We start from the raw sequence: 72,089 nt of genomic DNA, 5'->3' as shown, positions 1-72,089 counted from the left end.
GGGGAGAGATATTTAGCATACTGGTCAGTATTTATGGAGGAATATGACCTAAATTAAGTGAACAGGTGATGAACAGGTGAGTTATTCATTGATAGCTTTTAAAATAACCCCGTTTCATTTCTGTGAAGTGGGAAGGTTTCTCTCTGGGGTTTAAACAGATGCTTTTCCTGGAAATGCAACATGACAAAGTACGTCATTATCAAGTTCTTCTTTTCGTTTCGTTTCAGCCCCACACGATGAAAAGGCTTAACCACAACACCAGCAGACGTTTGTTTTTCATGTTGCCTCTGAAAGAGAAAGTAAACCTGCTGACCAGCCTGAACTGGTTGGGATTTCCCAGCCTTCACGAACCAGTTCTACTTTTGCTTTAGCCCGACCGGCGGTATTATCCGCCACCAGGGGTGCAGATCCGATGTCAGGATTGGGGGGGGGACCAACGTGATTTTAATTTTTTGCCAATATGCAACTCATACCATGCCATAAATTGGTAAAGGTTCGCCAAAAGATACTGCACAGGGAATCATTTATTGTGCTTACCTTTCTTGTTTATTTGTCCTAAACAGTCACTGCTTACTTAACTTTTATATTCGTAAATCATAATTTTAAGGGTTTTGGGCATGTAGTGTCTACTCATCTCAAATTCTTCTCACCATCTTCCTTTTATTCTATGGGACTACTTTATGCACGATCAATTGATATATGGATGAAATATGGAGCCCTAAACAAGTTGTTTAAACTAACTGATCATGTTTTAACACAGTTATGGTGGCGACAGTAAACGTGTTTATAACAGATAAGACTACACAAATACACCCATCCTAACAGGTATATGATAATCCATTGATCCACCAATTAATTATTGAAAAGGCTTTGTGAAAACAGACGCATACGACCGGGAGGAGGCAGGAAAACAGCGCAGAAGTGAGCCACATGTTGGCTACGGGCAGGTACGAATGTAAACAGAACGTTGACAAAAAGTCATTGTCGAGCCCATCAAAAATTTAAAAATATTAATTCAGACTAAAAAAAAAAAAATTATGGAGTAGCAATACTTTCATTCTGTACACCTCAAAACGCACTGTAGATGTATTATTTTTTTAGAAATATATTTTTAATAAATATTCTACATATTCAACCTTTAAGTCTGAAAATATTTTTTTTCAATTTTTAATAATTTAGGGTATTTTTATTGGGGGGACAATTCATGTTTTTCAGAAATTGGGGGGGACATGTCCCCCCCGTCCCCCCCGGGATCTGCACCCATGTCCGCCACCCTTCAGGTCAGAGAAGCATAAAAATGTGTCACAGTGGGTCCTGAGAGAAGAAGAAGAAGCTCAGCGGGAAATGTGTTGCAGAAGCAGAGCTGAGAAAACAGCTCTGGCCCTCTGGACCCCCGTCACCCCGACCTCCGTCGCCTGCGTCGCCGTCCTGCAGCCGAGGGCCCGGCTGGAGCGGCGGGAGGTCGCCCGGCTGATCTAATCCCTCGCCGTGGTCACGTAAACACACAGTGCTGGGAAATCAGAGCTGTCATGATTGTTCGGAGGCTCGTTACCAGTTTAATCGCTTCCAGTGAGAAATAATGTTTGTTTATCCCGAAGCTGGAACTGCAGCAGAAATTGATTACAAGAGCAATAAACTGGGTTCACTCCACCAACCCCTCAGAGTGTACAATGCCACATAAAAACAGCTAAATCCTTTTCATTTCATTGCATTTATTTATTTTGCACATTTTTTTTTTAAAAACAGTGCACCTATCAACAACTGTGCAACAAATTAAAAAAAATTATGAATATAAAGGTAAAAGAGAACATGTATACAAGGTCTGGATTACATTAAAGACAAAGACATTGAAGGTTCATAGTGTTGTTTTAATCTTTAGAGCAGATATTACTTTAAATGTCATGCTTTCTTTAAACTTTCCCCCTGTTGTTATTGTGCATGGCTGACTTGCATGCAGACGTGCTGCCCATCTGTCACGCATTTACGCTCCAGCCCCGAAACACCCTGTTCGTTTTATTGTCCATCAAATGTTGAGAAATGCAGGAATCAATATTTACAAAACATCTGCTGGAGATTACGCAACACTTCTCCAGTCACGCAACAGCGTGGCAGAAAACAAAACATGCCCTGGGTGGGAGGGTGTAGGAGAAGAAAGGGGAATAAAAGAAAAGGGGGGAAAGGGACAAAGGGCCCCGGGGAGACTGGAGGAAGAGAGATTTAGGACTAAACGACAAGAACAGAGGCAGAAAAGCGAGTCAAGGTTTTAGGTGGAAGAGGATAGAAAGCAGCATGGAGCAGCAGGAAATACATGAAAAACAGTTCAAGAGACTTGAAAGACTTCAAGACAAATCCATCCATCACTTTTCTAGACTCGACCTGCTTCACAGAGACTGAGCCGTCTGGAAACCATTGCGGGAGTCATGGATGGGGGGGGGGGGGGTCTGGTGGGGGGGGGGCAGTCCATCACACGGCCACAGATGCTGCTTCTCCTTCGCACCGACTTCAGAGGCAGCAACAGAGCCGTGGTGTGGATGGAGGTTAACAGGTGTCCGAGAACGGCGGCGAGGACGGCCGGGGGTCACGGCGCATCAATCCAGGCCCAGATGGGCTGGACAGGGCCGGGTTTTAAGGCCCTGACACACCAAGCCGACTGTCGGCCATCGGGCCGTCGATGAGCGTCGGTGCTCGTCTGTCGGCCTAGTTTCCCCGGTGTGTCCCGCACGTCGCCACAGGTCGGCCGCCCGTCGGCAGCTTTTCAGCCGATTTGACATGTCGAATCGGCGTCGTCGTTCGGTCAAACAGCTCACTCTGTGATTGGCAGTTCCCAGAATTTCCCAGAATGCTTTTCGTCGTCATTTGCGGACTGAATCAAAAAAAAAAAACATGGCGGAATAGTGAATAGTGAATAAAATCAATATTTTGAGTTAGTTTCTGCATAAAAATGTGTTTTGATTACATTTCTAGCGAGAAATATATATTTTACTTTCATAATATTCACTCAGTGAATGTATATAATCACTCGCTTTCCCGTTTTTGCGAAGTCTTTTTACACGGCGGAGCGCGCCGTACGCCGTAGGCTCTGCGTCGATTTAACGCGGAACCATAAATCAGCTCCGGAGCCGGCAGGCAGTAATCCCGGAATTTTCTGAGCAAATTTCTTAACAGGCGTAGCTACAACTGTTAGATTTCATCTATTAAACCTATATTTATCTTCTTAAATGATTTATTTCAGCCAGGGGTAATTCTCCACAGAGCTGCAGGTTTCTCCCCGGGACGACGGCAGGTTGACCTGGCGATCTGAGCTGCTGCTGCTCCCCCGGACCGGCGGCTCTTCTCCGAAAACATCGCAGATCGCGAAAATTGAAACGCAGACTGCGCAGAACGTACGTGCTAGTTGGCCGTTGGGTGTCGTCTTTGCGGTGTGTCTAGTGCTTCTTTTTGAGCCCGACCCAGCCCGACACAGGCGACGCGAGGCGACACAGCAGTCGGCAAGCAGCGGGCAACGTCGGGTTGGTGTGTCCTCGGCTTTAGAGGTCGTCAATCAGCTCAGGCGTTTGCTGCCCAGTGAAACCTGCTGCTGCTCGAGCAACACTCACTACGTTTACATGCACTAACAGGAAGTCGAATTGTTGCTTTAATCCGACCGATATCGAAGTTTTAACAGCCATGTATACACCTTAGCCGGGCCGAACTGAAGCTTTTGAGATGGAGCTTTTAGTGCCAGATAATTCATCCTAATCCGAGTTATACCAGCATTTATACTAACCCACGCTTAGCCGAGCTAGCGGCCGCCCCTTCTGAACATGACGACTCCACGAAAGCCAGAATATCAACACTGTAGGAGAAGAAGAAGACGAACAACAAAGAAGGAACCAGAAGAACGCCAACGTGAAAGTGTGTATGGCGCCACCTAGTGTCACGGAGTCGAACTCACCTCACTCAATAATCGATTGTCTTCTCGCCGCATGTTTACTTGGATTTCTGGAACCTCCAGTTTAATCCTTATCAAGATTGTTGCCAATAGCTTGGTTTAGATGTGCATGTGACCACACTGGCTGAGGAACCTACATCTGCTGCTATGACATCACAAAGTCCGCCATTTATGGTACTTTTCCACTAGTACCTACTCAGCTTGGCTCGCCTCCACTCGGTTTGGCGCTTTCACACTCGGGGTCTAACGTGCTGAGTAGATACTTTTTCTGTGACTAATCTGCCGAGGTTCTAAGCGGGCTGTGATGTCATCACACTACCGGCCAACGATTGGTCGGGGGGTTGGAGTCAGACGTCTGAGTCAGGATGTGACATCAGCGAAAGAGCGACTCTGACGGATTCTTGTTCATTTTATTCGACAGGCAATGGCAGAAAAAGTCTGTTTCATGATCAAACTCTGAGGTGTAGATGTTCATAAACCTGGTGGCTGAGGAGAGAATTAAAAAACGATCTAGACGGACGATAAGGAACGACCAGATCTACCAGGAGCTCTGTCACTTCATAGCTGCTCGCGGCTCCAGCTGACTTTTCAGCAGCGCCGAGACAAACAAACAAAAATGAAAAAGTGTCGCCACTTGAAGCTTCTCCCACTCTCATTTTTTAACTTGATATTGAACACAAGTCACAGACCCAGCAGCACATCCATCATCTCCTCCAGGTTCTACATCTTTAGTGTTGTTCTCTTCTTCGTTTAGATACACAATCAAATATGTTACAGCAGCTTTGCTCCAACCTCTTATTTCTGCTCCAGGTGCTGAATTGTAGTGGAAAAGAAACCAGGCCGAGTTGAGATGAGTAGGTGCTAGTGGAAAAGTGCCATCATTGGGAAATGGAGGCCGGCGCAGCGGCGGGAGTCCTGAGGGTCGAACTGGGTCGAAACTTTGTTTTTATTGGTGGTTTTTTAAGGGCCGAGTGAGTAAAACGGTCAGTGACCCGAGACGTCTGGGACTTGTTCTTGAACATGGACCACGAAGTCGAAGGGACGGACTGAAACTCCAACCCCGGTGAACGCAGAGGTCAAAGGTGGAGGCAGAACCAAGAGAGGGATCTCCAGTACGTCTTTACAGCTCGATCGCTGCGTAAAACCGACTATAAAACCCGATGCATGTTCATTCTCACGGGCGGTTCGTGTTCGGCCGTGGCGACGTGCATATTTCTGGACTGTGGGAAGAAACCAGAGTTCACACACGCGCGTGGAGAACATGTAAACACACCATCCTGCTGCCTGACTTCAGGGCAAACCCCGTCATAAAACGTGTCTTTAGTGGATAAACTGAAAGTAACAGAGACGTCGGGTTTTCCTGAGGTTTGTTTATTTCATGCACCGCCCTGCTGCATGTGTTGGGTCGCGTCCCGTAACTCCCTGTCAGACGATGTCCCGGGGCGACGGCGCTGAAACAGGGATTTCCTGCACCTGAAACCGCTGAAACATGAGAATACCTCTGACACAGAGGGCCTATTGTGTCATATCTGCTCCCAGATCAGGTAAACTAGCGGCCGAGGAGAACAGCGGGCCGCTGCATCGGCGGGTGGAGGAATGAAGACAAACAATCTTTGTGGAGTCCTGCGGGGACACACTGTACTTGGCGGCAAGTCTCTGACAGGTGCTTCGGCAGACTGAACGTCTCCTGAACAAACGCAGCTGCGTGTTCAAGTCCTGCCGAGCAGAACTGCACTGTGAACGTACGAACGCCGTGTTTTGATCCATCAGACCGGCTCCGGCTACTATCCCTTACTCAGCAGTTTGTCTCATAGCTGCAGTTGGTGTTGACTGAATGTGAAAAATGTTGTGGAAAAACCCATTAAATGCTCTTTATACCTCCTTTCCAACCAGGTGAATGACTCAACTGAAACTGAGCGTCAAGGTTACCAAGAATAAGACTTGGGAGATGATGCAGATTTCAGTAGAAGTAATTAAACAGTTGCATGTACAGTAATCGCTGTAATGCGGTTCACCTTTCAAGGTCTCGCTGCTTCTCGGATTTGCATTGTGCATTGTGTACTGCATTCTGATTGGAGTCTCCCCACTTCTTCACTTCCTGTGTGTCAATAACATTACGGTTTAATATGTACATGTACATGTACGTAAAACAGCTTACCAAATTTAAGTTTGCAAATTTTCTCCAAAAACCCACAATGTCGACAAAACGCTCTGCACCGATTCTCCCGTTCAAATCCAATCACTCGGGTCGCGGTGCCGCAATGCTGATCTCCGCAATTTGAAGCCTTGTATAATAATTGTAAAAAAAAATAAAGGTTGCTACTTCACAGATTTTACCTATCATGGGTTCTTTTTGGAACGTAACCTCCGCAAAAATGAGGGATTGCTGTACCCCCACAGGGGGTGTTTTGCATATTCTGCATTTTTTCTTCTCTTCTCCTTTTCCATTTTTGTTTATTATAAGTATCTCATAGCCATCATTGTCCATCGTTCCTGTAGTTTCTTGTGCTGGCCCCCTTTTCTCTTTTGTGCATGTTTGCAGGCCGGAGCTTCAGGAGCTGCGTGCTGGCCTGCGGTCCAATAACTCAGGTCGCAGTGGGGCGGTGCTGATCTCCGTAGTTCAAAGCCTTGTATAATAATAAAAAAACAAAATAAAGGTCACTACTTCACGGATTTCACCTGTCACAGGTTCTTTTTGGAACGTAACCCCCGCAAAAAAACAGGGATTACTGTAAACAGGTCGGAACCAACATGAGGCGTCTCGATGCAGAATGACGATGAAACAAAGCAAGCATCATGATTTTAAGGCACAAAGGATGATTCATTCTTAGGATTCGAGTAGACAAAAGTCTAGTGGGAGTGGTGGCCTAGAGGTTACAGAGGGGGGCTGGGATCTGGAGGACCCAGGTTCAGGGATTGCAACCGAAGGTCAACCACTTTGGGCCCCTGAGCAAGGCCCTTAACCCTCACTGCTCCCCGGGCGCCGTGCAAATGGCAGCCCGAGGCTCCTAGTTTGACTAGATATGGGTTAAATGCAGAGAATACATTTCCCCATTGTGGTATTACCAAGGGAGAAATGTATTTATTGTTTATTAAAACATCTTTAACCCTTGTGCTGTCTTTGGGTCAAGGGAGGGTGAAGGGAGAAAAGAAGGAACGAAGGAAAGAAGGAAGTAAGGAAGAAAAGAGAAAAGAAGGAACGAAGGAAAGAAGTAGGAAAGGGTGTAATGAAGGGAGAAAAGATGGAAGGAAGGAAGGAAGAAAGGAGAAAAGAAGGAAGGAACTAGGAAAGGGAGTAAGGAAGGGAGAAAAGATGGAACGGAGGAAGGGAGAAAAGATGGAAGGAAGGAAAGAATGAAGTAAGGAAGAAAGGAGGAAAGAAGGAAAGAAGGAAGGAAGGAACAAAGGAGAAAAGAAGGAAGGAAGTAGGAAAGGGAGTAAGGAAGGGAGAAAAGATGGAAGGAAGGGAAGAAGGAAGTAAGGAAGAAAGGATAAAAGAAGGAAAGAAGTAGGAAAGGGAGCAAGGAAGGGAGAAAGATGGAAGGGAGGAAAGAAGGAAGTAAGGAAGAAAGGAGAAAAGAAGGAAGGAAGTAGGAAAGGGAGTAAGGAAGGGATAAAAGAAGGGAGAAAAGATGGAAGGAAGGGAGAAAGAAAGGAAAGAAGGGAGAAAAGGAAAGAAGGGAAGGAGGAAGGAATGGAGAAAATGAAAGAAAGAAGGAAGGAAAAGCAAAGAAGGTAATAAAGGAACGAATGACGGAAGGGAGGTAGGAAGAAAAAGGAGTAAAGGAGGGTAAAAAAGGAGGAAAAGAGGAAAGGAAGAAGGAAGGAGAGAACATGGCAGGAGGAAAGAAGGATAGAAAAATTGGGTCATTTTGACCCAAAGACAGCACAAGGGTTAAGGTGCAGAATGACGATGAAACAAAGGAAGCATCATGATTTTAAGGCACAAAGGATTATTCTTTCTTACAATTAGAGTAGACAAAAACATCTTTAATGTCGGTGTTAATCTTTTAGGGACAGACTACCAGTCTGAGGCTAATTTTGCTGCTCTCAGCAGTTTTGGTTAAATCAAGTGGCCACGGCTGAATTTTCCATCACAAAAAAACATATTTGAAACCTGCAGACGCACTTAGCCGTCACCTGGGCCGCCTGTCGCAGCTCAGAGGCTGCAGATGATCCAGGGGCCGGTCAGCTCTGCTCTCATGAGAAAACGGGAAGCAGTCATGTCCTGAATCTGCCCGAGAGACACGAGCAGGTCATGTTTATAAAGCTGAGAACAAGCACACTGCGATCAGATCTAAAAATGTGACAGGAACAACGGTCGGTACAGTTTGTTCGCACATATGAGGAAGTCGAGCTGAACTCAGGTGTGACTGCGATCGTGACCGCGATGTGAAGTTCTCCCTAACTTTGTCTCAGTGTTTAGAAAGTTTCTTGAAGCCGTTTCAAGCTGTTTGTCCATGAAAACACACCAAAAAAAAAAGAGATTCATGAGGAGGAAATGGTGATTTAACTCTTCTGTGAAGCATGCAAACACATGCGGACGGTCACACTCGCACATGCTCGAAGCCACAAGAAGAAAAACAGACACATAAATGTGTTGATGCACAAAAACAGAGCAAACAGTCACAGCTGCTTTGTGGATATCACACACACACACACACACACACACACACACACACACACACACACACACACGCTTCCTCTGTGCCACACCAGCTGAGCCGATGCTGCAGACATTTAACTGCAATAACATGTGGAGGAAGTGCGTGCCTCGCGTCACTCTCTTTCGTGTGGGCAGCCCCTCCTGCGAGGTTTCGCCTGTGTGACCTCGCGTGCGTCTCCGTTCCTCCGTGTGTGTGTGTGTGTGTGTGTGTGTGATTCAGGTTTACGTGCACTAAATCCGTCGTGGGTTCACGAGGACGGTTTAAGCAGAAACAGATCAAATGGAAATAAAAACAAACTCATATTTAGGTAGACCTGAGGTCTGCTCAAACTGTCAGCTCCTTTAAATCAGGGCTAAAAACTTTACTGTTTACTCAAGCGTTAAATACTTACCTGCTGTACTCTACTGCCCTTACCTTTTAACAACTTGTGCTTTTTATTATTTTACCTCTTTTCTTATCATTTTAATCAAAGTTTATTTTATTATTATTAATAATAATAATAATAATAATAATAATAATAATAATAATAATAATACATTTAATTTATAGAGCGCTTTTAAAAGATCTCAAAGACGCTTCCATACTACATCAAAGTACAGTACCACAAACTACAGTAAACTACAGAACCAGACTACTGAATCACAAACTACAGTACCAGAAATTACAGTGAACTACAGAACCACAAACTACAGTAAACTACAGAACCACAAACTACAGTGAACTACAGAACCAAACTACAGTACCAGAAATTACAGTGAACTACAGAACCAAACTACAGTGAACTACAGTACCACAAACTACAGTGAACTACAGAACTAAACTACAGTGAACTACAGTACCAAACTACAGTGAACTACAGTACCACAAACTACATCAAAGTACAGTACCACAAACTACAGTGAATTACAGTACCACAAACTACAGTGAACTACAGAACCACAAACTACAGTGAACTACAGAACTAAACTACAGTGAACTACAGTACCAAACTACAGTGAACTACAGTACCACAAACTACATCAAAGTACAGTACCACAAACTACAGTGAACTACAGAAACACAAACTACAGTGAAGTAAGGAGTCACCAACGTGACATTGCATATTAATGAACACAGTGTAAATACAGCTGATTTGAGCAGAAATGCTAGTTTCCACCCGCAGTCCTCACAGAAAACATAAAAACAATTCAGTCAAACAATACAATCAAACAACATGAAACATATAGTAGCAAAATAGATTTAGCAGCGTTTAAAAGCAGTATGGACTGTATCTAAAGTGACTTGAGTTTAAAGTGACTTGAGCAAAAGATGCATATTACAATAATGAAATACCAGCGATGGTAATATTATGGTACTGAGAGTATCCAAGTTGTATGACAAGATAAGATAAGATAAGAAATCCTTTAATAGTCCCCCAGAGGGGAAATTTCCAGACATACAAAGTGCGTGTTGCATTGCGTTTTATTGCATTTTATTTGTTATTTACTGTTTAATTGTGTCTTGCCGCTTTTAATGTTGATGTAAAGCACTTTGAATTACCTTGTGCTGAATTGTGCCATACAAATAAACTTGCCTTGCCTCAATTTGAATTAAAGACATGTTATAGTGAATCTAAAGTTGCTTCATATGCCGACAGTCAGCTACAACAACAGTCTTGACCTTTGACCTCATTACTAACAGGCCACATTTCACTTCTCGTACATACGTTCCTCCAACTGTTAATAAATAAATAAAAGAGACTATTTCATGCACAGCTTGTGTTGTTTCCTGCTCTCACTTTCAGCCTTGTGCAAAACTTTTTTTCTCTCTTCTGTTTTTATTGCATATTTGAAAGAGCGCTTCTTTCTTGTTGTCATATATCAGATACAGTGAAGCGGAGAGAACACCGTCTGCTCTTGTGGGAGCGGCGTGTTCCAGCCCAGAGCTGCAGGAGGACGCAGCGCGCTTCAGCATCAGCCTCCCCAACAAAGGGGAAGTGAAACCCTAAACTGCGTGGGCGCTGCTGCTGCCGCGTCTGTTTGTGTGAGTCTGAGGTGGAACAGCTGGGAACATCAGGCCACGCCCCCCCGCCCGCTCCCCATTGGCCGGCCTGTCGTCAAGTCGGCCCGCTCGGCCAATGGGGACGGAGCGAGGAGTCTTCCCCGACGGCCCCGGGGCCCTTATCTGCGGTGACATCACACAGGCCCTTTAAACGGTACAAGACAGACGGGTTTAAATGGCTCCGTGAGACGCAACACGCCCTGAAGAGCGAAAACAAAACAAAAAAGGGCCTGCTGCGTGACACGCCGGGCTGCGTTTGCACGTGAGGTTAATGGGTTAGTTAACATCAATCATGGTGGAGACACCTTTCAAGATGACAAAACAACAACCGCAATAAGTTTGTGATAAATAAATGCATAAATAAAGTACAGTAAGTGTTGGAGCTGATTGTGTTCTTCCTGCACAAACAAACTTCTTCAAAATCTTAATTACATTTCCTGAAAAGGCTTTTGTCCCGAATAAATCGGGTGGCTCTGTTATTTATTTCTCTAAAAGGATTGTTTTATTTATTTTAATGGATGATTAAATCTTCATCCCTACCAGGAAATCCTTTGTTTGTGTCAAGTAGTTCAAACTGAGACAGAACTCTGTGTGCCTTGTGCTGTTTAATGACTTCTGTCCCAGAGGTCAGTTACTCGGCGTCAGAACTGCTTCTTCTGCAAACTTCTGCAGAATGACGCAGCTCTTGATTGAAGAATATCTCGGGAGACTCTGCGGTTCAGCGGGTCCAGGTTGTTTGTGAGGATGGGAATCCAGGTGAGGGGGCAGAGGGGCTGTTTAAGGCCTCGCTGGGGGGGGCGGGGGTGGGGGGTACTGGGATGCTCAGTCACTGGGTAAGAGGTCGTGAATGTGCAGCATCCGTTCAGAAAAGGTCACGTCATCGTATTTGGAAGAAGGGGTGGGGGGGGGAGAGAGAAGTTTCCAGAGGTTCTTTAGCATGAAGCGTATGAAGGCTCACATCAGCTGCAGCACCCGCGGGCGTCTCCCCCGGCGGGCAAAAGGCGGAGCTACATAGTTTGTGCACGTGAAGTCTGTCATCGCTGTGACCTTTTGACCTGAGTGTAAAGATCGTGTTGATGGTTCTGTCAGTCAACCTGCTGCCGGCGGTTCATGAAGGGCGGGATGAAATCGAGTTCCTGCTCCTGCAGAGTTCCTGTTGCCGCAGAGTTCCTGATGCTGCAGAGTTCCTGCTCCTGCAGAGTTCCTGCTGCTGCAGAGTTCCTGCTGCAGAGTTCCTGCTCCTGCAGAGTTCCTGCTGCAGAGTTCCTCCTGCAGAGTTCCTGTTGCCGCAGAGTTCCTGCTCCTGCAGAGTTCCTGCTGCAGAGTTCCTGCTCCTGCAGAGTTCCTGATGCTGCAGAGTTCCTGCTGCTGCAGAGTTCCTGCTGCAGAGTTCCTACTCCTGCAGAGTTCCTGATGCTGCAGAGTTCCTGCTGCTGCAGATTTCCTGCTTCTGCAGAGTTCCTGCCGCTGAAGAGTTCCTGCTGCTGCAGAGTTCCTACTAGTGCAGAGTTCCTACTACTGCAGAGTTCCTGTCGCTGCAGAGTTCCTGCTGCTGCACAGTTCCTGTTCCTGCAGAGTTCCTGTTCCTGCAGAGTTCCTGTTGCTGCAGAGTTCCTGCTGCTGCAGAGTTCCTACTGCTGCACAGTTCCTGTTCCTGCAGAGTTCCTGTTGCTGCAGAGTTCCTGCTCCTGCAGAGTTCCTGCTCCTGCAGAGTTCCTGTTACCGCAGAGTTCCTGCTGCTGCAGAGTTCCTGCTGCTGCAGAGTTCCTGCCGCTGAAGAGTTCCTGTTCCTGCAGAGTTCCTGTTGCTATAGAGTTCCTACTACTGCAGAGTTCCTGCTGCCGCAAACATCCTACTACTGCAAAGTTCCTACTGCAGCAGAGTTCCTGATGCTGCAGAGTTCCTGCTCCTGCAGAGTTCCTGTTGCAGCAAAGTTCCTGCCGCAAAGTTCCTGCTGCAGAGGTCATACTGCTGCAGAGTTCCTATTGCAAAGTTCCTACTGTAGCAAAGTTCCCTCTGCCGCAAACTTCCTACTGCTGCAGAGTTCCTATTGCAAAGTTCCTGCTGCAGCAAAGTTCTTGCTCCTGCAGAGTTCCTGCTGCTGCAGAGTTCCTGCCTCCCTGCTGCAGAGTTCCTGCCTCCCTGCTGCAGAGTTCCTGCTGCTGCAGAGTTCCTGCTGCTGCAGAGTTCCTGCTGCAGAGTTCCTCCCTGCTGCAGAGTTCCTGCGTCCCTGCACATGGAAACAGGCTGAGATTCGACCTCTTGTCTGATTCGTTGTTTTAGAGCTGATTGACGAAGCACTTGAACTCTAAACGTGAACTCGGGCCGCGGCGAGCCGCCGCCCGCTCCTGTGATTCATATCTGTTTGATTTGAGCGGATGCTTTGATGCGTGAAACAGAAACAGCAGTTGAGGAAAACCCAGAGGACTTTCAGGGAGCGCTCCCCGGGCCGTGCTCAGGCACGACTGACCCGCCATCCTCCCTTCATCTGTTTACACAAAGCAAAACGTCCCCTTACGAGTAGAATCAGCACAATGAGAGCAGCAGGACGTCTTGGTCTCTGCGTCTGAACACAACTCTCCATGTTTCATCAAACCCATATGAGCAGTTTGGGCTCTTGTGGAGTTTTTTAAAAATAAAACCCTGCTCAGCAGCGCTTTTGTTTTTTAAATAAATCACGTTTTTGGACCGCTGCCTCCTCCGTCTCCTGCAGCCGGGTCCGACTCTCCCACACCTTGACAGAGCGGATCGGCCCGAGAGCAAGAGACAAGACAAGATATACATGGAGGGTTTGACGAGACACAGGAGCTGATGATCACAATGACGTGGGATTTCAAAATAAAAGAGGACATAAACACAAAACCGTGACAGAAACTAACTTCTGATGACTTTAGATCGACCGGCTGTGTCACATCCAACTGGATCATTAACACATCTGGAAAACTACCTTGTGAAAGCGTAAAAAGGTTTTTTGCGACATATGGCAGGTTTTTTTCTTCTAATAATAAGTATTGTTTTTACAGGGGTTCGTTTGTTTATGCGAAATTCATATTTTGTGCAAATCTAGGGGTAAAACCTGCCTTAAGCTGCTTTTTGAACCACCTTATTTCTTTTTTATTCTGGATGTGTTTCTATTTCCTGAGTACCTTGAAGTCTGACCGTGAAAACCCTGAGGTTCCTGTACTTGTGTCTATTAGCTTCATTTCAGAAAAACTTCCCAGCTTTCCTGGTATTTTGAGGATGTTTAAAGTCCAGAGAAAGACTGAAGCCAAATAAAGAAGGAGGAGAGGGAGGAAAAAAAGTGTCCTTGGGTGAATTTAATGGGAAGTTGGCTCCCAAAATACCTCCCCGCTCCTTAACAACAGGAAGAGGCCTCGTAAGCACAGAACTTTCCGTCAAAACCGCCGTTTTTCCCACAGACGTTCTCACCTCGTGTACTTTTATTTTGCAATCTGCAGACACCTTTGTGTGACCCTGATCTCCTTAGACTCAATCCCTCGCTCAAGCCCAAAAAAAAGAAAGAAAAAAAAAACAGGCCGTGATGGGTTCAGGGTAGATCAGACTCGTGCCTGCAGCTCAGAGCCGCGAGCTTGTCTGGAGGACAGAGGAAGACGTGTATCACCGGGTCTAAGAGTGTTTTTCCTCTGTTGGACTATTAACTTTGTGTAAACTGAATATTTTTGATAGATATTGCTGTCACAAAGTTTAATTCCTCTTAGAAAGATCCATTAAATGCCCACAATACGGTTCAAATGTTGCTGAAACCAAGACTTCTGCTGACAAAAAGTGATAATGGTTTGAAAACTCAGAAAGATGTTAATTTTAAGACTGAAACAGACAAATGCATGTCCTCATTGGTACACTAATCTTAGCACTTGTGTGTGTCTGTGTGCGTGTGTGTGTGTGTGTGTGCACAGGAAGGAGCAGGGGGGTGGAGGAGCGGCGGCGGTGGGGGTGGTGCAGCTCCCAGTACTGGCTCACGCCGGTTTGCGCTGCTTCTTGCTGGCGCGCCACAGCCAGGCTGCGAGGTTAGCAGGGAGACGGGCTGAACTGAGGGGGGCATTTAGCACCTCGGCTGCCCTTTGCAGCCCCCCGAGGATCTTGGCAGGGCCGCCCTGTTGACATATGGGGCAGTTATCTAGATGCAGAGAATGCAACGAAGCAGCCGTCAGCCCCTCACGTTGTGCTGAACGGAGCCAGAGACGCAGAAGCGTGTCACAACTTGGGTCGTGCATCACACTGTGAGGCACAGGAACATACTTGTGTGCAGCGGATGTGCACGGAAAAACTTTCCCTGTGTGAAAAACTGACACATCGTCATCATATTTGGGGAGTTTTAATTCACTAAAACAAAGAGTTTGATCCGATGGAGACGTAAAGCCGTCTGAAATTTAATGAAAAGTTTAATAACTGCAAGTTTTTGGTGCCATTTGAAAGAAAGTTGATCCAACCCAATTATCCGACCCTGTCCATCGCTCACATTTCACATCACCAGCTTATAATCTGTGCACGGTATGAGAATAATCAATCAAAAACGTGTATTTATAGAAGGCATCCCGAGAAGCTATGCAGCAGCCGCACGCCTCCCACATTTATATTACCGGTACACGGAGCACGTGCACTTGCTGTCGGACAGGAGGATCACATGCAGAGCTGCTGAACACCCCCACGGTGAGCGGAGGCCGCTGCTGCGTTTGCTCGCTTTAACACAGAAACAACATACTTTTATGATCGTGGGGAATAAACTCCTGTTTAGTAGCAAATATGTGCACGAGACTAAAACCAGACTCCTCGTCACGTAGAGACCCCTCCTGGGAACCTGTTGGATGTGGAGTGACAGGCTGATGGGACACTTTTACTAAGAGTACTGAAACAAGACCAGGATTAGAGAAAATGCGGTCCAGGTTGGACCTCAGATTCCATCCTGTGTACAGTTGCTTTCGTCAACGAAAATGATGACTAAATATCGTCGTCAATGAACCTTTATCACCAGAGGAAAAGGAGACGAGACGCAAAGAAAATGCTGGTCATGTGACGATAATTAAATATATGATGCAATATCGTAGAGGAATAAAAACCAGACTAAAATGTAGATTACAAAATAAAAACTCTGCTAAAATGTGTCTTCATTTTCGTTGACCAAAACCAGACGAAATGTTCAACCAAAGATCCTTAAAGGAGCATGAGGCAAGAATAAGAAATGAGACTCATTAGCGCCACGACGACCGTCGGGGTTCCTGCAGCCAACAGCGAAGCCGGCACGGGAGCGCCGTTCAAATCAGCATCTGTTTTCAGTCCCAATTCAAGTTGAAGCTGCCTCCATGACTCAAACGCGTATCCAATGTTTACTCGTGCGCCGTCGAGAACGTGCATGCACCGTCATTTGACGTCACATCCGCAGGACAGCGCAGGAAATTCCTGTCACAATTGCAGCGCATTTTGCAGCACACAGCCTGTTCAAGGCAACAGAGAGATACACTAGAGGAATCATTCTTTTTGGTTTGGAACGCTTCATCTGACATTATTACTAGAAAACTTAAAACGTATATACGAATTTTTTTCATAAATCCTGCCTCATGCTCCTTTAATGTCCATGTTGTCAGTAGTTTCTCTGGTTTAATGTCCATGTTTTCAGTAGTTTCTCTGCTTTAGTTCTGCTGGGTGACGTTAGTCCTCAATCCCAGTCGCTGCAGCGGGGAATCAGATCCAGAAGATGCAGCTGCAGAGTTAGAGGCTGATGCCGTTAACGCAGAGCTCTAGGTTCACGTCAGTTAAAAACAAAGTTACGTAGAGAAACACAGGGATCTGCTCTGGGGCTGGAGAAGAAGAAGAACCATCTTTGGATCCACTTTCCTACATAGACGTGGAAAAGCAAGTCGTCGAAAAACAAAAAGATGGGGTGAAATGAAGAAAAATAAACATGTTGTAAACTCAAATTAGAGTCTTCTGTATCTGGAATGAATGTATTCTTGATTTTATAAGTTAACAATAATATAATAATAAGATAACCTTGTTTGAATTGTAAAATGGGTTTGGCTAAATACAATCTTGGACTAAAACTAGACTAAAATGGTCCTGGACAATTCTGACTAAAATAAAACTAAAATGCTTAGACTTTTAGTCGACTGAAACTTGACACGACTAAAAGGAGAATTAACGTGACTAAAACTAATAAAAACTAAGATGATAGCTTGACCCAAAGACTAGACTAAAACTAAACTAGACAAAAACAACACTAATCCTGTGTGTGTGGGGCGTCCACTCCCACAGTTTAGGGTCTTTGTTGCGTGCCTTGAGGTACTCCTGAGCTGCTATGGAGAGGATGCCGCCATCACCGCCGGGAGCTTTAAATGTGGGGTTCATGTCAAAAAGTGTACCTTATATTTGGTTCAAGACGAAATGTGTTACCTGTATGAAGTTTACCTTCCTCGTGGCTCTAAAGTCCTGCTGTTTCTTCTCTCTGTGCAAATTTGTCCCTGTGAGCTGTTTTTATGTCGGTTTGAGATTTAACAAGCTCAAGTTTACGTGTAATTATAGACCTTCGACAAACCAACGTGAAATTGCTCCAGAGATTCGTACCGTCCCCACGACAAACGTAGCAGCTGCAGGACGAGACTGTTTCAATACAAACAAAGCTTCTGCAGAGATCGGATCGACTTTAAATGTTAATCACGCTGTCAATTAAGAGTTTTTGACTCTTGCGACTCTTACAAAATGCTGTTTTTTTTTCTTCAGGAAAATCTCCCTTTCTGAAAAAAGTTACATGGAATGACATCTCTTCATCCGAAACCGGCTCAGGGTAGACTTGTAGTTCTCCACACCGGTCTGGAGACCATTTTTTTGTGGTCTTGGTCTTGTCTCGGACTCAGATCATTGAGATGTCGTTGCTCACCAAGGCGACAGAATCTGGTGATCAGCAGTTCTTCCTCTTGTTAATGTACAGTTTTGTAAACTATTTGTATTTTGCATCTGATTTAATGTTTTGGTGCATCTGCATGTGTGTCTGTATTTAATTACAGTTCTGTGTTTATAACGGCCTTGTTTGAATAAATATATGAATGACATTTGCATATCGTTGTGATTGATTAAGCATCAGATCCATTTCAGTGATGCTGATATACAGTGTAATCTGATTACTATAATGGTAAATAATGTAATTTCAAGTCGGTAATTGTATCTTTAATATTTAAAATCAGGTTTCATCTCCAAATTAAGTCCAATTTTAATCAGTAACATTTACTATTCAGTACTTTTCTGAGGTGGAGGGGGGTGTTGGAGCTGGTTATTCTGCTAGAGGACTTTGGGACTAGTTAGTAGTCGTGTAAATCCTTAAAAGCACTGGAGTCAATCCTCCAATAGTGTAGAAATAGCGGTGGTGCAGTCGCCACACGTATCTGATCTCAGCTGATGGATGGAAACATTTATAGGGAGTTCAACATCATCATCCACTTCTCTGTGTTATTGAGCTGCAGTTGAATACAAGCTCATATGGAAACTAGCTGAACCAGGATGGAGCTGATGTTCTACAATCACGCAGATGAGCTGAACTAGTCTTGGTCTTGGTCTTGATACTCTGTAGTCTCGGTCGTGTCTTGGTCTCGGTTCAGGCGGTCTTGACTACTAGTCTAGCTCAGGCTCACGAGCATCCGCCGGCGCCGCAGCTGCACGGCGAACGGCTGCGACGGGACGGGACTCACCTGTTATTTACACTTTCAGTGGAGGCTATTCGAGAAAAACAAAAGTCCATTTGTTATCTAGCAGCTGAACAATAGAGAGGCCTTTCTTCCCACAGATGAGGTCAAAACACAGCGTGCAAAAACAAAAATAAGACAGAATCAGAGTGGAATGCAGCTGAAAAGTGGCACCACTTGGTCTCCGTGCAGGTGGAAGTGATTTTCATCTACGTCTGCGTCCTGGTGCGTGCTACAATACTGTAGATGTTAATGATTGCTGCAGCGGGACGTCAACCTTTCATCGCCTGCTCTGCTGCTCGTTGTGGTCTGGCTCAGCTTGATTACGGTCGTGTAAAACAATTTAAAAATTCACCACATAACAAGATATAGTGGCAGCGGCATGAATACACGAGGCCCGGAGAAAGAGCAGAGGAAAGAAAAACATAATAATTCTTCTTGTGTGTGTCAAATAATATCAAAACGTCAAATCCAATAAATGTTTTTGTGCCCAGATGTGGGATCAGAGGCGACAGGGAGGAATGTGAGATTGATCATTAAACCTATTCATGACCGGGGCTGAGCAAAACAAAAAAAAAAAGAAGAAATGTAAACACTTTTCCTGAGTTCTGCGTTAGTTTACAGGAAGAGGGATCAGCGGCGCTGTGGGTGACAGAAACACAGATTTTATTGCGTCGGAGACGCTTGGGGCTGCAGCTGCCTGCAGTCACGCGTTATAAAACCTGTGAGTCAGCACAGAGTGGTTATTATCTCACTGCACAATGAACTGATGACTGGCCCGCCCCGGCGAGGCTCCTGGCGGAGTTACGGCGAGGTGAAGGCTCTGACTCCCGGCAGTTCTGACGCCCTTTGTTCCAAATATCCTCAAATAACACTCCACACTACAGAGAACTTTTTCTTACAGAGCCATGGTTGGCTGGAACTCTACAGGACTGTCTCAGAAAATTAGAATATTGTGCTAAAGTTCTTTATTTTCTGTTATGCAATTAAAAAAACAAAAATGTCATACATTCTGGATTCATTACAAATCAACTGAAATATTGCAAGCCTTTTATTATTTTAATATTGCTGATTATGGTTTACAGTTTAAGATTAAGATTCCCAGAATATTCAATTTTTTTTAGATAAGATATTTGAGTTTTCTTAAGCTGTAAGCCATGATCAGCAATATTAAAATAATAAAAGGCTTGCAATATTTCAGTTGATTCGTAATGAATCCAGAATGTATGACATATTTGTATTACAGAAAATAAAGAACTTTATCACAATATTCAAATTTTCTGAGACAGTCCTGTACACCAGTTCATATTTCTCATGTAGGTAGCAAAGATTGGTTTAAGATTCAGTTTAAACGATATCTTTTAAAATTTAATGAATTATGATTTGACCTTTGGAAAGAAATAGAATGTTTGAATAGAATTACAGGTAGTTTAAACCCTATCATAATACAGTGGAAAAGTAGTCAAGAATTTTAAGATAAGGTCATTTCAGGCAGGTATTGATTATGAAGGTGTTTTATTTGATTTCATTTCTATGTATTTATGTCTGAAAATGATGGTGATTTAGTTATCCTCTGTGTTGTTTGTGACTAAGGGAGTTATGTCTATTATTGATTAGTTTGTCATGTATAATGTATGTCTGTTATGTATTAAGTGTTAGTTTGTGTGTATGTCGGACTCCAGGAAGAATAGCTAATGCTGTTGCTAATGCTAATGGGGATCCTAAATAAAACAATCAAACTTCCGGCCAACGTCACACAGCAAGTTATTCAAACCCGTCCCGCCCAAAACCAGCCTCAGTCTCCATTAATGTGCCGGTATCAACAATCCTAAACATCATATGTGACTATTTTGTTGTATATTCAGTGCTACTCCCTCACCGATGATAGCTATACCACATTAAAGATTTTCCATTTCAATTAGGGACCTAAACTCAACGACTTGTTTACAGCTCTAGTGCAGCCCAAAACGGGGCCGTGGGCACACCGCCACAAATCGGCACTGCTTGCTGCACTGATTCCATTTCTGCTGTGACGAGGGAAGCTGGGAAGTAAAGGTGTATTAATAGACGGTGTCTGATCCCGGACGAAGACAGAAGCCAGTGTGAGCCGGTCCGTGAAAGTCAGCGCGGGGGGCCTGGCAGCCGGCTGGGCTGGGGAATTGTGTCAGCACTCATGAGCCCCGAAGACCGCCGGCCAAGTAACATCAGATGGAATTTGTCCCACGGACCGAGACGCTGCTGCTGCTGCGTCTGACCCCGCCCCCCGCCCTCAAGCAGCTCCTATCAGCTGATAAACAAGACTGAGTGACAGTGACTACGTTTACATGCAGTCAATAACTGCTAACCGGAATATTGGCAATAACCCGGTTGAGCACGGCCCTGTAAACACCCATAACCCCTTTAATAACCGGAATTTGCTCATATTCCGGTTTTTAAAAACCCGAAAATGACCCCTGGGTTACTCCTTTTCTATAATCGGCAGAATTGGTGTGCTCACTTAAAAAGAGCAAAAGTGTGTCACCGGGTGCCAGTCCAAAAAATGTATCAAAAAATCAAAATCCGGCCGCTCGGTGGCGCAGTGGGTTAAGCAGCGGGCCATATACTGAGGCTACAGTCCTCCTCCTGCAGCGGTCGCGGGTTCGAATCCAGCCCGTGCACCTTTGCTGCGTGTCTTCCCCGTTCTCTCTCTCTACCCCTTTCATATCTGCATCTCCAATAAAGGGCCACTAGAGCCCAAAAAAACCTTTAAAAAAAAAAAAAAAAAAAAATCTAAATCCGACAGCACTCACTTGAAGTACAAAACTTTAATATATGGTTAAATCACTGCACAGCAGCAGAAAATCGGACGCATTTCAGCTTACAGCCGTCCTCAGCGATCATTTACTCCTATTCTAACCCGAATATTTGCGCCTAACAGGATTTCCCCATCAAAAGGAACAGGAATTTGTTTTCTGCGCATGTTCTTTTCGCAAGGAATCCTGGTCTTTTGAGTCCAGGAAGTTCTTATAAACACGGAGAAACGCAAGACCAGGAGGAGACGAATCACTTCATAAATGTAATGAAAGATATGAACATTTCTGCATTTGTAGACGGTAGAAAGTACTGGGATAGCCAGATTTACAAAAAGGTGAGCGAAAAGTTGCGCGAAGCAGGATTTGTACGAATGCCAGACCAGAAGCTGAAAAAGGCGTACTACAGGGCCGAGAAACAAAACGGTACCAGCGGGTCCGATTATCCGCCGTGCTGCTGTTATTGTTGTTGTTTTGGATTTGGATACAGGAAGAAGAAGCGGAAATGACAGGAATTGCGTCATGACGTTCTCCGTGTGTCGCTGGTTTGATGGAGATATCCCAAATTATTACAATTACCGTGAATACACGCATGTAAACAGATTATTCCGAATGTTTTAGTAACCGGAATATTGACCTTAAAGGAGCATGAGGCTCCTTTTAAGAAATGAGACTCTCTAGCGCCACCCTTCACCACGACGGCCGTTGGGGGTACTGCAGCCAACAGTGAAGCCGGCACGGGAGAACGGGGAGAACGCACATGCAGCGTCATGTGACGTCACATCCACAGGACAGCGCGGGAAATTCGGGACCGAATTGCAGCACATTTTGCAGCACACAGCCTGTTCAAGGTAAAGGAGAGATACACTAGAGGAATCATTCTTTTTGGTTTGGAACACTTCATCTGACATTATTACTAGAAAACTTAAAACGTATACGAATTTTTTTCATAAATCCTGCCTCAATCCTGCCTCATGCTCCTTTAACCAGAATTTTGACTGCATGTAAACGTCGTCAGTGGTTCTACAGCTGAGTCGCTAACAGTGTCGGGTGATTACTTTGACAGTAAGAGGTGTTTCACCTTTCTCCTGGCTCTTCCCATAGTCAGCAGAACCAGCACTTCTGGTTCCCCCCAACTCAGTCTGGGCTGAATAACCCGGACCAGAAGCACTCAGCCTTCTCGGTTCTTGTCTCCTCAGACTTTCATTCATCATTTCAACGCAGCGTTTCAGTCACAATCATCCATTCTTTACACTCATGACACTTATGAAGGTCTGGACTCTGTCCCGGCAGGATGGGAAGCAGAGTACATCCTGAACGGACAACTATAGCGATGCAGACTCAGACAGCAGAGGTGTCAAGTAACGAAGTACAAATACTTTACCTTACTTAAGTAGAAATTTTGGTTATCTATACTTCACTGGAGTAATTATTTTTCAGACTCCTTACATTTTCACGCAATTATCTGTACTTTTTACTCCTTACATTTTAAAAACAGCCTCGTTACTCTATTTCATTTCGGCCTTTAAATAAAACTATCCAGTTAAATTGCTCCATCCAGATAGAGTGAATTTGGTTGTGGTTGTTTCAGATGTTCTTGTCCAGTTTTGTTCTTACATCCGTTCCCTCAGATTCCTGCAACTAAACTTGGATGTTCATTCCAATAAAGGTTAGGATAAATGATAACATGCCTCTGAAGTTTGACTTTTTGCACCATTACAATACTTATAGGCAACTAGTCATCATATCTCCTGCTCTCTGAAACACATGTTAATGCTCAATAGTACACATATATGGTTCTTCAATATATTTGCATTATACTAAGATGCATTCATTTTCAATGGCTTTTGTCCTTAATGGCTTTTTTCCCCCTTACATTACTTTTACTTTTATACTTTAAGTAGTTTTGAAACCAGTACTTTTATACTTTTACTTGAGTAAAAAACTTGAGTTGATACTTCAACTTCTACAGGAGTATTTTTAAACTCTAGTATCTATACGTCTACCTGAGTAATGAATGTGAATACTTTTGACACCTCTGTCCGACAGGCCCCGACCAGTGGGGGTTTGAATGAAGAATAACAGCAGCCGGGCTTATATCCTCTTTCTTTATGATGAATACGTTTGGATTTTCTGACATTATTTGCATCACGTGTTTTAAAAACCTCTCTGCTGACTTCTCCCGTGCCGGTAAATGCAGCTTAATGTGCTTGGGTGTTATGAGCGTTTCAGTGGGGAACATCTGATCCCTTTCGCATCATAACAGATGCAACGAGACGTGCGGGTGCAGCTCACGCGGTGCCCCGTCTTGAGCGCCACCGCTTCACCTGATCCTGGTAGTAATCATGCGTAGATCTACAATTCAGACTCCGAAATAGTCACGGTGACACCCCTCTGCAGCCGGGGAACAAACTGTCCGGCCTTGTTATGCCAGCAATTCCAGGCATGTCTGCCCCGATAATCAATACACCCGATTCTACTACGCCCAGACACCCCCTGATCCTTTACGTAATCTGCAGGGGGGGGCTAGTGCCCGTAACTCTGAGCTCTGGAGCGTCCAGACTTCTGTGCCCGGCCCACTCTCAGCTGCAGCTCCTCTTACACTTCTTGGGAAACGTGCATCCATTTTTTTTTTTTCCTAGCAACAACAAGCACATGACGGAGCGCAAGAAGAAAAAGTTCAGCCGGTCTGAGTCAGAGGAAAAATGAGGGGGAGGAGGAAGAGGAGGGAGGGAGGGAAGAGGAGGAGTACATAGTACCCAAGAGTCAGCAAATGCTGGTTCAGACCGGTTCTCGCTCCCTTCCCCTTCCCCTTGTGCCTTTCTTATCGCTGCCTCACTCTCCACTTTATCACGTTGGGTTTCCTGTTTTTTTTCTATTTCTTTTCTTTTTTTTCTTCATTTTCTATTTTTGTCTGCTTTTCACCCCCCAACACCATATTTCTTCTTCTGCTATTTTACTTTCTGACTTGTTCTGTCAATCTAAAGTCATGAAAATCAACCATCACACATTTCTCCACTACGTCTGAAAGATCTTCCGCTGCCTGTTGTTGACTATTTTTGCAACAGTGGTAGCATTTGTCAAAGACTAAAGATGTTTTTGTCCATCTTCTTCAAAGTTGAGATCTTCTTTTTGTTTAGTTTTTTAAAATAAAGCCTTGCAGGACGAGATACGGAGAGAGAACTAGGAGTTAGGCTCATGAATGTCACGCATTTTAGTTGATGTTACTCTTTTGGTGTTTAGTTCCTGTTTTATTTTGAAATCCTGATTCTTTGTGTTTCAGATATGTCTTGATTTCCCTTGTTCCCGTCTGCCCTGATTGTTGACACCTGTGTCTCGTCAAGCCCTCTGTGTGTATCTTTTCTTTTCCTCCCCTTGCTGTTTCCTTCCTGCATGTTTCAGGCCTGGTTTTTGGATTTTGTCATGTCCATGTTCTAGTTTCTTTGCAATCCTCCTCAGCAGCGCTTTTCTTTGTTTCAAGTTTTAAATAAAACAAGCTCCTGGTCTCATCTGGGTCCTATCCTCCACATCCTTGACGAGATACAGATTCTGGAATGATGCCAACAATAAATTTAAAAACATGTCATTCTTTTTTTGTATTTAAGAAAATGGTTTGTAAAGCTATTTTTGAAGCTTATAAGTGCAATTGACCATCTGTAAATGTTTCTTCTTTCTTCTGTTTCTTTGCCTTTTGTTGTTTCTTTGCTTTTCTATTCTCTTTTTGGTTTTCTGGAAGTCGGTAGCCAAAAAAAGAAAGTTGGTACAATAGGATAGGCCTTTATAAGCATTTTGCTTCAGCCTATGCCTTTTCAGTTATTGTTCAACACATTTTTTGGTTTTGTATGAAATGTTAATGCTGTGCACAATGTTTTTTTTGGTGTTGTTTTGTGTTGTCATGACTAAATAAACTTCATTCATACAGGTTTAGACAATCAGGGCAGACGGGAACAAGGGAAGTCGAGACGTAACCGAAACACAAAGACACGGGTTTCAAAATAAAACGGGAACTAAACACCAAAAGTGTGACGCCAACTAAAATGTGTGACAATGAAAGGAAAATGGCACTGAACTTTTAAGATGGCAGTTGCATAGATTCTTGCATCTGGCCCCTGAAGGTTTCGGGTCCCAGAGTAGCACCAAGTCGGTGCTTTCTTAGCTGTCGAGAAGGAAAAAACTGGGCCCGACACTTTTCTTTCCGAGCTCCATCTGGATGCCGTCGTCGGCCACGAGGAGCAGAAACGCGTATACCACCTTGCTGCAACACGCAGTCGGCTCGCCTGCCAGTGCTTCGCTGCACAACAGTTTCGTTGTAAAGTAAATATCACGGCCGCCGTTGGCCCGGTTTTAAATATGACAGGTGTGACAGAGACGTCACTATCCGGCCAACCAGTGGCCTGCAGACTGGTCTTCAGCTCGGTTGGCGCCCCGGCCAAGTATGTATGAGAAAAGGAGGTACTAACCGGTACTATCCCCTCGTGGAGACCCTCTAAAACAGAGTAGAGCCAAGTAGATACTAGTGGAAACTACTTAGAACAGGGGTCGGCAACCCAAAATGTTGAAAGAGCCATATTGGACCAAAAATACAAAAAATAAATGATGTCTGGAGCCGCAAAAAATGAAAAGTCTTGTGTCAGCCTTAGAATGAAGGCAACACATGCTGCATGTATCTATATTAGTTATAAGTGGGGGGGAGATTCATTTTTTTATTATGCACTTCGAGAAAAATGTCGAAATTCTTGAGGAAAAAAGTCAAAATGTCGAGAAAAAAGTCGGAATGACGAGAAAAATGTTGAAATTTCGAGAGAAAAGTCGAAATGTCAAGATTAATGTCGAAGTACAATCATGAGAAAAAAGGTGAAATGCTGAGAAAAAAGTCAAAATGTCAAGAAAAAACTTGAAATGTTGAGAAAAAAGTTGAAATGTCGAGACAAAAGTCGAAATGTAGAGAAAAACGTCAAGATTTTGGGAAAAAAAGTTGAAATGTCGAGGAAATAGTCAAAATTTCGTGAAAAAAGTCGAGATGTCAAGAAAAAAGTCAAAATTTTGAAGTCGAAATGTCGAGATTAATGTTGAAGTACAATCTAGAGAAAAAAGTTGAAATGTCGAGAAAAAAGTCAATATGTCGACATTAAAAAAGAAAAGAAAAAAGGAAGAAAAAAAGAAAAAAAAGAAAAAAGGAAGAAAAAAAGAGAAAAAAGGAAAAAGAAGAAAAAAAAAAGAAAAAGGAAGAAAAATATTAAAAAAGATCAATAAAGAAAAACAAGGGAAAAAAAGTAGAAAAAAAGGAAAATAAGAAAAAAAAAGGTCAAACATTTTTGAAAAAGCTCCAGGGAGCCACTAGGCGGGCGCTAAAGAGCCGCATGCGGCTCTAGAGCCGCGGGTTGCCGACCCCTGACCTAGAAGAAGCTGTACAAGCCTGCCAGAGAAACCACCAGCAGCGAGACTTTCCTGATGTAAAGCATGTTGATATTTCATCTGCATCTTGTTATGCATCAGCCGGTATCTTGTGTATGAACATGCACATCAACGATGCATACTGCATTCCAGTCGCGCTCTAACCAGCTGGGAATTTCTCAAAAGGATCTTTGTTTGAACTTTGATTTAAATCGACCTCTTGGATTAAATTTACTCCTCTAAGCATAAAGAGAAGGAAACATTTCACGTATCAACTCACATTCCTCGAAAGGTCAGACACTCAAGCAAAGTTACAACAAGCAAAACACTATTTTACCACCAAGGGTCTTTCCATCGCAGCTGCTGGAGCAAAGCATCACAATTTGTGGTTTTAAATATGAACCGAGGAAGCAACAAATGGTATCCCCATTTTCAGAAGTGTCATTTAGTTGCATAATTTGGGGTCTGACCTCTCGGGAGTTTCAGCCATTTAATAGTTCGAGGGCGTCTCTCCTTTTTGGGAGATCCACTCAACCCGGGTCGTGGCTTCTTTTTAACACTAAAACGATGATAAATGGAAAAACTGTGTGTTGATTGTGCAAGGCAAGAAGTTAAATTGCAACGTCAAGTTGTAAAGTTGAACGAAGCCACTGTGTCCTTTTGATGCAAAAACGAGAAGTCTGGCGATGTGATTGGGGGCCTAAGATGCTCCGAGACGGCCTTTAAAGTTGCAGCAGGACAACACGGCGAGGATAAACTGTACAGCTGGTATGCCTCGTAAAATGTTTAATGTACATTTCATGTAATTTAATCCTGTAAGCAAAGAGAAAAGTAAAGAATCCTCCGGCAAGGTCGAGTAAAACATTATCTTCTATGTCATTGACTGTAAAGGCTAAAGTTAAACCTTGGGTGCAGACGTCGCCGGCGATTTCCAGGACGCCATGCAGTCAACACAAACGCAGATAAACGTTTACCAGATGTATTCTGTATCTCCGACCGCAACAAGGGCAACGGATTCTACAACTAATACGACTATAACACACAGAGGTGTTAGTCAGGCAGCCGCCTCACTGAGGGAGACGGCAGTGAGCCAGACGGCGTCCAGCGGCATCATAAAGACCTTCTTCTTCTGTGCAAAAACATCCCAACCTGGCAATTTAAAACTGTAAGAGCATCCTGTAGAACAGGGCTATTCAATTGGCGGCCCGCGGACCACACACTGGCCCGCCAGGAGCTTTTATGTGGCCCCTGGTCATATTTCAAAAAAGGGGGTGTTTGTTGAAAAAATTAAAAAAACATTATTTTTTTTTTTTTTTAATAATATTTTTATAACTAGCTACTATGGACTAAAATGGTTGTGCTCAATGCTTAATATAATATTCAAATAAGGAAATCTTGGTGGAAAGTGGTGCTTTATTAAAATTTTAAAATTTTATTAAAAATTTTATTAAAAGTAGGTCAATATCAATTTCATTAAGTTTGCTCAATGCATGGTTTCAAAATGAACTTGCATTCAAAATAATATTTCTTTATCTGAATATTATATTTAACATTCACAATTACTAAATCTGGAGACAATTAATACATAATTCATATGTAAACTAGATATATTCAAATGTATAATACAAATGTATTATATTTACATAAGTCTTCGTCTTTGAGTGCAAAATACATTTTGAAAACCCCCAAATTTTCAAATTGTGCGGCCCTCTCCATACAGTCCTTTTGCAGATGTCGCCCCCGGCCGAATCTAGTTGAATACCCCTGCTGTAGAAGAAAAGAGAGAGAAAACACACCAACAAACGAGGTGTCTGCAGCAGCAGCAGGCAGCGAGCTGACCGGCTGTTCATTTATAATCTTGTTCACAAACGAAACGGATAGAAAATGACCAGCGTTCACAAATAATTGACAAGATATACAAAGAGAATATTGAATTCATTGGTTTCCAGTGTTTTTTTCATCCCTACTGAACAGAAAAAAACAGCCATGACAAATGAATAGTTTCCTGCAGACGCAGGACGTAGAGGAGCGAAGGAGAGCAGGCAGCCGGGATATCTGCGAGGCCCTCAGGAGATGCGTCGCCTTTCCGTCGTTTTATTCTTAGACTGTGGAAAATGTTTTAATAGGACTTCAAAGATCCTGCTCCCTCGTTCTCATCACCTGACCCTGAAGGGTCGGTGTGAAAGTATTTCATCGGTCCTTGAAGAAGCTCGTTAGTGAGAAATCAGCTGTGAATCAGATTAAACATTATGAAACAGATTTTATTTTATTTTATTGAAGATTACATGATGAGGTTTTAAATCACAAATAGCTCCTGAAGCTGCTCCTAAACAACACAAAAGGGCCCCTGTGACTGATCAACGCCACCTCCAACCACTTCTCCGACCATAATCGGGGATTCTTGGTGTGAATAAGGAGAATAAAGACGGCCAGCCTCATATGCATGAACCTGAGCCCTGATGTTGTTGAAATATTTAACCTCACGTTTGATTGTTTAGCTGGAAGGTTATATCTTTGCTCAGATTAAAATAAAGACTATTATCAGTCTATTTAGATAAAGCCTTCCACCTCCAGGACCTCTGCAGATATCTGACACACCAGAACAAGGAACATATAAACTTGCTTGTGGGAGCCGGGGCGGACTTTAACCATTAGGCGAAACTAGACGGCTCATTCAAATGTCAAGAACCAATTCGATTCCGATTCTTAAGATTCAGAATCGATTATCAGGATTCGATCCGATTCAATTCCAATATCGTTTTGGGTTAGTGTTATTAAAACTGTTTTTTGAGCTGTTGCATGAATTATATGACTGTGTAGTTATGCAACATATTAATACTAGTATTATATTGAGATTCAACAGCAAGTATTGGCAGCTAATGATGCTGTAAGGACCAATCAGCTCCCAGAATGCTGATAGAACTGCTTTCAGAAACATCGTGGGGCAGAATTACCAAACAGATCCAGGGCAGCAAACAGAGACGGATGAAATCGGTTTTATTTTTTCCCATTTTAGAGAATTTTGAGCATTTTATGCAAATGTAACCCCAAGACATATATAAAGCAAAGAAATATAGACAATTTATGCAATTATGACTGAAAACATTAATGTTTTCATACTTTTAAACATATTTAAAGGTAAAAACATGGCACTAGTTATGCTCGTGTCCAACAAAACCTTCCTTTTTTGGCTGTAAACAAAACAAATACCAAAATGTAATGTAATGATGAAAAAAAAAAATCGATCTTTAGACATACAAATCGATTTTTAGGAATTAATATGAGAATCGATTTAGAATTGGAAAATCTATTTTTTTTTCAACACAGGCCTAATCCTCATAGATAGGTTCATACAGTTATTACTTATTTGCACATATTAGTTATATTTATGATTCAAATCCTTTCGCTAAAATGCCAGCAGAATGCATATTATCTGTGTGTGTCGGAGCCCCCCCTCTTCAGTCTCCACTACATTGATCAGTCCATCTTACTGCACATGTGCAGAATGGATCCAAGAAAAAACGGTGGAAAACAAAAAGAAACGGTGCGAAGTGGAGGGGACCGTAATCGATAAAGAGAAAACACAACACAAAGATGAAGAGAAGCTACTCTAGCGGTGCTGAAAAGAGGAGAAGGAGGAAGAAAACAAAACATTTAAATCAATTACTATCGTTATCTAGTGAAATCAGTGGGCAGGAAGTGGAGCGGTCGTCCAAAAATCAATGGTTTAATTAAAAAAATGTATTTGAAGTGATCCATCCATCCAGTATTCTATCAGAGAACCTGCTGGTAAAAATAATACATATGTATTATGTTAAAAAGTATAAATCTGTCTAATTGACCTCTTGCTTTGTGTGTTATCTTTTCATTTCATAGGCCCCATGCCTGCCTTTGCCTTGGGCCCCAAATGTTTTAAATCCGCCACTGGCTGGGTAAAAGCCTTTTTTACCATTAGTTAAAGATCATTTTTTTCCCACATGTAGATATGTAAAGATCAACTACTCAATTTAAATATTTATTTTTGTAAAGAAGCATAAATAAAACTAAAACTAGGATGTGACGGATGGCCCCCTCTCAGTCCACGTTGCTTTAGCCGAGCTAGCGGCCCGGTGGTTCGTCCTTGTATTTTGCTGCTGAGGTTTTCATTTTCCTGTTAAAGGTAGGGTAAGTGATTCTGTGCGATCTAAACCAGTGAATATCTCCTATCTGCGAGCTACATCTCTAGTGACACTGTTAAAAACATTTTTAAAAAGCACTGCAGGAAGGGTGAGGGAGATGGTAGCTGTGGGTCTTTCAAGTATCAACAGCCATGTCATCCAAAAATGCCTTACCCTGCCTTTAATCAGTTACTGCCCTATGATGAACTCTGACTGACCTTTTACTGACCCTTTAGACCGGCTGTTGTAGTGTCGTTGATTTGTGATGTACGTGTATGCAGGTCCTCTGGGCGGGAGCAGATCTGAGAACAGAAATTGTTTTGCTAAATCACTCTGCAGCAATTAATTTAGATCATATTTCCTCAGATTCTGCGTTCTGATAGGTGAAACATGTCACCAGTGTCTAATTCACCGCTGTCTCTGAGTAGATTATACCAAAAGATTACATTTTTTATATATTTTTTTAATTTAAATCTTTATTTCATTCATTAAAAAAAAACAAAAAAAAAACAGTTCAATATAATTAAAACAAATCTCTTTCCTTGAATGAAAGGCAACGGAAAGAAGACTAAACTTAGTTTATCTGTCCTTTTTGACTAAGAAATCAAATTTCAATCATTGTAATAATAAAAAAAAAACAAAAACAAATGACAAATTACGCAATTAAAAAAAACACTTTCCAATAAACATAATTTAAAAAAAAAAAAAAAAAAAAAAAAAAAAAAAAAAAACTACAACAAAGTTATAAAATAACACAAAATAGCTGTCGATTCAAAAAATATGACAATGACAATGGTGCTAAAAAAGAGAGAGAGAGAGAAAAGAAAACCCACCTAACTTAACAATTATCATGATATTTCTTCATTAAACTGGCTTTTATTATTCTTTTAAATGTAATGTTTGATTTGCATTCTTTGGCTTCTGTATCCAGATTGTTCCATAAACTGATACCTTTTACAGAAACACAACGCTCCATTAATTTTGTCCTGAATTTAGTTTTTTTTAAAGATCTCTATTCCTTTTAAGTTATACTTATTTTCTTTTTTTTTCTGTATATTGATTGGCAACATTTCTTATGAACTTTCCAAATAATCTGCAGAATTCTGTGGTCCACTAATTTAAGATATTTCCACAGTTTTAACTGAAGGAATAATGGATTTGAAGGATGACTATATTGTTTTCTACTAATTATTCTTAAGGCTCTAATTTGATGGAGAACACAATCCAAAGTGTTTAACTGTCACTGCCGTCTGTGCAGCACTCGAGTTGTAAAAAAAGGTCAGGGGGGATGGTGGATTTCATCATATGGGGACAGATAATTTGTGCTGATTACAAATAATATAATATATTACAAATAATAGCAGTGACCAAAACACCTGCAGAAATACTGCAGGAATGACATAGCAGCAGTTAAATGCAGCCTTCTGTAAGCTTTAAATATCCACTGGGCTTACATCAAATACATCAAAACACAACAATAAAATACAGTTTTCTGAACTTATCAATATGACTCTGTCCTTCACAGGATAAGTAAAATGGATCACTGCAAAAACTCAAGATCTTAACAAGAATATTTGTCTTATTTCTAGTTAAAATGTCTCATTTTAGTAAAAAATTCTTACTACACTTAAAACAAGACTCATCACTGGAAAAAAACAACAATTTTCACCTGTTTCAAGTAGATTTTCACTTAAAATAAGTAGAAAAATCTGCCAGTGGAACAAGATTTTTTTGCTTGTAATAAGAAGATAAATCTTGTCCCACTGGCAGATTTTTCTACTTATTTCAAGTGAAAATGTACTTGAAACAGGTGAAAATTGTCAAATAAGTTATTTTTCTGGTGTTATTTTTCTGGTGATGACTCTAAATGTTGAAATAGCAGTAAAACCACATTCATTGATGAAATGACAAGGGATGGAAAGGGGGGATGGCAGTTTTACAGGGGGGATGATTTTGACTGTTTTTATTTCAGGGGGGATGCCATCCCTCCCTCATCCCCCCTCAACTCCAGCACTGCGTCAGTGCCGGAAACTGCAGAACTGTGATCGGAGCCAGTCAATTCCGGACATCATGTCACTGCACCAAACTATAAGAGCAAGAAGACGTCAACCCTCACCTCATTTTGGGGGATCACAGCCACTGGCAGGCTTTCAGGTGGATGGAGTGAGAACCTGATTGAATGTGTGTCATCCCCTGCGGACGGGAGGGGGGGGGGTCTGCGGTATTTAAAGCAGACTGCTGCGTCACACGATTACATAGTGAGGATAGCTACCCGTTTAGGCCGCGGGCCCTCCTCTTCCCAGCTCCGGCTCGCTGCTCGCCGCCTATCATGTGAGGCTGCTGAGTCAAACCCGTCCCAACGGGTTGAACTCATTGCTCCAGGTAATGAAGAGGAGCCGCTGCAGAAGAGCTGACCATCAAAGGACCTTTGTTGCTTTGCCTCAGTTCAGAGAGACACAGTAGAAACGGAGAAGACTCAGCATGCAGCGTGACTTTTGGTTGCACATTAAAGATTAGTTTGAGTCCTTACCTTCTTCTTTATCATTGTACTTAGAAACTAACAGAAGGAGGAAGCCAGAGGAACCCAATAACTGAGAAATAATTGGAGATTAAACACATTAGACATCTTTATGTCCCTAAGAAACATTTGTTGAGGTCATACTTTTACACTTGGGAACATTTTCTTTATCACACAGGAAGTGGTTGGGAACTACACCCACTTTTACATTTTGAAATTTAAGCTTCTGCTTTACCATTTTCACCCTATGTTGTCTAATGAAAGGATGCTATGGTCCATTTTGTAGGAGGGATAAGGATCGCTGCAGATGTTATCAATTCAAAAAGCTAAAGGAGCATGAGGCTCCTTTTAAGAAATGAGACTCTCTAGCGCCACCCTTCACCACGACGGCCGTTGGGGGTACTGCAGCCAACAGCGAAGCCGGCACGGGAGAACGGGGAGAACGCGCATGCAGCGTCATGTGACGTCACATCCGCAGGACAGCGCGGGAAATTCGGGCCCACAATTGCAGCACAATTTCAATTCAATTCAGTTTATTTGGGAAGGGACAGTGTACATTCATATACATTTAGAATTAAAAATGCAAATGCACCCAATTTTAGCTACAGAGCTAGTTTCCATTGGCAGTCCCCCGGCTAAAAATATAAAAGAGAGACAAGTTAAACAACAAGTTAAAACAAATACAAATAAAGCGTGCAAAAAGTTTCTGTTCTTGTTATTTTGCTTCCACATAGTTTCATATTTAGCTGTTAAAAGTTTAGGCGGTAAAGTGCCAGAGTAAGTTAAAGTGCTGGTTACGATTAAAGTGCTGAGCGTTTAAAGTTTAAATTTGCAGCACACAGCCTGTTCAAGGCAACAGAGAGATACACTAGAGGGCTTATTCTTTTTGGTTTGGAACACTTCATCTGACATTATTACTCGAAAACTTAAAACGTATACAAATTTTTTTCATAAATCCTGCCTCAATCCTGCCTCATGCTCCTTTAAGTAATCATCACGTGATAAACAGCCAGTGCTGCTTTTATTTTTGCAAGATTAACACCAAGATGTGAGACACGGTGTAGCCCGTCTATAAACGGTCACGTAATAGACAAGTCTGCTCGGGGCAACTGGTTGTTCATTTTTAACCAAACCATGCATGCAACATGTATCATCAACATGCTTTCATGAGCTCCCGAGGCAGCTCTTAAAAGTTATCCAAGACTACATTACTCACATCTGTTAAGTACAGTACGTGAAACCCGCTTTAGAGACACCGCGGAGTGAAATCATAAGGTTGGTTTTTGAGAGCTGGTTTGGGCGACATCCTCCGTCCACAGATAACAAGATAAAGATAGAACTGCTGTCAAATGATAAACAGTTACACTCACTTCTGATGATACCCAGTCATGACCTCAAGACTTCAGCCGGTTTGTCTCCAAGTCGCCTTATAGGAGACACCAGATATGAAAACTGAGCTTCTTTTTTCCTTTTCTTCTATTGCTGCTGACACAGCAATTATCCGTCAGGGCCTCGGTCACGGGCTGTTAAGCCACAACAGTCCAGATAAAGATGACGGTCAACTGTTACAGAACATTTTGTTTTCACCGTTTACGCTCCCGTCTCGAACTCCAGCCACCGGAGAGACAAAGATTCACGCAAATCAGTTGTTTTAAATGTGACCTTAAAGTTATTTAGAAGACGACTCGTGAAAGCAGCAGATTGCAGCAGTGGTGCCAAAAACCCTGAGATGATCTGGTGATGGCTTGCAGGGCGATCGAATGAGAGGAGGCCGAAACAAGAGAAAAGAAACTCGAATGTGCGGTTTGAGATCAGATAAAAGGACACGGTCTGAAGACAGAATGAGAAAAATGAAACTCCAGCTTTTCCCAAGTTCTCAAAGGACTATTTTATGAAACAAAGAGGATCATGTGACAAAAATTACTGCATTACCTTTTTTTTTTCAAAATAAACACAATGCAGACAACCAGTGACTTTTCCAGTTCACACCAGCGTAAGATCGCTGCTCCTCGACGATTCAGTCGGAGGCCTTTTCAGATTCAGTTCACATTATCAAAAGGAATTATTTTTAAAGAAAACCCTAATTTAATACAAACAAATATGTGATATTAAATCCCAGCAGTGGTTGCAGACTGTACGGAGAGCAGAAGGTTCAATCATCACCTTCAAAACCAAACTGCCTGCAATATGTTTTAAATATTATAATAAAATATTCTTCGAGATTTAGGTCATCTTTAACTAGTTCTGAGCTCAGAACTAGTTAAGCTTGGTAGTGATCGGGAGGTGACCGGTCCATTACGGATAAACAACTCACCCCTGCAGGTGGTTGAGAAGAGTCACATTAATGATTGCTGGTGTTGCATTTTTATCCGCCGTCACCCCCCACTTCATCTGACACGCGTGTTTTTGGGGAACGTGCAAACTCCGAATAGCCGGGAATCAAACCAGGAACATTTTCATTTCTTTTCTTTTTTTGTCAATATTCTCCTAAGCGTGACACTTCTGACACGACACAAACACAACGGTATCACCGTCAAATACAGGTAACGATGGATGATTGTAACTGTAATGTATGGTATAGGTATCAGTCCAGTTGATTTGAATTTTAATGAATTTTCTTTTTTTTTTATAGACTGGCAGGATAAAACTGCTCCATTATGTAAAGGTAACTTCCTGCCAATATAACCAACACACACTTTCTTTCTAAACAAGTTTCTTCCCAAGGACCAGCAATCATCACCATCAATTACAAACAGATAAGCAGAGCAAAGTATCCCGAAGTGATTAGAAGTTACTGAGTGATGATGATGAAGGTGAGGCAGGGCATGGGGAGGCTTTGGGACATGGAGCTGCAGGATCAGACCAGGCGTTGACCTCTGCTGCACGCTGGGAGCCTCCGTCTGCAGCTCCAGGCTTAATCCTACTGCTCCCTCTAGTGCATCTGATGAGAATTGTAGAATTGTCAAATTGGTCTGATTCACCGCATGAATCGGCACAGATTACTTTTGTACAGAGGTGTCAAAAGTATTCACATTCATTACTCAGGTAGAAGTAAAGATACTATAGTTTAAAAATACTCCTGTAGAAGTTGAAGTATCAACTCAAGTTTTTCACTCAAGTAAAAGTATAAAAGTACTGGTTTCAAAACTACTTAAAGTATAAAAGTTAAAGTAATGTAAGGGGGAAAAAGCCATTAAGGACAAAAGCCATTGAAAATGAATGCATCTTAGTATAATGCAAATATATTAAAGAACCATATATGTGTACTATTGAGCATTAACATGTGTTTCAGAGAGCAGGAGATATGATGACTAGTTGCCTATAAGTATTGTAATGGTGCAAAAAGTCAAACTTCAGAGGCATGTTATCATTTATCCTAACCTTTATTGGAATGTACATCCAAGTTTAGTTGCAGGAATCTGAGGGAACGGATGTAAGAACAAAACTGGACAAGAACATCTGAAACAACCACAACCAAATTCACTCTATCACGATGGAGCAATTTAACTGGATAGTTGTTTTTTTTAAAGTGAAATAGAGTAACAAGGCTGTTTTTAAAATGTAAGGAGTAAAAAGTACAGATAATTGCGTGAAAATGTAAGGAGTAAAATTAAAAAGTCGTCTGAAAAATAATTAATCCAGTGAAGTATAGATAACCAAAATTTCTACTTAAGTAAGGTAAAGAAGTATTTGTACTTCATTACTTGACACTTCTGCTTTTGTAATACTGTATTTGACCTGACCTTTGTACGTTTTGACCGTATAGAAACATAATTCTCGTCAGTTGTGTGAAATAAGAGCTGGAAACAGGAATTGTGGCATATAATTGTCAAGTTGGTTTAATTCACCGTACAAATTGTTACAGATTACTTTTGTAATACTGTATTTGACCCGGTCTTTGTACGTTTTGACTGTATAGAAACGTAATTCTTGCCATTGTAAGAATGAGATGTACCTGCTGCTCTCTACTGCCCTTACCTTTTAACAACTTGTGCTTTTTTTTTCTTGTGATTCGGGTTTACGTGCACTAAACCCATTGTGAGTTCACGAGGAAGGTTTAAGCAGAAACAGATCAAATGGAAATAAAAACGATCTCATATTTAGTTAGACCTGAGGTCTGCTCAAACTGTCAACTCCTTTAAATCAGAGTTAAAAACATTACTGTTTACTGAAGCGTACTCTTAAATTAAATACTTATCTGCCCTTACTTTTTAACAACTTGTGCTTTTTAATTATTTTACCCCTCTTTTCTTATCATTTTATTTCATTTTATTTGTTATTTACTGTTTAATTGTGTCTTGCCGCTTTTAATGTTAATGTAAAGCACTTTGAAATACCTTGTGTTGAATTGTGCTATATAAATAAACTTGCCTGGCCTAAAATCACATGCGGGTAAAGGCATTTCTGTCCGACGGGGCCGAGCGTCCTCACCATTGGTCAACAAAATGTCTCTTATAACTAATGACACATTACTAAAATGACTGAAAGTGGTCGCTGATTCTTGCACCAGTCTCTCTGACGTCACACATTGAGAAATATCCGCTGCCAATAGCACAGATCAACATCTGTACGCAGGAACCCGCCGGTGATTTACACTGAAAAATAGATTAGTCCATGTTTTTATCAATGTTTTTCCCATGTGATCTTGCAATGGTTATTTTCAGGTACTTTGGAGATAAATGCGCTCAAAACGGGTGTTTTATCAACTAAATTATTGGTTTCCACTGGATTTGGATCCATTTCAACCTTTTTTTATGTGTAGCAAATAAAACAGTTAGTCAGAACATTCAGCGAATCCAAAGGCAGATGAAGTCATTAAAACTGAAAATGTGAGCAAATATTTTCATTATCATGATTCCTAAGTGAGACAAGATAAGAATTGGCGGATATATGCAAAAATAAACCTCAACATTGTATCCAAATTGCCTTATGGTTTAATAAGGAGATTTTAAGTTTAAGTATCATTATCCTAAAGCACAGTATGGTTGTCCAGGTGAAACTGATCCACTTCTCCAAAGACCTTTGTCAACTTTCCCAGCTTCTATACTGTGATTTCTTGCATCTAATCACTTTAAGATGTGTTCAGTAATTAATTTAAGTATATGATGTCGTGCAATAAATTACAATGCTTAAATTTTAAATAAACTTTTGTATAAAATCCAATATTCACAGTTATCCAACTAGATCAGCATCCAACTAGATATGCATCTCATCTCAATCCACCCCGATGTTGCAGCATTAGAGGGCAATATAATATTAAATACAGAGGGGTGGCCCTGTGGAATAACTTCTCAAATCTACTAGGCTACCTAGCACTCAGTCCCTCTTTGTTTTCAAAAAAAGATTAGAAAACAAACTCATAGCTGAGATGTAAACAGCTGCTGACCCAGTACCATCAACGTCTGCTGTAGCTTGTGTGTTTGTCTCTACATGTACATACAAGTACACTGTACACTGTATATACTATACTGTATATCCAGATACTCTTTGTTTTGGTTTATGCTACAGTCTGCTCCTTTTATCATATTTTTAAGATGTCTATTTTAACTATTATTTAATTATCTTGTGTTTTCTAAAATATGATTTTCTAAAATATGTCACCCTATGAGTCAGCTCACTCTGTGGCGTAACATACACAATATATTTTGAAGCTGCAAAAAAAACCACTAAACAACTAAATTAACTGTCGCTTCCAATTATACGGAAGCGTATTGCATTCACTTGAGAAAAAAAAACTTCTGTTTTTCTGAATTAAAGAGATAATTATCTCAGAATTCTGAGAAAAGTTTTAACGAAAAAAAATAAATCTGCTCTGTTTTTCTGAATGAACGAGATACCTCACAACTTTCAAGTAGCTGTCATTCACTCGAGAGCTGGATTTCATGAAAGCAACCATGTTCCGCCTGTCCAGTTTAATCCAGTTTTACTTTGCTTTTGGTTTGAAACATTAGGAGATACTCTTGTCCTTAAGTTATAAAGATGGTATTGTTAGATACCATACCTGTATAAACCCCGTTCTTGAAATCATATAGCACTGTTGGAGGGTTATTAGCAGCAGCAACCGTAGGCTACTCCATGCAGGTCACGTGAGAGTTTCTTGCAGGTTGGAAACAGATTTATTTTATTTCATCATCATCATTTATTTAACTCACGACCATGATCACATGGTATGGAGCACAAGTATACAAACGATTGTACATTTATAGCAGGTGGCGTGCTGTACGTGTTCAATTAAAATACTCAATTTGGCAAAATAAATATCATTTGAACAGAGGAAGGACATTCTTCAAATAACATTTAACTTATTAGATTGTAGTAACAAAATCAATTTTAACATAGATGGTGGGTTTGTATAATACTTTGGTAAATATTTTTGTCTGAGATTCATTATATTTACATTTTTTACATTCGAACAAAATATGAAACTCATCTCCAATACAGTTGACGTTACAGAGGTTACAGAATCTCTGACTTCTATCCAGACCTTTATACCTTCCAGTGACTTTTGGGATTCTGGTGTTATTCATCCTAAAATTACAAATGGCCTGTCTATACTTTTGATTTTGACACAATAAGTACTGTTCTAGCTTAAACTCTTGCTGAAACGCTACATAAATATCACATGATGTCATCCTATAGAGTTCACTTCGCCATTTTTGCAGAAATTGATCTTTCAACCTTTGCTCAACAGTTAGTTTCAACCAGTCAATGTTATCACATGTTTGAGAGAGCCAGAGGTAAAATAAACCACAGTCATCCAGTATCCGCTTTACTAGCAGAATCCATGGTGACTGAAATACATCTGCTTTGTACAGTCTAATTAAACAATCGTACATTATTCTGCTTCATTTACTTTCTTTACCTTCTAGCAACCTCCCCATAAAGCCAACGACTCTCTTTTTTAACTGCAATACACAGTGGATACCTTCCCAGCTCTCCATAGACCATATTATATTATTACATGTTGTTGTTTTAAATTTGAAAAAATAAAACTTTTCTCGGAATTCTGAGATAATTATATCGTTATTTCAGAAAAACAGAGCAGATTTTTTTTCTCAAGTGAATGCAACGTACTACGGAAGCGTATTGCATTCACTTGAAAAAAAATATTATCTGCTCTGTTTTTCTGAATTAACGAGATAATTATCTCAGAATTCCGAGAGAAGTTTTAATAAAAAAAAAATCTGCTCTGATTTTCTGAATTAACAAGATAATTATCTCAGAATCCTGATGAAAGTTTTAATGAAAAAAAAAAACGCTTTCCGTCTGAACAACTGCAAAGTCCTGAGTTGCCTGCGCAAAGTCGACAAACTAATAACAATACCATCAATAACTTACAGACAAGAGTATCTCCCAATGTTTCAAACCAAAAGCAAAATAAAACTGGATTAAACTGGACAGGTGGGACATGTTTGCTTCCATGAAATCGAGCTGTCAAGTGAATGACAGCTTTTTGCAAGTTGTGAGGTATCTGGTTAATTCAGAAAAACAGAGCAGATTTTTTTTTTTTTATTGAAACTTTTCTCGGAATTCTGAGATAATTAACTCGTTAATTCAGAAAAACAGAGCAGATTTTTTTTATTAAAACCTTTCTCAGAATTCTGAGATAATTATATCTTTAATTCAGAAAAACAGAGCAGATATGTTTTCATTAAAACTTTTTTCAGAATTCTGACATAATTATCTCGTTAATTCAGAAAAACAGCAGATTTTTTTTTCATTAAAACTTTTCTCGGAATTCTGAGAATTCTGAATTCTGAATTCGTTAATTCAGAAAAACAGAGATTTGTTTTTCTCAAGCGAATGCAATATGCTTCCGTCCAATTACCATAAAGCACTTTTTTTTTTAAATCAAACTTTATTTCAATTCCAAAAACGTACAATGACATCAAAATAAATGGCAGACATCATTCAATAATATAAATCACAAACATACATAGGCATCATTATAGTTAAAAAAAATATAAAATTGTTCTCTTCACTAAAAAAAGCTCAATAAAGTGCAAGTCGTTCGTGACCTTAACAATTACACTAAATAATAAAAGGAAGGCAATAGCCTACATTCAGATATCTGTAAACATTTCTTTTATGAGGTTGACAGTAGTATTACATTTTTTGTTATTAACCAATTGTATTGTCTCAAAATACATTTTCAAATTAACTTTAAAAGGAACTAAAGATGGACAGGCTTTGGAGAATTTTGCTTTATGAATGTGAAACTTAGCAAGAATCATTAAGTTGACCAGTTGTTGAATTTTGTAATTTTGGTTTTCGTAATAAAGTAAGATATATTTAGCTTCTAATTTAATTACATTATTAGTTTGTATGTCAAAAAATTCTTCAAATTTTTTCCAGAAACTTAAAGTATGTTCACATTCATAAAACAAATGTATGATGGTCTCTTCGTCATGTTTACAAAATACACATCTGCTATCAATGTCTACAAATTTGGATGTAAATTGGACCATAAAACACTTGAAACAGAACCAGCCAGTGAAGCGACGACAGAGTAGTCACGTGACCGACTGAATGAGTTGTTTGATTTTCTGCTTAAGTTTCACTTTTTAGGTTTCATTTTCCTCACAGAGAAGCCCCGTCGGTCCAGAGCTGCTGTACTTCGCCACAGTGAAGTTCAAATGGAGGGAAAAAGTCCAATAAAACCCAGGTAGGCAACAGGTTTGCAGTCCTCGAGCTGCATAGGTGGATTTATAACGTTTAGTATCTGTTGCTGTGTGACTGAAGCCTGATTTATGGTTCTGCGTTAAATCGACGCAGACCATTCGCCGTAGAGTACGGCGTAGTGTACGCGGCGACGCGCATCATACAGTGCACTTCGCCGCGTCCCCTACGCCGTAGGCTCTGCGTTGGTGTAACGCGGAACCATAAATCAGCCTTGACAGCTGCATGAATAACCTGCACTAGTGACAGGTCTGTTTGAGGGAGATTATTATCACAACTGAAAGAAGAGCTTATATTTACAAATGGTGCATTTGTTCTGATAAATATGCAGCTCTACTGTAGCTCTCTATTTGAATATGCTCATCTAGTCTGACTCAGCCAGTCGATAACTATGAATGAATGAATGAATGTTTATTTATTTCGGTACACTTGTAACCGAAAGGGTGTAGGTAGAAGCAAGGCTTACTGTATATACACACCTACCCCTTTTACTGGTACCTCACATTGGTTACAGCAAATACAAAAGAGTAGAGGTGTAACAATATATCGTGCCACGAAATTTCGTGATACAAAAACTTCACAATACGTGTCGTGGAGATGACAAAGTGTATCGTGATATTGGGTTATTAATATTAATATATTGTGTTGACTAGAAACGCGCATCCGACCGCGACCGCACCTCGACCCGCGAACCAAAATCTTCCTCCGCTCAGAAGAAACTAGTCCCGTTTTGAGCTCTGAACTTTTACTGATGTAAGGCTGGTGTAGAGTTAAGCCTTACCTTATTAAATTAAACCTTTTTGGGGTGGTGAGTAGGATAAACACGGGGACAACTTCTGCGGAGTTCCAGTGTACTTTAATGTCCCTCAACAATGTAGGATTTTAGAACTTCAACACAGCACCTAGTGCCGTACTGTGGCGTATCACTCCACCCAATCTAAAACAGACTAATCACTACAGATAAACTGACTAGTGTCATTATAGTCCCTGATTTACATTAGAATATAAAGAATATATTTATAAAATAATCAACCCTGAATTACCAAAATAACCTTCTTAACAAAAATAAATCTCCTCTTACACTTATAAGGTGAGCATGAATCAATCTTTTTATGATGTAAAATTGTATGTATTTATTTACTTTTATTTATTTATTTAATTTTAGTTGTTACATTTTTGGAAAAGAAAAAAGTAAAATCCTACATGAGAGAAACTATTCAGTTTGTGTCTAAATATTTGTACTTGTATGAAACTGAAGATGCATAATGCAAACCTGACATTTACTTTTAGTTCAGTTTGTGGAAAATGGTTGGCCTGGCTTTCTCTTTAAAACTTAAACAGTTATAAAGGATTACAAACTGTTACAATAGGGCAAACGTACAGCATTGTTTTGTATTTTGTTTCTTTAAAATAAAAGACCATTTTTTCCAGTCATATGTTCCTCATTCAAGGTTGTTAAAAAGATACTGCTATAATATCGTATCGTTATCGTTATCGTGACCTCAATATCGTGTATCGTACCGTATCGTGAGATTAGTGCATCGTTACACCCCTACAAAAGAGCAAAGCTCAAGACTTTGAAATGAATTATCAGTAAACTCAAATATCCTATAGCAAAATAAAGAAAGGCACAGAGCTCAAAGCCCCAAAATAACTTAAATTTCCCATCATAGCAAGAATAAAAAGTAGTGTGTTGCGCAAAACCCAAAATATAACGGTACAGAAGTTGGAAAAATTAATTTTCCATACCATAACATGAAATTACGTAATTTTTATAAAGTCTTTTAAGGCTGAATAGTGTACAACATGATTTGATATTTACAGGACAGTTGTTCCAGATGTTCACCCCTTTGACAGATACACAGTGATTTTTTTACATTGGGTCTTCGGTTTTTCAAATAATGAAGTTCCTCTCATGTTGTATCTGGTGTCCCTCATTTTAAACAGATTCTGGACATGTGGAGGTAGAAGTTTGTTTCTGACTTTGCACATGGTTTGTATTGTAATATAATCAACTAAGTCCTTGAATTTCAGAATTTTTAAGCAGATGAATAGTGGGTTGGTCGAAAGGTTTTTTACTGATGAATCGTATGGCTTTCTTTTGTAATAAAAATATTGGATTGGTATTTGTTTATAAGTGTTTTCCCAGACCTCAATGCAGTATGTCATATATGGAGCTACCAATGAGTAATATAAAGTGATTCATGCATTTTGAGAGAGGAAATCTTTAGCTTTGTACAGAATTGCAATGGATTTTGACATTTTAGATTTAACATGATTTATGTGCGATTTCCAGCTTAGTTTATCATCCAAAATGACTCCAAGGAATTTATTTTCCGATACTGTTTCAGTATTATTTATTGTTAGTTTTCTGCTTATTCCCAAATATGATGCATTTTGTGTTACCTTAACTAGCGTCATAATACTACTTAAAAGGCATCAGTAGCCAGACGTTCTCAGACTGCTGTCCATGTGAAATGTTAAGCAGTTATTCTCATGATCTATGTGCTTTTTGCTTTCTTCCATGTCAGTGTTGGAGGATTTTCATTTAGTGCAATTACGCCTCCTCCTTCTCTCTTCCATCCGTCAGCAGGCCAGCATACTTTCCAACTCCCAGGTGAGCCAGTTAAACACGGGTTTTTATATTGGAAATGTTTTACAAAAAAGCATCTTTCAGCGCATCAAGATTTCAAAAAGCAAAGGAAGCCTTTAACACATAGTTTAAAATGTGATTGAAAGCATCGTGATTTCATTTTTCTTTCAAATCTCACCCAGTTGTGGGGGTTTGCTCCAGTTACAAACAAGAAACTCTCTCTATAGGAGAATATTTCTAAAATGTCACAATTTCAGTTTTGTCTTCTTGCAAAATGTTGTTTTTTTGCAATCACTAAAGCAACTTGTCTTCTTGCCTTCATTAAGAATCACTTGTAGCTATAGTCCCTTCGTCTCTTTTTTAAAGTTAAAGACGGTTAACGCTGAATATTTCACTGATCTTCGATTCTTTAGCGTCTTCAACACCTTCTCCAAAGCCTGAAGCTCAGTGGAGAAATGTGGAGTGGACACAAGAGTGAGTAAATCTGTTCTTTTTCCTTCGTTTCATCATATTTTTCTTCCTTCCGCTTCATTGTAACAATTTCCATCATCTGGAAAGGCGAAAGGAGAACCTGATGAAGACGGTGAGCTCCTACAGACCCAGATGTGAGGAGGCGCCTCAGGCCCGGGTTCTCCTCCTGGGCCCGGTCGGCTCTGGGAAGTCCAGCTTCATCAGTTCGGTCCAGTCGGTGTTCAATGGAAGAGTCGCCAACCGCGCCATGGTGGGGTCCTTCTCCACCAGCTTCACCAAAAAGGTACAGGCTGAAGGCGAATTAGTTGAAATCGACACATTTCAAGGGTTATTTAACATTTTCATCACAAGTTCGTGAAGAAACTTTTAACATTATTTCCAACCCTTAATGCTGGTTTTCCTGTTGACATTTTCCTGTTGAAATTAACTATAACCAGTACTCGAATTGAGGGGGGGTGAGGGGGGATGGCATCCCCCCTGAAATAAAAACAATCCAAATCATTCCCCCTGTAAAACTGCCATCCCCCCTTTCCATCCCTTATGTCATTTCATCAATGAATGTGGTTTTACTGATATTTCAACATTTAGAGTCATCACCAGAAAAATAACTTATTTGACAATTTTCACCTGTTTCAAGTAAATTTTCACTTGAAATAAGTAGGAAAATCTGCCAGTGGGACAAGATTTATCTTCTCATTAGAAGCAAAAAAATCTTGTTCCACTGGCAGATTTTTCTACTTATTTTAAGTGGAAATGTACTTGAAACAGGTTTTCCAGTGATGAGTCTTGTTTTAAGTGTAATGAGATTTTTTTTACTAAAATGAGACATTTTAACTAGAAATAAGACAAATATTCTTGTTAAGTTTTTGCAGTGCTCCATTTTACTTATCCGGTGAAGGACAGAGTCATATTGATAAGTTCAGAAAACTGTTTTTTATTGTTGTGTTTTGATGTATTTGATGTAAGCCCAGTGGATATTTAAAGCTTACAGAAGGCTGCATTTAACTGCTGCTATGTCATTCCTGCAGTATTTCTGCAGGTGTTTTGGTCAGTGCTATTATTTGTAATATATTATATTATTTCTATTCAGCACAAATTATCTGTCCCCATATGATAAAATCCACCATCCCCCCTGATTTCTTTTTACAACTCGAGTACTGACTATAACCTCAGAGTAAACTCATATTTTACAACTGTAGATACGTCCTTTTACACCAGAAAAGCTCAATTTAAACTGATTTAGGAACGATGAAGCACAAGCTCAAATACTGGTACAAACAACGTGAGAAATATACATTCTCACCACTAACTTTGACTTCAACGGTGGCAGCTACAGTCGTTCAGCATCCACGCTCAGAGAGGAGAGGACACCAGTGGGCTGGTGCTGTGCGATGCTGCCGGTCTCGGTGATGGAGGGAGGACCGGCCTGACCCTTCACGACATCCTGTCAGTCATTAAAGGACACGTACCTGAGGGACACAAGGTAAGCGGGATGGTACAGTAACGTATAAAAGGCAAGCGCTGCACGTGAACCGGTGGCTGATCGCTGGAGCCCGGTGGAGAAGTCTGAAAGGGTTGCTGAGCAAGCAGAAGATAAAAATCTAGAAAATCCCTCCTAGTACAGCTGTAACCTTCTACTGTCACTGACTTCCTATAGCAAATATTTCCTCCTGAAACCTCTGCCACACGCGTCGGCCTCAGCTCTGCTTCCTGTTTAGTGTCAGTAAATAACCACAGACGCGCCGGTGCAGAACCCCAGCGGCTTTTTCAACGTCTAATCTCTGAACTTGTTGCTCTCAGTTTAGCCCGGAGCAGCCGGTGAGGTCACAAACCGTGGGCTACGTGAAGCTGCCAAACCTGAAGGACAAGATCCATTGTGTGGCCTTTGTGGTGGACGCCTCCAAAATCACAATGTACCCCCAAAGCCTGGGCACCACCTTTAAGAAGCTCCGAGAGCACATCAGTGATCTGGGTGAGCAAAAGTCCAACTCTCAGTTCATAGTTCAGTTCATATTTATTTTGAATGGTACAACATTTACAACATAAGTGACCTGCGTGCAACAGAAAATTAAGCAAATACCTTTAACAGTAGACGTGCAGGTTCAATATTCAAATTAATTAATTAACACTCAAAAGGGAGTGGGAAGAAGAACATTTATTTAATCCCACCCCTGCTTCTCATCAATAACTTCTCATCAAATTATAGTAAAATTATTCTACAGTATTTGCATTTCATAACCACAATATGTGTAAATTTAGGAACAGTGTATATTGTCACCATGGGTGACAGTTAACTGTTAACTTGCATTTATAATACATACCAGCACTCTGATCTCTAGTGGTGGGTATTGGGAAGGACCTCACGATACGATACACATCACGATACTTGAGCCACGATACGATACAATATTGCGATATATCCCGATATATCGCGATATTCTACATAGTTCACCGAAAAATTTAAAAATGCATTACACATCTTAAAATCCAAGTTGTGTATATATGTACATCAGATGATAGTGATAATTCATTGGACAGACTGAGTCAAAACAATGTAATTCAAACTTTCCATTTTAATATGCAACATATTTGCATGAAAAAACACACTGAAACACAATGAAAAATGCAGTGTTTTGATATTGATATTTGATATATTGATGCAGCAATATATCGCGATACATACATTGAATATCAATATCGTATTGGGAGACTATGTATCGCAATATATTGCCGTATCAATATTTTTGCCCACCCCTACTGATCTCTGATCTGATTAGATTTGACTCACAACCTGCTTTTTGATGTGTTTTTTTTTTTAACCTGGTGGTACGAGCAAAGTGATGTGTTCCTCAGCTTTCTGCGGTAAATGTGTGGTGATCCCATGTTTCAGGTGTTCATCAGGTGGCTCTGCTGACCCACATTGACCAGATCTGTCCACAAACGACCAAAGACCTCACTCAGGTTTACAAGAGGCAGAGCATCCGCAACGCGGTAGGTTGAAAGGACGCACATGTACTTGTGTGAACAAAACTCAAAAGGTGTTTCTACGAGTGTTTCCATAAAACAGATATAGAAGTTTATCACAGATTTACTGATAAATGTCACGTGTTCAAAACTAATTGAGAAACAGTTTGATAACTTACAAGACATTGTTGTCTCATGATGAAGATGCTGTTACCAGCCTTGACTATGCCCCGCTGCCAGAGCAGACATGTCAAACTCAAGGCCCAGGGGCCAAATCTGTCCCATTACTTCCTTTTACTGGGCCATGATAAACGTGCACAGATAATTATGTATTTACAGCTAAACAAGGACACGCTGGACAGATTATCTGTCTCAGCAAGCAAGGCTGCAAGACTTGTTCTGCAAGACTTGTTCTTGGTTGTTCTCCAAGAACAAGTGTTGCAGAAACATCTCTCCTGGCTGAGGGTTGAGGATAGGATATCTACTAATGTACTTACATATTTCCATAGAATTATTAACACTCAGACTCAGACCCTAAATTTCTCTATAATAATATAATTTATCGTTCAAATATTCATTCATATAACACTCGAGGGGCGAATAGTGGTGGGATTATGTTACCCTTACCTTATCAGACGTCAATCTGTAAAAGAAACGATACGAAGGGGTCATGCATCTTTCTAAAGGTACTCCGTTTCCAAGGCCAGTGTGAAATTCAGAATCCAGCTATGTAATATTTTCCTTGTAAAAAACACGAGTGCATGAGTTTGTGAGCGCTGTTCCTCATCCCACTGTTGTATCAACCCAAAATAAAGATTACAGGTTTCAAAAAGTTTGAAAAACTTTATCTTGCAGTGTAGAAAGCATGAATGAAAAAGTCAGCAGAGCAGACGTAAACTTTACCAACCAGCGAGAACTACACGCTCGTCAGATTCTTTTCATATTTTGTTTTACCTACCCGGATAAAAAAAAGAAAGAAAAGCAGCCGGATGTTTAGACAACTTTAGTTTTCAATGCTTAAACTCCACATTACTTTTGATGATCATTTCCTGCTGCTGCTGGGATCAGCTAGGACTTATGTGCATGTGTGTGTGTGCAGATGAGTGAAGCTGGAGCTCTGTTGGGCATGTCCACCTCCTACATCGTTCCGGTGAAGAACTACTCCTCAGAACTGGACCTGGACCTGAACACAGACGTGCTGCTGCTTAGTGCCGTCGACCACATCCTGCAGTACGCAGACTTATTTTTCCAGGACCACAAACCACGAAACCCAGGGCCAAAGTTCACTTTATAACAATAATAATAATGATCATTTTTGTCTGAATATGTGAATATATGAATAAAGTCTTTTGAGAAACTTGCATGTTGAAGTCATGAGTTAAAGAGGAGCTTGGAGATTTTTTTAAATTAGTAAACCTGCATTTTCTTGAATGTTGTGGCTTTTTTTTTCTCAAATTTGGCATTCGGCTTCCTACATTGCTGTTACAACTAAAATTAAAGCGGCAAGCAGCAATGAACGGGCCCTCGCACCTTTGTGCACGTTCAGGCTGAAGTGGAAGCGCTTGTATGACTTGCATGTAGATTCTTCAGGCCTGGACATTTAGCGGATGACACCAGCCACGACTCTCTATATCAAACCATTCAAAAGTTATGGCAGAAAGTAGGAACTGTCAAATATCGACCGATCAGAAGAAGGGGCGGGGCTAATTTACACCACTCAAAACCGAGTCCGATGACACCACCCACGAGTCTTTATGTCAAACCATTCAAAAGTTATGGCAAAAAATAGGAACTAACAAATATTGACCAATCAGATGAAGGGGGGGGGGGGGCGCTTTTTGGCATCTATCGTCGCCACGGTAACGCTTTTGACTGAGAAAAGTAATGCGCATCGTCGCAGGATCGAGACACACATTTTGATGTATAACACCTGGGTGCACGTTACGGTTCGGGCGAAGAAGCGTCCGAAGGAATGGTATAAATTGCGCCAAAATGACACGATTAATTCAAAATGGCCGACTTCCTGTTCGGTTTCGGCCATGGCGCCGAGAGACTTTTCTTTAAGTTGCGACATGATACAGGTGTGTACCGATTTTCATGCATGTACGTCAAACCGTATTGTGGGGCTTGAGGCACAAAGTTTTCTAGGGGGCGCTGTTGAGCCATTAGTCCACACCCATTAATGCAAACCATGAAATTTTTTGCCAGGCCTGGCTTGTGTACAAAATTTGGTGACTTTTAGGGCATGTTTAGGGTGGCAAAAAGGCCCTTGTTTCGTTGGAAAAATAAAAACGAGGAAAAAAAATTCCTACAGATACAATAGGGCCTTCGCATGGTAAATGCTCGGGCCCTAATAAGAATGTGTCACTTCACCTTCTCTTTCTCTTTTTTGGTCGATGCTCCTGTGTTCTCCGCTGGGACTTCTTCATGCAACACATTTGATGAGGCTAAATCTTCATTGGATCCTTAGACGTGTTTTTAATATCTCAACCTCAACATGATTATTTCTGCAAAATTCAGCAGTCAAATAGAAAGTGAAACATCCCGGACAATATTGTCGTTAGAGGTATTTACGGTAAATATGTTTTGGTTTTTCAAGACCACACGAAGTATCTATCTGGTTTCATTTCTCTTGGTGCTATGGTCAGTGGTGTTTTCAGCCGACTGATCTCTGCTGCCCACCGTCATCTGCAGGTGGAGAAAGAGGTAAGACTGATATTATAGAAAAATACCTGTTTGTTTTATTTATGTCAGACAGTAACAATTTTCGTTTTTATTCTAACCTTTAAAGGAAGACTCATATAATAAGGTACATAAGGCACATTTCAATCACAAGCTGCCACAAAAGCAAAACCGTCCTTCTGCAACTTCAGATGAGATTCATGGGTGGGAAAAAAAAAAAGTTGAATTCACTTGATAATTGTCCTTTTAAAAGTAGGTTTCACCTCAGGTTCTTTGAATTAAATCGATTTTTTTTCCTCTTAAAAGGATTTTTTCTTTTCTGTTTCTCCGACGTTTTGAGGAAGTGAACAAAAAAAATCACCCCTCTCTCTCGCTTGAACTAAAACAAGCTCTTCTGGAATAATAGTAAAGTAATTAGTATTATAAATAATGAAAATGATATTAATAGAGCCCTAACTCTTTAACTGGTATTTCTGTAACTTAAAGTGTTGTCCACTGTTTCAGCCCCGAAACAACATAAAACTCAATTATATATATATATTTTTTTATACTAACAGGCCAGAAGCCTATAAGCTAGTTAGTTAGTAAGTTAGTTAGTTTTATTTTGGTCCATATGTCAATCAAAACATAAGTTTTGGGAGGGTACCTCGTTGCGGTGGGTGGGGTGGTTGAGGAGAGCCCGGGTGGGGGCCGTGGCCTGGGCGTCTCCGGTCCATTCCGGGTGGGTCGGGCTGTGGGCGTGGGTGTCCCGCTCAGAGGGCCTGGCTCTGCCTGGGTGGGGGGTGGCTGTCTGCGCTGGGGGGGGGGTTAGGGTTCCCAGGTGTCTATGTTATCTGTCATCAGTGTGAATGGAAGGATGTTGTGCCATTTCCCCCTCCACCTGGGGCTCCGGCGGCGCCGGGGGCGCTCCTGGAGGTGCGGTGGGGCCCTGGCCCGGCTCGGTGGGCCGGCCCCCGTTGACCTGGATGGCCGACGGGGGAGCTTGGGCGCCTACCAGGGCCAGTACCACTGGCCCTACCTCCTGGCTTCGGCCTCCACCCCCCTTCCTGCCCCCCCTACACGACTCACACACACATAGGTCCGAGGGGTCGGGGGGTCTTGGGCGTGGGGGTCCCGCGTGTCCCGCGTGCCCCGGTACTCCCCGCCCCACGGTTTCACATCTTAGACACTGCACACTCAACATTTAATAGATAAACTTAACAAGGATACTTAGCGGAGGGGAAGGTCATTGTCAAATATGATACCCTGACCTCCTCCTCCCTGTTTTTATTGCATTAGTCACATTCACTCAACACCAGGGGCGGGAGAGGGGCCCACATCACCTGCGTTCCCTCGTCGGCCTGGGGTGGGCTGGTCGCGGTGCCCTCGTCCTGGCGGGGCTCGCCGTGCAACCTGGGGGGGCTACCTGGAGGTGCTGGACCCCCCCGGGGAGGGGGAAACAGTGAGTGAATGAGTGTCCATGTCTTTGTCGGTGAGTGTGGGTATGAAAAGGTCCTGCAGTGGTTATTAGGGCCCGAGCACCTTCAGTGCGAAGGCCCTATTGTATCTGTAGGAATTTTTATTATTATTAGGGCCCGAGCACCTTCAGTGCGAAGACCCTATTGTATCTGTAGGAATTTTTTTCTTTCTTTTTTTTTTCTTCTGACGAAAGGAGGGCCTTTTTGCCCCCCTAAACGTGCCCAAAAAGTCACCAAATTTTGCATGCAAGTCAGGCCTGGCGAAAAATTTGATATTTAATGGTTTGCATTAATGGGCGTGGCAAAATGACTCAACAGCGCCCCCCGGAAGACTTTGTGCCTCAAGCCCCACGATACGGTTTGACGTACATGCACGAAAATCGGTAAACACCTGTATCATGTCGCAACTTAAAGAAAAGTCTCTTGGAGTCATGCCCGAAACCGAACAGGATGTCGGCCATTTTGAATTAATCGTGTCATTTTGGCGAAATTCATGCCATTCCTTCGGCAGTTAATACGGCCCGAACCGTAATGTGCCCCCAAGTGTGTTATACATCAAAATGTGCGTCTCCATCCTCCGACACCACGCACTACTTTTCTCTTTCAAAAGCGTTACCGTGGCGACGCTAGACGCCAAAAAGCGCGCCCACCCTTCATCTGATTGGTCCATATTTGATAGTTCTCCAAAAGTCACCAAATTTTGCATGCAAGCCAGGCTTGGCGATAAATTTGATATTTCATGGTTTGCATTAATGGGCGTGGCAAAATGGCTCAACAGCGCCCCCTAGAATACTTTTCTCTGCCATAACTTTTGAATGGTTTGACATAAAGAGTCGTGAGTGGTGTCATGGGACTCGGTATTGAGTCCTTGACCATAATTGGTGAAAATTAGCCCCGCCCCTTCTTCTGATTGGTTGTCCCTATTTCCTGCTATAACATTTGAATGTTTTGACATAGAGGGTCGTGGGTGGTGTCATGGGACTCTGTAATGAGTCTTTGAGCTTCTTTGGCCTTAATTAGTCCCGCCCCTTCTTCTGATTGGTTGTCCCTTTTTTCTGCTATAACTTTTGAATGGTTTGACATAGGAAGTCGTGGGTGGTGTCATTTCTGATATGCTTATGGGGGGCGGTGGCCGTGAGTGCGAGGGCCCGTTCATCGCTGCTTGCAGCTTTAATTATAATTATTATTTTTATTATTATGGCCCGAGCACTTACAGTGCGAAGGCCCTATTGTATCTGTAGGAATATTTAGGGCCCGAGCACTTACAGTGCGAAGGCCCTATTGTATCTGTAGGAATTCTTTATTCTTATTAGGGCCCGAGCACTTACAGTGTGAAGGCCCTATTGTATCTGTAGGAATTTTTTCTTTATTCATTCATTATGGGCATGCCAAGTAATGGCATGACCATATTGCAATCGTCCAGAATGGCCCAAAAGGCAATGTTGCTAACAAGCTAAAGTCGCAAAAGTCCCACTGCGCACCAGCGGGTGTACAGCATGACCCCGCTAGGATGTGGAAAAAAAAAATCCCCAAAAACTAAAACACGGCCGGAAAAACGAGGAAAAACATGAAAATGAAGGCGATATATTAGTATCTAGAAAAGGTTTCCCTTTTCTTATTATTATTCTTATTCCGCACTTTTTTTCGTCCGTTAATACGGCCCGAACCGGAACGTGCACCCATGCATGGCATACATCGTTGGATGCGTCTCCATCATGTCTCGATGGGCATTACTTTTTTCCGTAATAGGGGTTACCGTGGCAACGCTAGTTGCCAAAAAGCAAAAAAAAAGGCGAAAATTCCCACGCTTATTGCTCGGCCGAACTTTATCGTGGAGACATCGTTCACACTTTCAAACACTCGGCCTGATTGTCCCTAATGGTACGTACAAGCTCATTATGCCAAGTATTACAGTTTCTGTGATATTGACCTTTCATTTTTTTTTTTTTTTCCGTTTGACTTTGGACGCTTGTTGGTAGGCAACAGGTTATCGTAGAGACATCGTACAAATGTTTCCCGACTTGGCACGCTGTGGACTTCAACATACTAAAATTTCATGAAGCTGGGATTTAAGGAAATTTTATGTCAAAATCCAGGCCACATGGCCCCATTCATTCGGATGGGGTTTTGTACCATGGTGAAAAAAAAACCTATCCTTTAACATAGCCTGAACCGGAACATGCACCCATACATGGCATACATCGTTGGATGCGTCTCCATCGTTCCTCGATGGGCATTACTTTTCTCAGTAAAAAGTGTTACCGTGGCAACGCTAGACGCCAAAAAGCAAAAAAAAAGGCAAAAATTCGGACGCTTATTGCTCGGCCGGACTTTATCGTAGAGACATCGTTGAAACTTTCAAACACTCGGCCCGATTGGCACTAACAGACCCTACAACCTCATTATGCTAATTATTACAGTTTTTGCGATATTGGCCTTTCATTTTCTTTTTTATTTCTGTTTGAATTTGGACGCTTGTTGCTAGGCAACAGGTTATCGTAGAGACATCGTACAAATGTCCCCTGACTCGGCACACTGTGGACTTCAACATACTCAAATTTCATGAAGCTGGGATTTAAGGAAATTTTATGTCAAAATCCAGGCCAAATGGCCCCATTCATTCGGATGGGGTTTTGTACCACGGTGAAAAAAAAAACCTATCCGTTAACATAGCCTGAACCGGAACATGCACCCATGCACGGCATACATCGTTAGATGCGTCTCCATCTTGCCTCGATGGGCATTACTATTCTCAGTCAAAAGCGTTACCGTGGCAATGCTAGATGCCAAAAAGCGCGCCCCATTAATAACTATTGGGAGCACAGGAATGAATGAAATACAAGCGTAAAAACACCTCAAACAGACATAGAACCACCCTAAACACAACCACTGCAGCCCCAAACCAAAGCAGCAAGAGGGGACAAATGGGCGGTAGGGCATGCCCATATCAAAATTTCCAGAAATTTTCTAGTTCTTTCTTTCTTTATTTATTTATGCCATTCCTTCGGCAGTTAATACGGCCCGAACCGTAACGTGCACCCAGGTGTGTTATACATCAAAATGTGCGTCTCCATCCTGCGACAACGCGCATTACTTTTTTCAGTCAAAAGCGTTACTGTGGCGACGCCAGATGCCAAAAAGCGCACCCACCGTTCATCTGATTGGTCCAGACAGAAAGAAATTTGTGCCTCAAGCCCCACAATATGGTTTGACATACATGCACGAAAATCGCTACACATCTGTATCATGTCGCAACTTAAAGAAAAGTCTCTTGGCCCCATGGCCGAAACCGAACAGGAAGTCGGCCATTTTGAACATTTTGAATTAATCGTGTAATTTTGGCACAATTTATGCCATTCCTTAGGCAGTCAATACGGCCCGAACCGTAACGTGCACCCAGGTGTGTTATACATCGAAATATGCGTCTCCATCCTGGCTTCCCAGGCTGCCTCTTCCCATGGTCATGGGGGCCCCGCCCGCGGGTCCCCTTGGCTGCCCCTGGGGGGGGGCCTCGCTGGCCGTGGGTTTCCTCCCGCCCTGTTCTCGCCCTCCGTGGGGTTGCTGGTGGCCTGGGTTTCGGGTTCTTCCTTGTCAGCCTCTGGTCTCTCGGGTGGCGGGGTTATGCCCCCCCTCCTCCACTATAGTTGCAGTTCAGGTAAAGCCTTGTTTTCACTTTGCACACATACAGTTACACAGACATACACACCTCCTCACTCACACTCACCCCACAGGTTTGCGGACAGATAATCGCAGTAGCCTAGTCCTGATTTAGTTTTGGAGACCTGGAATGGTTGCTGTTTGTGTCTCTGCCTGTTCCCGATTCTATTTGTTTTCTCTCTTGCAGATTCCAAAGGCTTGTGTGCCCGTTGTGTGTTCAGACTTGCAGCGGTTGCCGCAAGTCTGATAATGCCCCCCTTCCGACCCCCTCGTCATATATATATGTTTAGAAAGAAAAAAAAAACTGGCTTATAGGCTTCTGGCCTGTTAGTATTAAAAAATAATAATAATAATTGAGTTCTATGTTGTTCTGGGGCTGAAACTCTGGACGACACTTTTGTCTTTAAGTTACAGAAGTACAGGTTAAAGAGTTAGGGCTCTGTTAATATCATTTTCATTATTTAAAATACCTATTACTTTACACTTACTATTCCAGAAGAGCTTGTTTTAGTTCAAAAGAGAGAGAGTGATTATTTTTTTTCTTCACTTCCTCAAAACGTCGGAGAAACAGAAAAGAAAAAAATCCTTTAAGGGGAAAAAAAGAGTCATGCTATACAGATTTATGCTAATCTGCGCCATATTTGTAGTCACATTGGTTTGGTTAACCCTAACGTATAAAAACGTTTTTAAAAATATTTATCAATTGAATATATCTATTATGTAGTGCATGTGAAATAGTAACTACATTTTATAGAGATGATGTATGTTAAGGAATTGTAAATATGTTTATTCATTTAGGATAGTCTATTTAACGTCATGTAACTGACTGATGTATTCACAGTGATTCAATATAGTTTGTAAATGTACCTGTGTACGGTTTATTTTAATATTTACCGTTCAAAAGCACAATATATTTAACGCTTTACATCCTTTTTTTGTATGAAACTTTATTTCAAAACGGTTTACTTCCACGTCCATATCAAGAGTAATCAATGACCACACATCCGCGATCGGGGCACTCGTCACATGATCAGGATCTCCGCTCGTCACTCTATGACGTAGAGGGGACGCCCAGGGAATTCCCTGTGGTTGATGAAATGGCAGAATGGTTAAAACAATGAATTTAAATATCGCCTGTCTCCACTTCCTGGTTCAAAAGCAATTAAAAAGGATATTTTGTGGCTGGACAACGCTCTGGTTAAGGTCTGGTTAGGTTATTGCACCAATTATGATTGGTTAGAAGTAGGAAACGCTTGTGGTTTTTGCTAAAAATAATAATTTCACATCACTAACGCCACCTCCATCATCATGGCGAAAGCAAACAACATGGTTAAATATTCGAATTTACGTTAAATACTAGAAAACACAGTTTAATACTCGCCGTCAAAATACTGTTAAAAATCATAAAAACACCATTAAAACACTGTTAAAACACCGTTAAAAACATGCTTTTACAAACTGACAGTAACTTGCGTGTCAAAAATTCTTATCTTAGCCACTATAATAAAGAATAATATATACATAATAATAATGTAATAATCCGTGTATATATCACGACAACGGAGCCCATTGACTTTGCATAGTACAATATCCGTGGTGCTCACACGGAATTATACCATTTCCGTGTTGGTGCCACGGAAAATAGTGGTGAGAGGTCGTGGGCATTTCATGGATTTTTGTGAGATCAGGTTGAAAAAAGATTGTAAACATCTGTGTGAGCACATTTTTAAAGCATTTGTAAAATATATTTTTTGATGGCACTTTTTTCTTTTTCTTTTTTTCTTTTTAAGACTCCAAAGTACACAACCATCCAGATTTGATCCAACACCTTTGAGAAAGTCAAATCATTAGAAAAGATGTCTACTCTGAACCCTAAACTAACTGACAGCCAGCTGAAAGCCATCTGCTCTCGTTTGGGAAGTGTCAGACCGAAGCTCCTCTACAAGGCCAGCGTCCACAGTTTCACTGCGGCAGATTTCCACCAGCGGTGTGACAACCTGGCTCCCACCGTGTCAGTGGGTTACAATGCCTCAGGTTATGTGTTTGGAGGCTACACGAGACAACCTTTCTGCCAGTCTGGGCAGTTCACTAATGATCAGGAGGCCTTTCTATTCACTTTCAGAGGAACACGACTCTCCACATATCCAGTTTCTAATCCTGAACATGCAGTAAAAATGGTTAAAAATTCTGGTCCTTGTTTTGGAGACGCTTTGGTTCTTGTCAATGGAAACAAACCATTAATGCAAAGCAATCCAGGAGGTCATTATACCTTCAATCCTGTGGAGATGCATGGCAACGACCTGGACCTGACTGAGTGTGAAGTCTACCAGCTGGAGGGTGAGTTCTGAAGCAGCTGTTAGATGTAATAATATATTATATAGTAGCATTTAAACTTTTAATTTTCTATATCGTAACCTACCATTCTGTCCACAAAAACAATTAAGGTCTACATGCCCCTTTTGGTTATTAGTCCAGAGTTCACGCCACCAATTTCTTCCCAAAAACATGTGGAGTACTCATTTGTTTGACTATTGTACACACAACCACTGTGTGATGGTCTTTCCCAGATGCCTCCAAGCCCAAATTATCATTACAAGCATCTGTTGGCATCTCAAAGACAATCATGTGTTTTCTTTCACTTCCTTACAGGAACTATATGTCTTGTTCTGGGAGATGACTGTGGTCAGCTCTTTGGTCCACTAGCCACAGGGCAGGGTGTTACACAGTAAATCTTTCTCCAATATAATCTTCCCAATATTCTTAAAACTCAGCCTGGAGTGTTTTCACTGTTTAAATATTTTTTTCTATTTATAATATTTTAGTATTTTTATTTTTAAATTTTTTAAATTGCTGTATATACTTTTTTCTTTGTTGGGACTTGCTCTGGGACCAGGGAAACATATATATATATATACATATGTATGTATATAGCAGCAAAATATAGCCTTAGACTGGTGGAGAGCATTTAATGGGTTTTTCCACAACACCAGGTATAACTCATTTATGATTTGTTGACTTTTTTTTTTCTTAATCCTTTTTACTTTTGAACAGAAACGTCGGAACTGGAGAAACCATGGAGGACTGTAGTCTGGGAACCTGAGTAAGAAAGATAAAGACACCCTCCTCCCTCCTTTTGCCCATGTTACAAATATCTTTTACTTTTAAAGTTTACAATTTTACATTTTTACAGTTTAAATAGGTGTAAGAGTGTGTAACAGCTGAAATGTTTTAAGGAATAACAGCTGTTTTTTTTTTTTTTTATCTTTATACAGGAAGAGGACGGAGCTGATGGAGAGCATCAAATCCTTCAAACCAACCGTCAGCTCCGTGTCTCAGGCCCGGGTTTTACTCATTGGACCAGTTGGAGCTGGAAAGTCCAGCTTTTTTAACTCCGTCAACTCTGTATTCAGAGGCCACGTCACCAACCGGGCCATATCTGGCTCTTCTACCACCAGCCTGACAACACAGGTATGAGTTGTCAGGCCAACATAAAAATATCATCCAATTATCACTGTGAATTTTTTTCTCCTCCTCCATTTTGTGCCCAACAGTTTCGTAGCTACTCTGTGAAGGCCGGACGAGAAAGAAAACCCCTGCCAGTCATCTTGTGTGACACCATGGGACTGGAGGAGAGCAAAGGGGCGGGGCTTGACATAGATGACGTCAGTAATATCCTCAAAGGTCATCTGCCTGATTATTACCAGGTACTTGATTCCATTCTGGTGGATTTTGGCTGGAACACAGACGTGGCTGTGCTTAACTGAAATTGTTGCTCTCTTTCTCCTCAAACACGGACTCAGTTCAACCCGTCTGCTCCTCTGCATTCGGAGGCTCATGGCTATCGCAAGTCTCCAGATCTCAAAGAGGAGATTCACTGTGTGGTTTACATCATCGATGCCTGCAAGATCTCCATCATGACCCCACAGCTGGAGGAGAAACTGGACGCCATCCGCAAGAAGGTCAACTTGATGGGTCAGTAGAATTGGCTCCTGCCTCATATATTATTATTATTAGGGCCCGAGCACCTTCAGTGCGAAGGCCCTATTGTATCTGTAGGAATTATTTGTATTTTTTTTATTATTATTCTTATTATTTTTCTGACGAAAGGAGGGCCTTTTTGCCCCCCTAAACGTGCCCAAAAAGTCACCAAATTTTGCACCCAAGCCAGGCCTGGCGAAAAATTTGATATTTAATGGTTTGCATTAATGGGCGTGGCAAAATGGCTCAACAGCGCCCCCTTGAAAACTTTGTGCCTCAAGCCCCACGATACGGTTTGACGTACATGCACGAAAATCGGTACACGCCTGTATCATGACGTAACTTAAAGAAAAGTCTCTTGGCGTCATGCCCGAAACCGAACAGGATGTCGGCCATTTTGAATTAGTCGTGTCATTTTGGCGAAATTTATGGCATTCCTTCGGCAGTTAATACGGCCCGAACCGTAACGAGCACCCAGGTGTGTTATACATAAAAATGTGCGTCTCCATCCTCCGACACCACGCATTACTTTTCTCTCTCAAAAGCGTTACCGTGGCGACGCTAGACGCCAAAAAGCGCGCCCACCCTTCATCTGATTGGTTCAGACAGAAAAAACTTTGCGCCTCAAGCCCCATAATACGGTTTGACGTACATGAACGAAAGTCGGTACACACCTGTATCATGTTGCAACTTACAGAAAAGTCTCTTGGCACCATGGTCGAAACCGAACAGGAAGTCGGCCATTTTGAACATTCTGAATGAATCACGTAATTTTGGAGCAATATATGCCATTCCTTCGAGAATTAATACGGCCCGAACCGTATCATGAACCCAGATGTGTTATACATCAAAATGTGCGTCTCTATCCTGCGACTACGCGCATTACTTTTCTCTTTCAAAAGTGTTACCGTGGCGACGCTAGACGCCAACAAGCGTGCCCCCCCTTCATCTGATTGGTCCATATTTGATAGTTCCCCAAAAGGCACCAAATTTGGCATGCAAGCAGGGCCTGGCGATAAATTTGATATTTCATGGTTTGCATTAATGGGCGTGGCAAAATGGCTGAACAGCGCCCCCCGGAAAACTTTGTGCCTCAAGCCCCACAATACGGTTTGACGTACATGCACGAAAATCGCTACACACCTGTAGCATGGCACAACTTAAAGAAAAGTCTCTTGGAGCCATGGCCGAAACCGAACAGGAAGTCGGCCATTTTGAATTAATTGTGTAATTTTGGCTAAATTTATGCCATTCCTTCGGCAATTAATACGGCCCGAACCGTAACGTGCACCCAGGTGTGTTATACATCAAAATGTGCGTCTCCATCCTGCGACACCACGCATTACTTTTATCTTTCAAAAGTGTTACCATGGCGACGCTAGACGCCAAAAGGCGCGCCCCCCCCTTCATCTGATTGGTCCATATTTGATAGTCACCAAATTTTGCATGCAAGCCAGACTTGGCGATACATTTGATATTTCATGGTTTGCATTAATGGGCGTGGCCTAACGGCTCAACAGCGCCCCCTAGAATACTTTTCTCTGCCATAACTTTTGAATGGTTTGACATAGGAAGTCGTGGGTGGTGTCATGGGACTCTGTAATGAGTTCTTAAGCTTCGTTGGCCTTAATTAGCCCCGCCCCTTCTTCTGATTGGTTGTCCCGATTTTCTGCTATAACTTTGGAATGGTTTGACATAGAGAGTCCTGGGTGGTGTCATCAGATTCTTTATGGAGTCCTTGACCTTCATTGGCCAGAATTAGCCCCGCCCCTTCTTCTTATTGGTTGTCCCGATTTTCAACTATAACTTTGGAATGGTTTGACATAGAGAGTCCTGGGTGGTGTCATCAGATTATTTATGGAGTCCTTGACCTTCATTGGCATGAATTAGCCCCGCCCCTTCTTCTGATTGGTTGTCCTTTTTTCTGCTATAACTTTTGAATGGTTTGACATAGGAAGTCGTGGGTGGTGTCATTTCTGATATGCTTATGGGGGGCGGTGGCCGTGAGTGCGAGGGCCCGTTCATCGCTGCTTGCAGCTTTAATTATTATTATTATTATTATTATTATTATTATCATTATTATCATACACCAATTTCTGTCAGGGAGCAGTTGGAGTAGGACCCAGATGCAGGACACCAGAAGGCAGGAGTTCCAAAAAATTTGATTTATTTAACTAAAACTAAACCCAAACGCTGCAGACCAGGATACAAAAACCAGAGCTTCAACAAGAATCAAAAGTTCAAAAACCTGACATGGCACATGGAGGAACTAAACAGTACGGACCCGCAGGGAGCAAGGGAAAGACAAGACCAGATATACACAAGGGTTAACGAGACACAGGTGCAGACGATCAGGGCAGATGGGGCAGGAAAGTCAAACAAGAACTCAAACACAAAGATAGGGGCTTCAAAATAAAACAGGAACTGTCAAAAATGGTAAAAATGGTAAATGGCTTACACTTATATAGCGCTTTCCAGCTGTACTCCTACAGCCCCAAAGCGCTTTACACTGCAAACATTCACCCACACACGCACACATTCACACACCGGTTGTCGGCGGAGCTGCCATACACAACGGCGCTGGCCTGACAACCGGGAGCAACCAGGGGATTCAGTGTCTTGCCCAAGGACACTTTGGTGGACACAGGCGGAACTAGGGTTCGAACCACTGACCTTCAGGTTCATGGGTAAACGCTCTACCAACTGAGCCACCTTCCCCAAACACTGACAATTTCCCATTTTTTATTGTTGGGCCACAGCCCAGCTTAAGTGTTGTTTATTTTATTGTTTGTCTACTGTTGCATCCAGTTTGCTGGATCTTGTTCTTCCACAACAATAAAACAAAGCCCTCTCTCATTTCCCAGTCGAATGACCAGAGCGCACATGTGAAGTTCCTCCATCTCCACCCCTGATTTCCCCTCATTCGAACACATTGCTTTCAAACTGTCTGGCCCCACCCCTCTAGTCACCGCCGTCATTTATCGCCCTCCCAAGCCAAACCCCTACTTTCTTTCTGATTTCTCCGATCTCCTTACCACGCTATTTGCCATCTCACCTTCCGTTCTCCTCCTGGGTGATTTTAATTTCCATATTGACAACCCAGACTGCAAACCTGCCACTAAGTTCCTGAACCTGCTACACTGCCTCAACTTCCCAACCCACACCCGCGGTCACATCCTGGATCTTGTCTGCTCCTCCGGCCTCACAATACATCAGCTCTCCAGCCTCAACCTCAACATCTCAGACCATCTGGCAAAGTCACCAACGACTTCCTCCTATCCTCAGACTCTGGCCACCTCAGCATTCTCCTTTTCCTGGACCTCACAGCAGCCTTTGACACCATCAGCCACACCATCCTTCTTTCCCGCCTGGAATCTCCCTCAATATCACCGGAACCGCCCTCTCCTGGATAAGGTCATACCTCACAAACAGACAACAATTCATTAGTATCAACAACTGCTCTTCCACTGCCCCTTTGTCACAAGGCGTCACCCAGGGTTCAGTGCTTGGTCCTCTACTCTTCCTCCTCTAGATGCTCCGTCTCGGTAACATCATCCAACGCCATGGTCTCCACTTCCACTGCTATGCCGACGACGTCCAGCTCTACATTCCCACCAAATCCATCACTTAGTCATCATCGGTCCCAAATCCCTCAACAACACCGCCCACACCTTCAGTCTCACCATTGACAACTTCACTCCGCAACCTCAGAGTCATCTTTGACAACAACCTCTCCTTCGAACAACACGTCAACCACATCAGGAAAACTGCCTTCCACCACCTGAAAAACATTGCACGCCTCCACCCATAACTCTCCTTCCCCACCGCTGAAACTCTCATCCATGCCTTCATCACATCCAGACTCGACTACTGCAACAGCATTCTCTACGGCTCATCCTCCAAGGTCCTCAATAAACTTCAACACATACAAAACTCTGCCGCTCGCTTGCTCACTCACACCCCTCCCGTGACCACATAACCCCAGTCCTCCAGAGACTCCACTGGCTCCCTATCCCTCAACGCATCCATTTCAAAGTCCTCCTCCTCACCCACAAAGCCTTCTACAACCAGGCCCCCTGCTACCTTACCGACCTGCTCCACCGCCACACTCCCTCCCATAGTCTCCAATCCTTCGATGCCAACCACCTGTCTCCACCACTCAGAACCAAGCACCGGACCTGGGGCCTCATGTTCGAAACGTGTGTGGATTTCAACGTGAATCCTTGCGTGGAATTTTTGCGTATGCAAAAAAAAATTCAGATGTTCAAAACTGTGCGTACGCCCAAATCCACACAGGTTCCTTTGAACATCACAATCAGCGTGGATTTCAGCGCACATGCGGGAGCACCCCACTCTGCCCTTTCTCCTCCCTCAAATACATGCATTTGAATATGATAATGAAGATAATTATCCATTAAAAAACGCTCATCTTAACAAGGAAATTGCAAAAACAAGTAAAACAAATTTAAAAAAAACATCGACTGTGAGCTGGAGACACTCCTGTCAAAAGTTGAGGCCTGGAAAAAATAATTTATTTGGGGGCATTTCTTCTGATTTAAGCTGCATTGCATTATGGGTATTGTTGTTCTTTGCTTTGGGTTGCGTTCCGTGAGGAGTTGTGGTTTTATTATGAAAGTAAGGATTTGTGAATGTTTATGGGCAGCGTTCATTATTACAATCTCCTTTTCTTGTTTGTATTTTAAGAACCGACACCAGAACTTAAGTTGGTGGATGAAAAACGGTCCCTCGTTACGCTTTATTGTCACGCGTATTATATACTAACGGATTAAGCTCAATGTACACGTTTATTGAGTCCTAAACATTGTGGATGTCCGCGATCACCTCTCTCATAAGTATAACAATATAAACAATATAAACTTATATTTAAAACATGAAGCATCACGATCTCATTCCTCTGCTGCAGAAAGACAACTTGTGCCAACGGGATTATCGAGGTGCAAACGTGAGAAAGAGAAAAGTTGCTGTAACTCGGCGTGTTGCATCGGCTGGAGGAGAGACCGGTCTGTGTCCCAGTCCATCACCGGAGAAAACAATTTCTGGAGTCCTGCAGCATCTGCAACTGACTCGATATCGGACTCTGAATATTGCCTAAACATTCAATAAAAACTTCATTCATTCAACTTCATTCATTCATTTCTGAGTCACATCAGTTCGTACCAACCAACCTTTATTTTAAAAGACACCTTTACAAAACTGGTTTTTCGCTGCAAAATGTATGTTTAATGTTTTTCTGTCCAGACACAGTTATGGGATGTTTAGGATCTGGCTTTTATCTCGAGCAGTTGTCCCATATGGTCGTCATGGTGACAGAGATGTCCGACCTGTCAGCAGCTCCAGCTGAAAGCATCATGTTGGTCTGAACCGGAGCAGCTGGTCCAGTTCAGGGCAGAGATCCAGGAGGATCTTCTTGGTACCTAAAACAGCTGATGGTCCAGTCTTAGTCCTGGACCAGCAGGTCGGTGTGATCTGATGCATCAGCAGGTTCCTCTAACGGAGCCAAAGCTGCCATTGGGATTTGCGGATTCCATCGTTTAGCTCCTGCCTTTAGTTGTATGTTCAGATCATGTGGTTGATTGTGAGATTGTTGCAGCTCCACTCTTGTGTAATTTATCTGGTGATGTCGGGACTGTCGTGTCCTTCATGTATGGTCGTGGACTTATTGCTGACTTCACGTTTCCTCATATTCTGGACTTCACTGCATCACCAACGAGTGTCGCCAACGGACAAAACCTCAAAAAAGTGCGTACGCCAGACTGGATGTGTGAGTGAAAGACCGCAACTTTCTACGTTCAAATCAATTTTCGAATATCGTTAGTTTCACACTGGTGCGTCTCTGTGGGAAACATCATAAGAACTTGGTTTTTATTCTCTCATTCTCTCCTACTCACCCCTGCACACACACACACACACACTCTTATCTTGGCCAGAAAGCCTTGATAAGTCATCTTCTTTATTAATGATTAATAACCATCGTAAGACAATTATTAATAACTCTCTAATAACCGAACCCTTCGTGGCACAACAGAAGGCTATTAAAATAACTTAATTAAAAATATTAAATATTCAATCCAAATGTTTTTGCTTCAAGGGATTCCTCAGCTGGCGTTGCTCTCTAAAGTAGACGAAGCCTGCCCTTTGGTGAAGGAGGATTTAAGAAAAGTCTACAAAAGTGGCTACATCAAAGACATGGTGAGGATGACTGGAGCTTCTCAAGTAAAATACTTGCAGTTTCAGCTCTGTTAACCCTTATTTAAATCTTATTGCATTGTGATCCAGATGCAGGAGGTCAGTTCTCGGCTCGGCATGCCGATGTCCTGCATTTTACCAGTGAAGAACTACAGCGAGGAGTTGGAGCTGGACATGAACTGCGACATCCTGCTGCTCAGCGCCATCACACAGATGCTTCGATTTGTTGATGACTACTTTGATGACCAGCTCAGTGACCGACTGAGCTGTGTTCAAACTAAAGATTAGGGCATCCACGATAGTCCACTTCTCAGTATATTATCCCAAGATTACATCGTTTGGCCTTAAGATTATTTTACTTATTATAATTTCTCTTTTTCCTACTATTTTTAAACTCTAAACTTATTAAGACATATTAGCGGTTTAGCGTATTGCTGACCATGCTCCACCCTGTTCACCTGATCCAGCACTGTCACCTTGTTTTTCTCCATGGAATTAAGACAAGGCTCAAGCTCTGTTTCCAGACTAAAGGCAAACTCCCTGTTACATTGATCTCTAATGAAACTTTGCACAAAATAAGGGATGTGTGGAATAAAGGGCTCACTCCAGCCCTGAAACTGCCAACATCGGGGGCCGTTTGGCTCACTTGGTAGAGCAAGCTTCCCTGGTAGTGGGGTGACCTCTGGTCTTTTTCTTCCATGTCTTCTCTCTTGCTCTCTCCCAAAATCTCCTAACTACTCTCATGGAAGGCTACTAGAGCTACAAAATCTCCATCCATCATACACCTGTGTAACAATGGTTGATTTGATAGGTTAATTATTCCCCCCAAATTATCGTTGCTTAACCTAATGTACAACAGTTCTCCTCAGGCGGAACTTTAGTTTTTGATTTTGTGTTTCTGTACAATCTATTTGGGGGTCGGCAAGACCCCTATAAAAGGCTCTTTCCCGCCTAAACTTTCCTTCTTTTTACGGTGATGTCTTCGGGTAAAGGTGAGCTTTTACTTTGTACTTTTAATTGGGTATTTGCCTTGTATATTTCTTGTGTTTATGTTCATACTACATTATTGTAACTCCTTTTTTCTGTGATGTCTTCAGGGAAAGGGAACGGAAATAAAAATGGATAATTCAACGGCTTGAGTGCAGTCATCTATAATGCACAACGCAGAAGCTAACCACACCTGTTTATTACTATTCAGGGTCAGAACTCTTTAGGGGTAAAATACAAGGCTACACCCAGGACAGGTCATTAGTGCATCAAATTAGCACACTGACTCCTAGAAGCAATTTAGAGCCAACAGTTGTTCTGTTGTCCAATATAAGTAGATGTCACACCGTGGTGAGGTTGTCTTGTCTTGGGTCTTTTTTTGTCTTGTCATTTTCTGTTTTATTTTCAAAGAAGTAACTCTCCTCTCGTTTCAGGTCACTTGCCCTTCCTCATGTGTCACCGCTCTGATTGTCTTCCCTGATTCCCGATTGTGTTCACCTGCTCCTCATTACCCTCATGTGTTCAAATAGTCTGCGTCTCCCCTTGGCTTGTGCCAGTGTGTTCGTCTTTGTTCATGTGCGTTCACCCCAGCCGTCTTCACAGATTTGGATCACAGTCATTGCCACAGTTCTTATCAGTTTCCTCCAAGTGAGAGATTTTTGGTTGTAAGTTTTATATCTTAGTTGAATTTTCTAATTAATGTTTGCATAGCCTTTTGTTTCCTCCATGTGGAGTGATTTAGATTTTTGGTATTGATTAACCCTGCTTCTTCGCGAAGCACGTTATAGATAATATTTCATAGCCTGCCTTTTTCTCTGCCTTGGAATTAAACTGGAATTACTATTAAAGACTCTGATACCCTGTGTAGCAGCAATCTTTCTTCTTCTGTGGTCAACTCTTTTTCATCCAATTGTTTTGGCCACTCACTTTCGGGCTTCATCAAGAAAGCTGGTCCATGTATCCAGACTTTGCTCTGCATGAACTTCTCCACTTTGACTCCTTGAGAGCCCTGGATTCAGTGCTGAGTTGACATAATGCCACTTTGTCGGATGAGAACGATCCCTGATTGTGGTAACTCTGTTCACAACAAATGTTTTGAAGCGAGCGCTTTCATTTGCCAGATATCTGAGCACCGTAGTGCTATCAGTCCAGAAGACGGATTCCTGTAACGGGATCTTAAGTTCCTGTTTGAGCATTCTGTCCATCTTTACAGCATTGGCTGCTGCTGTCAGTTCCAATCTTGGTATTGTAAAATTTTTCAGAGGTGTTACTCTTGATTTTCCTATAAGGAGGGAACAGTGTTTTTTGTTCTCACAGCTGGTAAGCAATAGGTAGGAGGCAGTAGCATATCCATCCTCGCTCGCATCAGCAAAATGATGCAGCTGTGCTGATTGTGTGGATCCAAACTCTTCTGCTTTGATGCATCTGGGTATGCTGAACTCTGCCAAACTCTCTAAGTCTGCCAACCATTCTTGCCACTTTTTTGCACGAAGACAGAACTTACAGTGGACAAGATGCCACGTCTGGTAACAGGTTTGCTTTGCATATTTATTTGAAATCTGAACCTGTCAGGCTCTGTGCACCATTGCACACTAAGTGCATGTTCCATTAAAGGTGTGTTTTGACTCAAGTCTGCAACTGCATCCAAAATTCCATACTTGCACCCTAATGAGTATGCAAAATGAGTATGTGAGATTTTTTAGTGCGTCCGAAACATTAGTACGTACTCAATAGTATGCTCTATCCATACTCATTCCGGAGAAATTTATTAGTGTGGATTGATGGACACTAGCCGAGCATAAACTTCCCACAATGCAATGCAGTGGCGTTTGGTTGCTAAGTGATACGTATATGTCATAAGTATAATAAGTATAATATTATTATATAATATTAATATTATAATATTCGTATATAATAATATTATATAATGTAATCTTGTTTCGGCCAGAATAAATGGGAAAGAGCTGAGCGGAGCTGCTACTGCTGCTGTGACAGGTTACCATGGTAACAACTCCCCCCCCTCCCTACGGCAGGAAGTGACGTCTGCGCTCTTAATAGTACGTCCGAATTAATGCACACTACTGATATTTACTCAATAGTGTGCCGAACTTAAGTATACTTTTTAGTATATACTTTTTAGTATGGCAGGTCTTTCACTTCAGGTGCCTTTTCATTGTCTGGAATAGACAACAAGACTGTTTTGTTATTAATCACCCACTTAGTGAGATGGAAACCTCCTCTAGCACATAAGGCTGTTAGCTCTTGCACAAGGCTGACTGCTTGGTCACTTGTTTCCACTGCCTTTAGGCAATCATCGACATAAAAATGTCTTAAAGGGGACCTATTATGGCATTTAATACCTATTATAAACAGGCCTTGAATGTCTTAAAAACAAGCTTTTGATTGTTTTTGCTAAATAAATTAGAAATTCAGCCTCTGAGCCATGTCTTTATCATCCCAGTCTCTAACCTCATTCTCTATGTGGGATTCTAAGTGGGCGGGGCTAAGATAATGAGGCTCTGTGCTGATTGGCTGCCTGAATGACGCGATACACCGCTACGAAAAAATGGCGGAAGCTCCGGCCGGCAGAATTGTTGTTGTTGTTCCGGCCAGAGTTAGTTGTGGGTAGCAATGGGAATCGAGAACCGGGTCTTGTTGAGAACCGGTTCCCAGTGTTTCAATTCCTTGGAATCGTTTCGCTTTTTCGCAAACGATTCCCTTATCGATTCCAGTGGGCGCGAATGACGTCACCAAGCACGTTGCGCAATGTGCGCATCCGTGCCCAGCAGAAAAACACGGGGACAAAGCGGCATAAATGCTCGAAAGTTTGGTTACATTTTACCAAAAAGGATGACAACAGGGCGACAATTCTTGCAATGTGGACATTTCAACAAAGGGGGGAAACTGTTAGGACTCGGCCGGCTGATGCGCTGGGAGCGCGGAGTCAGCCGGCGTGTGGTAAGGCTGATTTATGGTTCCGCGTTACACCAACGCAGACCTACGGCGTAGGGTTCGCGGCTACACGCACCGTACGGCGCGCGTCGCCGCGTACCCTACGCCGTAGGCTCTGCGTCGATTTAACGCGGAACCATAAATCATGCTTTAGAAGATTCTCATCTATGGAGAATGTTTGCTTGCTGGTACCACAGCAAGCACACATTCTTCTTCTCCAGCCCCAGTGTTACCACATGACTCCTGACCCAACGACACATAGGCACTTGAAACTATGTCGTTCTCAGTATTGTTTTCTTCCATCTTTTCTGAAGCACTATCGTCTTCCGTCTTTACATGGAGTATGTCTGGATGCAATCGAGAACAAATCTGACACTTGAGTCTCTTCTTGCAATTCTTACTAAGGTGCCCAAAGGTAAGACATCCAAAACTAGGGCTGGGACTCGATTAAAAAAATCAATCGAATTAATTACAGGCTTTGTAATTAATTAATCGCAATTTGATCGCATATCAATTTTAGACCTGAGAACAATAAGATTTCCTTTTTTTGTTTGTTTCAAATTGATTTTTGTATATGAGTGAATGGTTGACTAGTGAAAACATATGTTAAATTTATGAAACAGTTTATTTTTATCAAGGTGATGCTTCACCAAGAACAAATCAGTGCAATTTGCTATAAAGTGCAGTAAATTAAATATATGCAGTATGCACATTGAATGAGACAGGTAGCCTATAGTCAAGGACCTTCTGTAAACAACACTTAAATATAACAAAATACTTTCAACTGTTTCAAGTACATTCCAGAACATGGAAACACATTAGAAAACAGCACGCTTCCATCCATCCGTTTTTTAAAGGGAACCCTGCATATTAAGACATGTAGGTCTTAAAAGATAAATGTTGGTATCAATTATAACAATGTGATACAAAAAACCTTGTTGATGTCTTCGTTTTTATAAAATTTGAAAATATAATTTAACATGTAGGTCGCCATTGTTTTTTACATTCTGGGTAGTACGTCACACGGTGGCACCTGCTAACCCCCGTCCACTGTTCTGACACCCAGAAACAGATGAAAACACAGCTAAACAGATGACGGCGCACCAGAAACACAGATGAAAACACAGCTGAACATTAAGGTGACGGCGCACCTACAAAAAAGTAAAATAAAATTAAAAAAAAGTGCAGCCCCATACAGCATGAACTATAAAAACACCATAAAACTCAGATAGACTAACAGACCACACGTTTCAACTAGCAGATAACCGATGCTACAATAAAAACCCCAGCCAGATCTGGCGTCATTAAATTAAATAAAGATGTTCTTGCCTATTTGAAGCGAAGTCTGCGCCTCCCGTTTCGTCAAAGTCCCGGGCCAGTCCCCTCAGCCTCTGGTCTGTCATCACCCAGCACCGAGGCCGGTTTTAGGGGGGAGAGGGGTGGGCTATGCCCACTCAAACGTGCATATTCCCCACCGGCGTCTCCATCCCGCGGCGGCAGCGAGAGCGGAGAGCGGAGAGCGGGTGGCGGAGCGCTGCGGGCTGTAGAGCCCCGGCTACGCAGGCTACGGCGTAGCCTACGCCGTCTACGGCGTAGCCTACGCCGTCTACGCCGTAGGCTACGCCGTCTACGCAGGAGCCTAATGCACTGGTAAGATGCGCACAACATTGATCATTTTTGCAGATCTCCCGTGCATCACAGAACTTTGATCCAGTTTGCCTGAACCGAGACGTCTTATGGGCTCCCTCGTCAGCCTCCACGGCCGGGAGAGAGCTGCTCAACTATGTTTTAGATACCTGTCCCAGTTAAACTAATGGGGCTTATCTTCCCAGAGCCACCGTCGTACGTCATCGCCCCCAGAATACATTGCGCAGGTAAAACATGGCGCCTCCCGCAGGTCAAAATATGTAATAAACATTGTAGATTTTTAAAGCAATTAGATTATTTTATGTGTTTCTAACAACATATTTTAGTATAAGAGAACAATTGTGGCTAATTAGGGACTACATGTCTTAATATGCAGGGTTCCCTTTAAAACAAAATTTCCCATCCACGGGACCAACAAGACCCTTTTCGTCTGCGACTTCATTCATCTTTTACGTGTGTGGTAACAACTTAGCTTGTGTTATGACAACGGCCGCACTTCACTGTAACACTAATGCACGTTGGTTGCAGAACCTTGAGAGAGAGTTGTGAAACGCTTTGATCTCGCCGCAGAGCTTACAATGGGAGTCGACGTAAGTGTCAAAACTCTCTTGGTGCGTTTGAAATGCCA

General features: G+C 42.0%; 2 protein-coding genes and 1 long non-coding RNA gene across 4 annotated transcripts; 2 read left to right on the top strand and 1 right to left on the bottom strand.

The window, feature by feature from the left end:
* Nucleotides 1-30,907: 30,907 nt before the first annotated feature.
* Nucleotides 30,908-33,238, bottom strand: LOC133458740 (uncharacterized). The gene is made up of 3 exons (XR_009783967.1): nucleotides 33,200-33,238; nucleotides 32,942-33,109; nucleotides 30,908-30,971 (listed from the first exon to the last, which is right to left on the bottom strand). It is a non-coding gene; the product is annotated as an uncharacterized LOC133458740 (long non-coding RNA).
* Nucleotides 33,239-41,747: 8,509 nt separating this feature from the next.
* Nucleotides 41,748-49,255, top strand: LOC133457893 (interferon-induced protein 44-like). 2 transcript variants are annotated; one of them, XM_061737271.1, is made up of 8 exons: nucleotides 41,748-41,852; nucleotides 44,398-44,483; nucleotides 44,873-44,933; nucleotides 45,018-45,213; nucleotides 46,267-46,413; nucleotides 46,731-46,902; nucleotides 47,821-47,921; nucleotides 48,994-49,255. In XM_061737271.1, exons 1-8 carry the CDS (start codon nucleotides 41,824-41,826, stop codon nucleotides 49,186-49,188), a joined length of 987 nt encoding a protein of 328 aa, XP_061593255.1. In that variant the 5' UTR covers nucleotides 41,748-41,823; the 3' UTR covers nucleotides 49,189-49,255. The 2 variants fall into 2 exon arrangements, with proteins under 2 accessions (XP_061593255.1, XP_061593254.1); XM_061737270.1 differs by having other exon boundaries at nucleotides 46,261-46,413.
* Nucleotides 49,256-50,530: 1,275 nt separating this feature from the next.
* Nucleotides 50,531-66,959, top strand: LOC133457892 (interferon-induced protein 44-like). The gene is made up of 8 exons (XM_061737269.1): nucleotides 50,531-50,600; nucleotides 57,481-58,027; nucleotides 58,742-58,790; nucleotides 58,963-59,158; nucleotides 59,242-59,394; nucleotides 59,491-59,662; nucleotides 65,778-65,878; nucleotides 65,966-66,959. Exons 2-8 carry the CDS (start codon nucleotides 57,547-57,549, stop codon nucleotides 66,161-66,163), a joined length of 1,350 nt encoding a protein of 449 aa, XP_061593253.1. The 5' UTR covers nucleotides 50,531-50,600; nucleotides 57,481-57,546; the 3' UTR covers nucleotides 66,164-66,959.
* Nucleotides 66,960-72,089: the final 5,130 nt, after the last annotated feature.

This window comes from Cololabis saira, chromosome 13 (assembly GCF_033807715.1).
Source record: "Cololabis saira isolate AMF1-May2022 chromosome 13, fColSai1.1, whole genome shotgun sequence".
Classification (NCBI taxonomy): domain Eukaryota; kingdom Metazoa; phylum Chordata; class Actinopteri; order Beloniformes; family Belonidae; genus Cololabis; species Cololabis saira.
Note: the sequence above shows the minus strand (reverse complement) of the source record. Positions and strands in the feature narration are given on the sequence as shown.

Coding starts and splice junctions, on each gene's coding strand:
- LOC133457893 (XM_061737270.1), top strand. CDS start 41,824: ATGGAGGGAAAAAGTCCAATAAAACCCAG. Junction 44,484..44,872: donor GCATACTTTCCAACTCCCAG/GTGAGCCAGTTA, acceptor TCGATTCTTTAG/CGTCTTCAACACCTTCTCCA. Junction 44,934..45,017: donor AATGTGGAGTGGACACAAGA/GTGAGTAAATCT, acceptor TCATCTGGAAAG/GCGAAAGGAGAACCTGATGA.
- LOC133457892 (XM_061737269.1), top strand. CDS start 57,547: ATGTCTACTCTGAACCCTAAACTAACTGACAGCCAGCTGAAAGCCATC. Junction 58,028..58,741: donor TGAAGTCTACCAGCTGGAGG/GTGAGTTCTGAA, acceptor ACTTTTGAACAG/AAACGTCGGAACTGGAGAAA. Junction 65,879..65,965: donor GTGGCTACATCAAAGACATG/GTGAGGATGACT, acceptor ATTGTGATCCAG/ATGCAGGAGGTCAGTTCTCG.